Source organism: Epinephelus lanceolatus, chromosome 16, assembly GCF_041903045.1.
Source record: "Epinephelus lanceolatus isolate andai-2023 chromosome 16, ASM4190304v1, whole genome shotgun sequence".
Lineage (NCBI taxonomy): Eukaryota > Metazoa > Chordata > Actinopteri > Perciformes > Serranidae > Epinephelus > Epinephelus lanceolatus.
Genome location: NC_135749.1, coordinates 38,363,750 through 38,435,838, shown reverse-complemented (window position 1 = coordinate 38,435,838; position 72,089 = coordinate 38,363,750). Strand labels below are relative to the sequence as shown.

The 72,089-nt window shown below is 40.3% G+C and overlaps 2 protein-coding genes across 3 annotated transcripts; both read left to right on the top strand.

Moving 5' to 3' along the window:
- The first annotated feature begins 19,963 nt into the window (after positions 1-19,963).
- On the top strand, positions 19,964-52,278 carry LOC117250604 (uncharacterized). Its single transcript, XM_033616609.2, has 6 exons — positions 19,964-20,174; positions 31,086-31,231; positions 39,302-39,366; positions 51,709-51,873; positions 51,955-52,059; positions 52,155-52,278. The coding sequence occupies exons 1-6, from the start codon at positions 20,055-20,057 to the stop codon at positions 52,196-52,198; spliced, it is 645 nt and encodes a 214-aa protein (XP_033472500.1). The 5' UTR covers positions 19,964-20,054; the 3' UTR covers positions 52,199-52,278.
- Positions 52,279-59,091: 6,813 nt separating this feature from the next.
- On the top strand, positions 59,092-66,605 carry LOC117250603 (saxitoxin and tetrodotoxin-binding protein 1-like). Of its 2 annotated transcripts, XM_078176082.1 has the most exons (7): positions 59,092-59,282; positions 60,053-60,198; positions 63,760-63,839; positions 65,837-65,962; positions 66,081-66,200; positions 66,322-66,353; positions 66,426-66,605. In XM_078176082.1, exons 1-7 carry the CDS (start codon positions 59,163-59,165, stop codon positions 66,528-66,530), a joined length of 729 nt encoding a protein of 242 aa, XP_078032208.1. In that variant the 5' UTR covers positions 59,092-59,162; the 3' UTR covers positions 66,531-66,605. The 2 variants fall into 2 exon arrangements, with proteins under 2 accessions (XP_078032208.1, XP_033472499.1); XM_033616608.2 differs by having other exon boundaries at positions 66,322-66,605.
- Positions 66,606-72,089: the final 5,484 nt, after the last annotated feature.

Sequence of the window (72,089 nt, the reverse complement as noted above, 5' to 3'; positions counted from 1 at the left end):
TTCATAAACTAAGACTCTTTATCATCTATAATGTATAATTTTCTTATTCTAAACTATACTTGTCACTTATTTTTGTTTTTCTCACAATAACAAATATCTTTTTAATCTCCCCTTAACAGCCAACCAGTTTGTATGGAGTTCACCCGAGCAACTGGTCCAATCAGTGAAACATGTGGACTTTTGTTGGCACCGTTAGGTTTCCAGTCCCCAGACAATTTGTTGACACCGTTAGGTTACCCTTGTCTGGTTTTGTTTCACTGAGACACTGTTAATAACTACCTCATGTAACAAAAATTTGATGAAACAAGTCACATAAAACAAACACACATATATCCAAAATGTCTACTTTCCTTTGTGATGACTTTTAGCCCAATAGAGGTCAGAATCAAAATATCAATTTTAACAAAGCTCTGTTTGCGTAAGCCCTCTTTTGTTGGCTACGTTCCTTACTCTATGCTGGCTGTATTTCTCACCCCCTCCTTTTGTGCTCTCTGTTTAGTCAGTCTCTCAATGATTTGCCAGTCTTTTTACCGCTACATTTTATTTAACACTCTACTGTATTTACAACACTTTATACAACGCTTCATACATTACTTTGAATAGATTCTATTGTGTTTACTCTAACTTACTGCTAAATATATGTACAACAACTTTATAGCTTACAGTTAGATTTTTACAATTTTTACACTTTTGATCGATCTGTTACTATTTTGACTTCTTTTTTGTCTTTTTCTCTTTTCCTTTATCTCTTTAGTTGCAACGTTTTAAGCGTTCTGCCCGTGTCAGGCCTGTTCTGTCTACGGTGACTCCCCTCCTTCTTGGCCGGGAGGTCACTTTCCTCAAAACAGCGGTATCCACAGAAGCGTTTTACTTTAGGCCTTTTCTTAATCTCTATTCCCTAAGCTCTCCGTCTAAGCTGTCCCAACGGTTGACTCACACACACCTGCCCCTACAGGCTTAAAGGTGTGTGTGGCAAGTCGCTAGCGGTATCCACGGATTCGCTTTTGAGTACTTCTGACTCTTTTATCTTCGCATTCCGCCCAAGCAGCCTATTGGTTGGCTCAACGCCCCTGCCTTTACAGATTTAAAGGGTACGTTGGTCAAGTCAATAGCGGTAACCACGGATATGCTTTTACATCTCTTACTCTTTTACCGGTTTTACTTCTTATTTTCTTAATACTTTAAATACTTTAACTATCTTACCTACTTTTGTTACTCCTTACATTCACACACACATACACTCTTCCCGCACCAAGATCACATATATTGCATCAAACTTAGCCGTCTCCCAGTGATGTTAGTTGTGACTCAGTAATGTTCTTGATAATTCAACCAATTCAGTGACACTTTTAGCAATTCAATTGATTAAATCATTATAACTAGGTTCTTTAGAGGAGGAACAATGCCAAATACCTTCGACCTGGGCGGCTCCAGCACTGCACCCCAGACACACCCGGTTTAGGCAGAAAAAGACTCTGCTTACCTTAGTTTGGTGACCACCTGTGTGTCTGGCGTACAGCCCAGTGCTCCTGGTCTCCGGCCCCGACACGTCCTTCTCTCTTGGCTGGCTCGCCACTTGAAGTGTCAAAAATCGGTGCCTGGAAGTGGGCCCGACCTTGAACCTCTTGACTCCTGTCAGTCGTTCTCAGATGTCGAGTTGGTACCTTAGGCTCAGCTGGCAAGTACTTAAAGAAACACTGGAAACAGGCAAAGTCCGATGCAATCAAGTTTAATGTGTCAACAGGCTTTAACACATACAACTTAGCGAGTCAGACTCCGGAGTGTGACTGAAAACCTGCTCTCAGAACCCTGGCTTATATGCTGGTGGAGATTCAAATGAGTCTCCACCTCTTTTTGCTAATCTTTCCCTCTTAAGACCAATTCTATTGGTGGAAAACCTTTCTTTGTGTCCAATTCTGATTGGGCCCATTTTTAATGGTGTAATGCAGCCTGGAATTTCCCAAGTTTTCTTCCCTTAGGTCTGGTCTCGCTTTCACTCTATTTTTAAAAAACATGTGTATTTTGGGGACTTTTCTATACAGTCCTCAGTGCTCTCAGTCTTATGCAAGGTGAACCTTTTAGAGTGCAATCTGTGAATGTGTGTACATATTACAGCATTTGAGTATGTGTTTCATCGTTAAACAAGACATAGTGTGTTCTTTCAGTAGGTGCATACAACATGATTACTTAGTCTGGTGCTATGGTGCTATGAGTACTTTGACACATACATCAATGTTTTATCATATTTAAATGTAGATTAAAGAACTTTATAATGCCTTGTACATAAAAAACATGATTATATAAGTTTCTTAATCAATTTATACATCTTAACCTTACTGTTTGATTTGTTGGCACAAACTTTTACACTACACCGCTCACTGACATGATCAGCAGTTGGAGCCGCAGCAGTTACTTTAAATCTAGCAGAGACTGAAAGCTTCAATTTGCATCAAAAATCATTTCATGGGGTCATAACATGATCTATACTTACTAACGATATCATTATCTCCAATGTCCATCCAGAATTAACATCCATCTACTTAGTTATCAGATAAAAAAAGATGCTGCAGAACTTGCATAAAAAACATCATGTGTTAAAGTTTTCTTCAGTATCCCAGTAATCCAGTGAAAGTTGTCTGTATATCCATGAGAACACTGCAGACAGGAACTGCTAATAGATCATTCAGCAGACTTTTAATGGAGACAATTAGACCAAATGAAAACTTTAACAAATGACCGGTGACCAGCTGGTAAGTCTCAGATACAGTAGATGTTGTAAGTTGAAAAGTACTCCAATGTAAATGAGAGGAGAACAGAATGATGAATTATCCTATGAAAGACCTATAATAAATATATAATATATTTCCAAATTTGACACAAACGTTAACTTGGATTCAATGATAAACTGATTAGATTTTGATGGTCAAAGGTCAAGGTCACTGTGACTTTGCAATTAGTCTCCTTCTTGTGAATGCATTATCTCAAGGGTGCCTTGATGGAATTTGTTCAAATTTGGTAAAAATGTTGGACTCAACAATGAACTGATTTGAATTGGGTGGTTGTAGGTCAAAGGTCAACATCGCTGTGACTTTTTGTAAAATGTGTTTGTGGACATAACTCAAGAATTCATGCATTAATTTTGGCAAGATTTCTCAAAAATGTCTGTCAGAATAAAATGATAAAGTGATGACATTTTATAACCAAAAGGTCAAAGGTCAGCTTCACTGTGACATCATCAACATCATATGTCAGGAAAAGAAGGGGAGACATTTGGTCAAATACTGAATTGGTGACACTAATCTTCAAACTGTGCTGATTGTATAGATCTTCTGTGTGTGAAGCATCCATGTTTTCACAGATATGGATGGAAACTGTAAAGTCCAGTTGAGACCAAAGATTTGTGAGGAGAGGAAACTGTTTTAGAAAGCTACAGAGAAAAGTTGCAGCGGTGTGAACTGGCTGGTCTGGGCTCGACTCATGCCACCTGCAACTTAGCTGGTCAAATCACCAGCGGCTGCTTTCAAAGCACATCACCTGTTTCAACAGCCAGTTAGCTTATAGTGAAGTCCGCTGGTCAATTCAAAATGACTGCAGACGGCATCTTCGTTTGCTCGACACGGTGTGCCAGTATCGGACGGTGGGTCGCTGCTGCTGCTTGTTGTGTGTGCTTATGCCCCGCCCAAACACACATTCTCATTGACTGATTAATTGGCACTGGATATTTATTTTATTGTGGTGTAGTGATTATGAATACAGTCCATCTGATGCTGGTTTTATTTCATCACTACTACAAATGCAACTGTGGCCAGTTTCTCACTATCCTCAGCCTCATTCATATTTTAAGAAGCTACAAATATTATTCAGCCACAAAATAGGCCTGAAAAGTTGCAAATCAGAATAGCAGTACAGAGAGCTACTGCATAGAGATGATACACCATCTCATCTAATTGTATTGGTGTGAATCGGCATGTTTTTGGAACATTGCAGAATGGCACATTGCAACTAGTTGCCTGTTTTGGCTTTTCTCATCTCAAAATTTTGGTCTGAACTGGGCTTATAGCCACAGTGTGTAGGGATTTGGTACCACACAGCCATCTAGCAACTTGCTAACGAACACAAACAATGCTCTCAAGGTGCTAATATTGCTCTAGGACAATGTATGATCCTCAGAGTGTAACAAGCATGAATTATGTACTAATTAATCAGGTTACATTATTCGTTTATATTTTGATGTGCGCATATTGTTAGAGATCCTCATCTGGTGATTCAACGCTTGCAACGGTAGGGAGAGGGAGAGGGAGAGAGGAGGAGGTGGAGGTCGACATCAACGATCGGCACCTATGATGTGCAAGCGAAGATGTCTCTAGAATTGAGGGTCTCCAAAGGCAGAGAAGTGACAGAGGTTTGTATACAATTTATATGGCCAGCAGCACATGAATACAGGGTATGAATTTCTATTCTCTGCCTAACCTGTATATGCAAGTAGTGAAACCATAGTCAAAATGTGAGCTAATTGAGTATTTTGGAAAACAAAGGGCAAAATATTATACAGCAATGTTTGCTTTCGCACACCAATATAGGTCTTTTGTCACTTTTGTTAACGCGTTGCTGATGTACGAAAGGCGCTATATAAATAAAGTTTGATTGATTGATTGATTGACTATTGGTAGGCCGAGCCTAAATATGTGATCCCTTTCACTGCATTGCCTCCAGTGTCATCACCATACTGCATAACATGTTGGACAGCCTGTAGGCTATCACACCTACCTGCATACTTGCAGGTCTAACCCTATCTGTTTTCCTTCCATTCAGAGACTTTTGCAGGAAATGAGCCTCGAGGACCACACACACCTCACAGCTAGACTGTTGGAGAGCAGTGTTGGGTAAGGGTTACTTTAAAAGTTACCAAAGTACGTTACTGCGTTACTTTTTAAAAAAGTAACCAGTTACTTTACTGCGTTACTCCCTGAGTAAAGTAACTCAATTACTTTAAAAGTACTTCCAATGTTACTCCCTGAGAAAAGTAACTCAAGCACTTTTAAAGTACTTTTGAGTATTCTACATTTCCTATTGGGCAATGGACCACAGGGCGCTAAGCCTACATTTTTTTGTCTCCAAAATTAAAGTTATGGACCACTTGTCCTTAACTGAGATCCAGTTCTCCCATCACAGTCGTCACTTTGACCAGTAGAAACACAGAACGATCTGCTGCTGTAGACAACTGTATGACAACAACACCCCAGCATTTTTAATATTTCCTCTAGGGATGTTACCACACAGAGTAAAAGGGGGAAATGATGGTGTGAAACAGCAGAGGCACTTTGTCAACCCGCTGAGTTAACGTTACTGTCATTAGCATCAAGCTAGCAAACAATGGTACATCCTCACAGTCGGACATAAAGTAATAACATTAACAGATAGCGGCGGGGCTTTCACTCACCACAACTGCAGAGGCTCCCAGCTTCATCTGAAACAAACTATATTATAGACGGTCCGTTATTTATCAATCCCTCTGTGTGTTTATATATTTACTTTTTATCCGCTCCGTTGTCTTTGTAAAGTTAACATATCGCACCGTCATTTCAAACTCAACATTTGTTTCAAATTAAAAGCCCCTTATAACCTCGGCTAGAGAACCCCTCCATTTTCTAAATAGGCTTTTATTCTGAAATATTTGTCAGAACTTCCTGTGGAAGATACACTAGCTTGATAGTTTACGTATGGCGCTTCAAATGTAGCTCCTGCCATCTGCTGACGCTTTTAGGTGACTACAACAACATGTCGGCTGGCACATGAACAGACAGTGACTCAAATAGTGAAAGTAATAAAAATAGGACAAGAATATCCCGATGACATCACACACGCCGTGAAAGACCACCGGGGATAATTGGTGAGTACCAGCGTGTAGCGTGTACCAGGCATAATGCAAGTCCTGAGTCTGAAATATGTCTGTCAGCGAGTCCTGCTCCACCTATTTAAACTCCACCATAGACAACAGCAGCATTTCTCCGACCACGTAGCGAGCCACAAGCTCCGTGGCTTCTTTCAGACTGACAGGTTTAACGTTATCTCCGTTATTAGAACCAAACGACAGCCGTTGCTGTTTCGTAGCTGAAGGACCAGCGTTCTAAAAGTAATAGAAGTAACTGATGTCTTGTTTGAAAATGTACTTAAGTATTTGATTACTCAAACAGCAAACTAACGCGTTAGGTTACTCGTTACTGCAAAAAGTAATCAGTACTTTATTACTTTGTAACGCGTTATACCCAACTCTGGTCAGATCTTATTCAAGATGACAGTTTTATTCTTTTCTTAGACTTTTATAAAGCTTTTGATTCCTTAGAGCATGATTTTATGATGGTGGCTCTTAGCAAATTCGGTTTTGGCAATTTCTTTTGTAAAGCAGTTAAAACATTATATACAAATGGAAATAGCTCTATTAAACTAAGTTACGGCACTTCTTCAAGATTTCCTTTAAAACGTGGCGTTCGTCAAGGGTGTCCTCTGTCTGTATACCTCTTCCTTCTAGCTGCACAACTTCTTAATTTACAGATTAAAGCCAGCCCTTTAAAAGGCATTACTATCACCAATAGGGAAATAATTATCAGCCAGCTGGCAGATGATACAGCTTTACTTCTTAAGGATGCTTCTCAAGTGTCAGTCGCAGTCAAAATTATCCAGTCCTTCTCCAAAGCGTCTGGGCTCTATCTTAATCTTAACAAATGTGAACTATTACCAGTAAATAACTGTACAGTGTCCTCAATTTTTCACATTCTGGTGAGAGATTCTGTCACATATCTTGGTGTTCAAATTGTTAAAGATAAGAAGCTCAGAGGCACTTCAAATTTTACTCCAATTATTGAAAAGACCCAAAAAGTCCTCAATCACTGGCTACAAAGAGACTTGTCTCTGAAGGGCAGAGTTCTGCTCACTAAGGCAGAAGGCATTTCGCGTCTAACCTATGCCGCTCAGTCATTGTTTGTTAATAATTCCATATGTAAATCTGTTGACAGATGCTCAACTCCACAGGCTGGAGTCGAGCCCGGGCCCCTACGGCAGCAGCCTTGTACATGGGGCGCCTGCCCTACCACTAAGCCACCGACGCCCCAGATGCTCAGTAACTTCTTATGGAAAAACAAAACACACTACATGCGAAAATCTGTTGTTTTAAATGCATATGACAAAGGTGGACTAAATTTTATAGACTTCAGCTCTCTCAATAATACGTTTAAAATAAACTGGATTAAACAATATTTAAAAAACCCAACCTCTATCTGGAACTTTATCTCTCACCATGTCTTTTCTCATCTAGATGGCCTTCTGCTTTGTAATTTTAGTATTCAGAAAATCCCACTTAAACTCTCCAACTTTCATCAGCAGGTATACTATTAGCATGGGCTCATTCGCTCACCCCTCCCATCGGGTAAGTGACGGTGGCCTCGTAGGACAGAAAGCCTTGCGCAGACAGAGATGTCAAGTTTTTCAGGAGTAGACCTATCTAGCGATGAGGTGAATATTTATTTAGGAATCTAAACCATGTTACGATATTGTAGCGACCCTGCAGTAAATGTTCTGTTATAATGTCAATGTTCTGTGTGTTAATGGCTTGTTTGGGATTGAATGAGTATAGGTAGGGGGCGGGGTGCGAGTGTGACGGGAATGAGGGCTGTGTGAGTGCGCTTGCTGGTGTGTGTATGAGCGAGCTCGAGAGCAGGAGTGCACAGTTGGAGTTACAGCTAAGTTCTTGTTTGTTGGTTGTTTTGGTGTAGTTACGGCCAACAGTAACCTGTACTGTTCAGTAATAAACGGTGGTTTGCCAAATAACTGCGTCATCCTTTCCACACGTCCTGGCGGACGCTACAATATGTTATAGCTTACTAGTGAGATATAGGTTATCTGTGAGATATAACATTATGTCAGGAGTGTTTTATCTCTAATTGTTTTGGTAACACGAGCAAACATTAGCACAGTAATGCTAAAATAACACGTTTTATGTGATAGTCATGGCACAGCGCGGCAAATATAGGTTGGTACGATTATAATATATGCGTTTCCAGAGTGTTCTTCCACAGGAGTTTTTTCCACCTGGAATAAGCAACGCTGATATTCACTCGCGTTTTGTCCCGTCCTCGCTTATCTGATCTTTTTCTTTTATTTGGTGGCGTGGTTTGCCTCTTACGGGGCAAAACATATGTGTGGTCCTCCATTTAAAGTGCAACAGAATCATAAAAGTACAAAGAAAGTTCACGCAGAAGTGCCCCAGATTGAGCTTCACCTTCTCTGTCTCCAGTGACGGCAAGTTCTAGATAAGCGCGAAAGGCGAAGCGCGTGTATCTCTTTCGGCCACTGTATTCAAATATGGTGACGGAAGAAGGCAGCCTCCAGCAGACCGCGCCCTGCCTGTGTGTATATATAGAGAAATCATTCTAAGCCTATGAGAAAGCTTCCATTTGTATGTGAATTGCATTACACTTTAGTAAATATATATTTATGAAAGCAATAGTTGATATTTGCTAATAAACAACCAAGTAAATTACACATTGTAACTTTAATAGTAGAGGACTTCTGTACAACTACTCTAAATTTCTTGCCCGGTACAATATACCTGTAACGCCAAAAGAATTTTCAATAGTTTTTGATGCAATCCCATCTGGTTTTTGTATGTTGTTTAAGAATGCTGACCACTCTCCACCCCTGTCATTGTCACCCCCCAGTACATTAGAAACTTCACTGGGTAAAGTTTGCTTTTCTCTTAATAGAAGTATTAATTCTAAAATAAGAGCCTTGTTTTAGGAGGAATTGGTTTCTGTTCCTACAGCAACATTTTACTTTAGCAATTTTGTTGGTAATATCAACTGGAAAAAAGTCTGGTCTTTACCACAAAAGTTTCTTCTAACTAATAAGGTAAAGGAAGTTTCATTTAAGCTGATCCATAGATTCTATCCAGTTAAACACTTTTTACAAAAACTGAAGAATGACATTGATGTAAAATGCTACTTCTGCGAATCTCTTCCCGAAACATGCTGTCATTTATTTTGGTATTGTGAATTTACTCGTGAACTGTGGAATGAGATTAATAAATTCATAATTACTAGTATTTTCCCAGATTTTGTCTTATACTATAAAAACGTTTTATTTGGCTGTTGTGATTACAGAAGTAAAGATGAGAACGCTTTCTTTCTTATTAATCTAATTCTACTGTTGGCTAAGTTTCACATACACAAGTGTAAATTCACAAAAAAAAACAACTAATTTCTCTGTGTTTATAAAAGAAATGGAACAGTATCAACGATCTCCCCCTCACAGAACAAAAAAGCTATCAAAACCTTTATGCTCTACTTATAAAGTGTTTGTGTGAACTGACTGCCATACTCTTGCACCCCCCCCCCCCCCCCCCCCCTTTTCTTCACCTCTGATGTCTTTCTTGTTTACTTTAGATTGTAAGTGATTTGTTTTATATCACCATATCGTTTTTTTTATCTGTATGTGCCAGCAATTTTCAATAAAGTTTGGGGAAAAAAAAAATTATGACTTCAAAATTGTCAAAGTGTTTACACCAAAACACAAGTGAGTCACATCTAGGGTGGGTGAATTCTGTCTGCTGACAGCAAGCGGAGTCATGTCCACGAGCGTCCAGTAATATAATGCTGGTGAGGTGAGCGACAGCTGAGACGGTCTTCAGACGTCAACAGTATCCATGACAACATTCTGTCACCTGGACCTTTGTTTCGAAGTAAACACACAGATGTACCCTGTAGTTGTATAGATTACCCGCTGAAAATATAAAGGAACAATGTAGATTGCCTGTTTGTTTGTAATTAGGTCATTTTGAAATAAAATCACATCTGATTTATTACCTGCTGCAGAAGTCATCACTCCATCTTCCCTCCGATTTTTCAGTTTTATTGTCATACTGTATTCTGTAATAATAGAATAAGTATCCTGTAATTAAAAATACCTATTGTATAAGTTCTCTCTAAATTCCCCCCAAACTTCCATATTATTGATCAGTAGGTCGCACATACCCTGTTATAATAGAATAGGTACCCAGTAGTTAAAAATACCTACTGTATAAGTTCTCTCTAAATTCCCCCAAACGTGCATATTATTGATCAGTAGATCGCACATACCCTCTTATAATAGAATAGGTACCCAGTAGTTATAAAAAAAACCTATGATATAAATTCTCTGTAAATTCACGAATTGTTAGCCCCTTACTCCTTAACTTAACATCTTGTTCCCCTGTACCTACATATATGTATTGGTACGTACTACACTAGTACACCGTTAGTACAACAGATTACACCGTAACTACTTGATAGTTACGGTGTAAATTGCGGGCTGTAATCTAAAGCGTTACCGTCAATTATTTTGAAAATATGATTGAATAACACATTGTTGACACAGCATCTCCAGGACATGTACGGTTCTCCCCCTCCACCTCTTCTAATAGCAGCATGCTTATTTCCTCAATGCTGGGCTCCGGGGACGAGGGACCTATTGTTACCCGGCCCCCCCTTTCACCCAGTCTTCACTGCACTGCCGTCAAGAAGGCTAGAGTCCATCCCACACATGCTCCAGTATACACCATTAAACGACCACTTCCTACGGTGATCAGTTCTTGGGTTCCCCAGAAGACTCAGATGAGACTCAGATGAGATAGAGGTAGAATCACTATTGCTAGACTCTGGTGGAGCGTAGACTGTTACGTTCCTGACCGGGTTCTGGATCACGGTTATGTTGGCGACAGAATGGACAGATTTCAAAATTAGTGCATGGAAAATAGGAAAACAAGAACCCATTATAATGGCTAAGTAGAATCATTCCAATAAGAGGGGCACATATGCTCAAAATCCATGCTATAGTGGGGTTTCCTCTAAAGAATCCGAAAATCGTATCCCATGGCCTTTGATTTAAATAGCCTCCAGTGGTTTGTGCGTCTCTATTGGTATTTACAATGCCTTCTTGGATCTCTTTAAGGTTCTTAATTGCAACAGTTAAATTACCCAGCCCTTCGGATTCGGATGGAAGCTATGTGCAACACCCCTCTCCCACGATGGCGCACACTCCTCCTTGGGAAGCTGTCAGTACATCTAATGCAACATGATTATCAATGGGAAATTGACGCAACAAAGCAAGCTCATTATTAATAGATCGAAAGCCTAAAATTGTTGCATTAGCCACTAACGCCAGGTCATGTCGTGTAAGTGCTATGAGATAGTGGTTAACATACTGTAACTCTGTATTCCAAAATATAGATTTAAAGACTAGTTGGGAGTGTGTAAAAATCTGATGATCATTTGGTAAGACATAGTATTGGCTTGACAAATCTACTGAATTCATGTTTTTTCCAATGTTTGTATCCCATGACTTCAGATATGTCTCTTTTAGATCTCTGTGAGTTTGTGTGATTTGGAAGGAATTAAACTGGTTCCACCACATATATTACATCATTTAAGACACACAGTGCACATCTTCCTTTAAATGAAGGTGATGCTTCTCTTATTCCGATATTGATGTTGATACTACGTTCTGAGGTGGTGCAGCCTTGACTCTGGTGGCATGAATCCATTGTGGCTGGCCCTTGACCTTGATCGCTGTTCTGGTCACCAGTAGGACTTGCGTCGGTGGGCCGTAACGCGGTTCTCCTTCTATGGCTTTTAGGCTGCGAACCAAAATGTAGTCTCCTGGTTGAAAAGCGTGTGTGGGCGTATTAGCTGGGGAGGGAAGAGAATCCACCACCTGCTGAGAATACTTAGACACAAAGGAAAATAAATGTTTAACATAAGTATGTTGCATCTCTTGTAATTGGGTTAAGTCCATGGCTGGTTTCTCGTTGAACTGTGCCCCTAAAGGAAAGGGACGGGCCATTAGTACTTCATGCGGTAACAAACCGGTTGTGGTGTTAGGCATTGCTCTAACTGACAGGAGGGTTAGAGGTAATGCTTCAAACCAATTCATTTGTCTAGACTGATTAATTTTTATCAGTTTGTCTTTTATCGTCCTATTTGCACGCTCTACTTGTCCTGAGCTCTGCGGTTGATACAGGATGTGAAAAGTCCAGTTAATTCTCAAAGCTAAGGCCAATTGCTAAGTTACTCAAGATATAAAGGGTGTACCATTATCTGAATCAATGTCTGAAGGTATCCCATATCTTGGAATAATATGTTCCATTAAGCATTTGACTACTGTTTGTGCATTTTCTTTCCTAGTAGGAAATGCTTCGGGCCATTTGGAAAATCTGTCCACTATTACCAAAAGATATGAATAACCTCTACATTTTGGCATATGCGTAAAATCTAGTTGCAATGACTGAAAAGGTCCTTCAGGTTTGGGCAAATGGTCATGTTTAGGCGGATTTACATGTGGATTACAACGGACACAGATCAAACATCTCTGAATAAATCTCCTGACTTGTTTTTCCAACCCTATTGCAAAAAACAATCTCAAAATGTAGTCTGTCACTGCCTTGTAATTAACGTGTGTTGCACCATGTACATAAGAGATAAGAGCATCATATACCAATTTGGGTAAGACTATGCGTTTATCTCTAAATTTCCATAGACCATCAATATTTTTGTAGCATTCTTTTTTCTGCCACAGTCTTATTTCAGCTTCAGGAGCTTGCTTCTGAAAATTACTCAAATCATTTATACTAAAGGTGGGTTGCTAGTTTAGATATGCTCGAAATTATGGCCTGCGTGTGTTTTGTATCTATTGGCACATTAAAGTCCAATTTCACGTTATTATCCGTTTGATAACATTTGGTCGCTGATTGAAAACTATCAATCATAACTTTGGACATTGCAGTCAATTCAACATCATGTCCCTTTTTTATTAAAGCCAGTATTCTTAAATTCTCTTGCCATGCATTCCATAACATATTTAATCTGTTCAGCAAAAAAATTATCTTTATCTGTCTTGTATTTTCTTTCTAAAGAGTCAAACGCTTTCTGACAATTTTGCAGCCAGGCTTGAGTACACTGCTTTTGTCAAACCTTAATTTGTACAGATATATTATCAACATCAGGAAAAATAAGCATGGGAATAATTTTGACAATATCTCTACTAGATTTCATCTTTCCGTGCCCCGTACCAGAACAAGCCAATAACCAATCATATTTGTCATCTGATTCATATGCAGGAGGCTCAGTGAGTGTAGGGAGAGATGGATACAGAGTGGCATGCTGGACAGCAGTGTGTGTTGGTTCAGGTTTCACTGTCTCTTATGTCATGAAAGACAACTTTTTACTCTTTTTCTTTTCTATCTTCTGTACATTCCCCGGCCACTGTTTACTCATCAGTTCCCAAGCTTTAAATACATCACACATATAGCTTTTGTCCCAATTTGGATTTGGAACTGCAGTATTGTCAGTCAAATATTGCCAAATTATGTTTAATTTGGATTTAGCGAAACTTCCATCTCTAGGATATCTATTGTCTGTCCACTCAGATATATCTAGAAAGGGTTCAACATAATAAAATCCTAGTTTAGTTTGCATCCATTCTCTTGGTGTCATCTGCTCAAGTGTTTTGGTTGGGAAATTTTTCAAATAGGGGTTCATCTTCAGTAATTTTTTCATAGCATTACGCTCCTTTTTTGGTAAGTCCTGCTCCGATCTATTCTTAATCTGTATTGCTTTACATTGTGATGGTTTACTCCCTTTATGTCCCATGGTTAAACTTCATATGTTAATAACACAAATATACATGCATCCGCTTATTAAGGAAGAACTCGTTCATAAGTTTTTTGTAAACAGGAATTAATAATTTAAACATAAATTAATTATTTGTGTCGTTTTGATTTCATGGACTAGGCTTAAGTCTGCTGCGTGTCAATGCTGCTCGATCGATCAAGACTTACACTTGCCAATGTCTATCTAATCAATAATTGTTATCCTATCGAGACTTACACTTGTCAATGTCTATCTAATCAATAATAGATATCCTATCAATGACCACAAGACAACCACCCTATCATCCTTAACACACATAAATCTATCACCCAAAGAACTTCTCCTGTGACAGAAGGTTGTGGAGAAGACAATTTAATTGCTGAAAATCAAAGGAATGATTGAAAAACATCCTTGAAAGTCTTTGAATTTGACTTGCCCCTGTCTGTATGAACCCTGAGGATGCTGCTTGCTGCAGGAGTGGGAGTTACTACACATTGTACACACACCTTTATGTTTTTGTAAATACATCCTCATTCATAAATAGTTTTGTACAAATAGATAGCTTTAGCTTGATAATAAATAGTCATTATTATAGTCCTACATACTGTAGAAGCAAAAATCGGTGCCTGGAAGTGGGCCAGATGGCACCCGACCTCGTCTCCTACTTCTCCTGCAGATCGTCCTCTGATGTTGATTTAGTATCTTAGGTTCAGTTGGCAAACACTTAGAGAAACACTGGAGTCAAGTGGAATCAGGTGCAATCGAGTTTAATGTGTTCACAAGCAGCAACACATACAACTCATTGAGTCAGGCTCTGGAGCACGACTGAAGTTTCGCTCTCTGCATTCTCTCTTTTATGCTGGTGAAGATTCGAGAGAATCTCCACCCAATTCCTTTAATCCTGCCCACCTAAACCCAAACCTATTGGTGGCAGATCCTTTTCTTTTTAGCCTTTTCCCATCTGGTCCAAATCTATTGGTAGTAGGCCCCTTGGGCCCTTGCCCAAACATGACCTAGGCCTGGAAATCCCCAAATTCTCCCACCATTAGGTTTGAGCCTGGTTTCACTTTATTTTTTAAAAATATATAAAACTTGGGGACTTTCTCTATACAGTCCCCTGTGCGTTCATGCAATGTGAGCTTAGAATGTGTGTCATGCAATACAAACATTAAAGAGTATGTGTGTGTTATTATTAAACAATACATGGTTATTTAAACAATACATGGTGTGGTGTATGTGTGATGGTTATTCAAACAATACATGGTGTGGTGTATGTGTGTTCTTCAACGTGAATGCATAACCCTGTGTTATGAATACATAAACTTGTATAACCTTATTTTATCACACATAGATGCATAACAAACAGTTTTATAGGAACTGGTAACATAAAACATGGTTATATGAACTTCACTCTTAATCAACTTATGCAGTTTAACACTTTTATCTGATTAAGGATTAAATCTTACACTACAATACACAGTGCAGAATAATATTTTCTCTTGCTTTTACTTTCTGATGTTTAAATAATTTGTTTAAGCATATGTTGATCTGTTGCACCTGTTCTGTGTTGGATTTTGGTAAGTAAAACATGTTAGATGCAGGCTGAACGACTACCGTCCAGTGGCACTGACACCAATAGCTATGAAGCGTTGCAATGTATGCAGACGACTCTACATTATATGCATCAGCACATTAAATTAAAGCTAGAAGAATGGATTACAGTAAATAAGTTAGTTCTTAATATTGAAAAGACAAAATGTATGGTATTTAGTTTAGAACGGTCATTAAAAGATGCACCAATTTTGCACTTAACTATAGGAGACACAGATATTGAACAAGTAACAGAAGCAAAATTATTAGGGTTCACTGTTGATAGTCAAATGTCTTAGAACAGCCAAATTGATCAAATGGTGGTAAAAATGGGAAGAGGAATGGCTGTGATAAAACACTGTTATTGTTCAGTGATCTGGTCCAATACAAAAGAAAATAATTTAAAAAGGTTACAGGTAGCTCAAAATAAAGCTGCTCGCATTGTTCTTCAATGCCCATATCGAACAAGAGTAAGTACAATGAACAGTCAGCTGGCTTGGCTAAGTGTAAAATGCAGGTTACATTATTCTCTAGTGTGTTTCATTAAAACTATCATCATAACTAAAACCCCGGAAGTACTTTATAATAAATTAAAAAAAATTTCAGACAGACATCATTATGCTACTCGTCAGTCATCAGAGGGTCATTTTCTGTTGCCTCAGTGTAGAACTAGTTTGAAACAGAGAACAGTCAATTACAGAGCATTGGTGTCATGGAATTCATTACCCAGTTTTCTGATTTCAGAAAGTAATACAACATTTTTATTAATAAAAAGTTAAGATTGTATTTGTTCACACAAGGAATAGTGTAGAATCTACTGTATTGTTTGTATTGTATTTATTTATCTATTTTCTCTGTTCTTACAGATGAAATCGGAAGAAGAGAGCTATGCATCTCATTTTAGTTGTGATTTAGTGGAGGAGTTGCTTAGTGATTTGTTTTTCTTAATTCTTTTCAGAGATGAAACTATTATATAGAGCTATCATATGTATTAGACAGACTTAAGTTGCTCTAGTTGTGTCTTAGTGTTGTGTTATGTATTGTCTTATTGTGAGTATGAATGTGATGGATATGTATCTGTGTATTTCTCAGTTCTGAAGTATTGTCAAAAGATTAATGGGGACCCCAGGAAGAGTAGCTGCTGTTGTAATAACAGTAGCTAATGGGGATTTGAATAAATAAAAATAAACATAAGTGCTTTGAGAAACTGGTTTGGAGTCACATTATTTCAAGCCTTGCCCCAGAACCTCCTACCAGTGGGATGTGCCTGAAACACCTCCAGCAGGAGGCGCCCTGATCAGATGCCCAAACCACCTCAACTAACCCCTTTCAACGCGAAAGAACAGCAGGTCTACTCCAAGCTCCCTCCAGATCTCTGAGCTCCTTACCCTATCCTATCTCTAAGGCTGAGTCCAGCCACCCCACAAAGGAAGCTCAATTCAGCCGCTTGTATCCACTATCTCATTCTTTCAGTCACTACTCAGAGGTCATGGCCATAGGTGAGGGTTGTGACATAGATGGACCAGTAAATTGAAAGCTTCGCCTTACGGCTCAGCTCCCTCTTCACCACGACAGTCCGGCGCAGCGCCTGCATCATTGCAGAATGTGAATATCACAAACAGGAACAGTGACAAGGGACAACCCTGGCAGAGGCCAACACCCACCGAGAACGTGTTTGACTTTACGCTGAGTATTTGGACACAGCTCTCACTTTGGTCATACAGGGACTGGATGGCTTGTAGCAGAGAGCCCGGTACCCTGTACTTCCGCAGTACCCCCCACAAGACCCACGAAGGGACACAGTCAAAAGCCTTCTACAAATCCACAAAGCACATGTGGACTGGATGGGCAAACTCCCATAACCCCTCATGCAGCCTCACAAGGGTAAAGAGCTGGTCCACTGTTCCACGGCCAGGATGGAATCCGCAATGCTCCTCCTGAATCCGCGGGTTTGACAATCAGTCGGAGCCTCCTCTCCAGCACCCTGGAGTAAACTTTACCCAGGAGGCTGAGCAATGTGATACCCCAGTAGTTGGAGCACACCCTCCGGTCCCCGCTTTTGAATATGGGAACCACCCCCACTCCGCAGGCACCGTACCCAACCTCCACACAACACTGAAAAGGCATGTCAACCAAGACAGCCTAATAATGTCCAGAGCGTTCAGCATCTCAGGGTGATTCACATCCACACCTGGCGCCTTGCCACTGGGGAGCTTTTTGACTACCTCAGCAACCTCTGCCAGGGAAATTGGCGAGTGTTCCCCCGAGTCCTCAGGCTCTGCCTCCTCCATGGTAGACGTGACGGCCTGGCTCAGGAGTTCCTCAAAGTGCTCCTTACACCACTTGATGATGTCCCAAGTTCGGGTCAGCAGTCTGCTGAGCACAGCCTGAGACAAGCCCTGATTTCCCTTTCTGAGGCTCTAACAGTCTGCCAGAGTTTCCTTTCAGGCTAACCGAAAGTCCTTCTCCATAGTCTTCCCGAACTCCGCTCACACCTGGGTTTTTGCTTCAGCGGCTGCAACAGCTGCAGCCCTTCTTGCCAACCGGTACCTGTCTGCTGCTTCAGGAGACCCCTGGGCCAGCCAGACCTGAAAGACCTCCTTCTTGTACCTCCTCCCCCACCATCTGATCCAACTCACCATCAGGTGGTGATCAGTTGACAGCTCTGCTACTCTCTTCACCCGAGTGTCACATGGCCACAGATTTGATGATACCACCACAAAGCCGATCATTGATCTTTCGCCTAGGGTGTTCCCTAGATGTATATCCATTGTTAAAAAGACTACCCCAAGGGTGGCTGTAAATAATTTATTTAAAACCAATAAAATCACAGCATTGACAAATGCAGAGATTGCACAGTAACTATAAAGGTTAAAGTATAACAATTAAAATGGGCAACTAAAAAAGGCTGAGAGAAATACCAATATGTCCAAATAAAATCCAAAAAATCAGCCAGAACGCCTGATTAAAGGCCGTCTTTTAAAGAGTCCCAGAATGTCTGTCGGGCATGTAAAATTGTTCAGGGAGGGTAAACTTTTACTTATTCTTATTAGGGGGGGTAGTACAGGGTAGGCCTTGCCTAGTTGTCCTCTAGCCATTCTTTTCAGTCTCCTGGTATCTCTTTTCAACGTGGTTCTGCTGCCCTTCCTCCCTTGGGACTGCTGCGGTCGCTGTGGAGGAGAAGAACACATTCTCAGTCACATGTACACACACACAGAGGATGCCACACACACTGGCTAGCTTAGCTTGGTCACTTTCCTTTACTTAGCTTAGAGTAGGCGTTGACCAAGTCTATATTGCTCCCACGCTCCTTGTCTCAGACATTTGCAGCTCCGTCTTAACCTGTGCAGATCCTCTGTGGAGTCACTCCGCGGTCCAACTCTGTCTTGTGTGTGTGCACAGTCCTGCCTTCTCGTCACGCTCATGTGTCTGTCCTGCTTACTGCCTTCTCTTATACCTGTGTTCAATCCCGCTTAAGAAAGCACACTGACATGTCTTGAACAATTATGAGTCTCAGGGGTGTGGTAAGTTAATTGTTCATTTCATTTTCAGTCCACAAGAAAGCATGCGAGTCACAACAGGTCCATAAGCAAGCATTTTAAGAATAAACCCATAAAACCATGCAATAAAACTAGTAAAAACATTTCACAAACTCCAAATGTGACTAAATATAAATACTGATAAAACACAGGCATAAATTCCAAAATACAAATAATTAAAACATGCAACCAGGATAAAATCAAATCAAACTTATCAACTCACAAGCACAACATGCAAAGAAACATAAGAGGATGTGTCACTCTGACATAATATTTATTACTGTTTTACTTTAACTTTTTAGTATATAGTTTGTTTTTGTTTTAATGAGCTCTTCTTTTTTACTTTGCACTGAAGATATTGCATTCAATTTCTTACATGTACAATGACAATAAAGACAACTATATTCTATTCTATGCTAGATAAAGTTGGATATACAGCAGTTCATTTTCAGTTGGATTTTATTTGTTCAAAAACAGCTCTTTCCAGTAACCTGAAGCACTTTTTTAGTCAGAGATTTGTTTGAGTGAAAGAGATAAGGTCCTGTAACCTGCTGCAGTTTTAGAGAAAATCTACAAGTTATTTATTAGTAATTGTTTTATGATGAACATACAATTGAATTTTAATTAAAGAAAAGTAAAAAGTCTGCTCACTGAAGGCTTCCTTGTATGTAGCAAAACATCCTGGTGCAGACATCTAGTGCTGTTTACCAACCCACTGGTGCTCCAAGCTCATACCCTCATAGTACTGTACTGTATACCCAGTGTATGTGTATACATTGGCAACCAATTCAGGGTCATTCCGTGTTGAATCAGAGAGGTTTTTGTGTACATTTTAGACTTTGTTCAAACTTTATCTATATGCTATTTGAGACCAAAAGATAAGTTCTGTGAAATATCGGATTTTTGACAGTTCATGACCTTAAACATATCAGTAAGTGAGTAATACACAAACCAGGCAGTGTTGTTACGAAATCCTACGCTCACAGCAAAACCTGAAATCACCTTTGAACCTGCCTAGAGGAACTGGCAGTGAAATATTGCTTTCCTAACTCTGGGCGAAAATAATGAAACTTGTGTAAAAATGTTTTTATGTAAATAATGGAAAACCCAGAAACTTGTAATCCTGTCACCAGCAGCTTTTATAAAGGCCAAGAGGCTCGATGAAGCTCAGTCATTGCCGCGTTCGTGCAGCTGTCACCTGAGATCTGTTTTTTCCATTTACATTTTGAAGCTGATCAGCTGTAGCATCATGAATCTGTGGATCAGCAGTCATCTCCTGGTGGCGGGGCTGTTGCTGAGCACCTCGGCTCTGACGCCTGAAGAATGCCAATCCTTGGTCACACCTCTGTCTCTGGCTGACCGCTCAACAGTAAGCCCTCGTCTGACTCCTTTTAGTTTCTTTATTAGGTATTAACATTCAGGTGTTGAAGCAGTATTCAACCTTTTGAGAGCTTCTTGCTCAGTTTGGGCCTCTTATGGATTAGCATTACCATTACATTCAAGTCAGAGCTCAGCATTTAGTTATCTTAAAAGTAAATACACTACAACAAAGTACAATGAAAAAAAAAATATATATATATATATATATATATTTATAATATATATAGAATACTACCTGTGTCTTCCCTCATATCGTGACACTAAACATTGTAGTTGGTCTGAGTTATACAGCTGAGGAGGTATTACTGTGATGAAAGGACGTGTGTGTGTGTGTGTGTGTGTGTGTGTGTGTGTGTGTGTGTGTGTGTGTCTGTCTGTGTGTCTGTCTGTGTGTCTGTCTGTCTGTCTGTCTCTGCATGTGTTTGAATATGTATGTTTGGTCTGCTAATTTTCCAGGGAGGAGACAACACTGTTTAGCGTTTGAGATGTTAACTATGGATGGGGACCGAAATCCAGTACTAAATTAGTCCTGGGGGTAAATTATGAAAAAGCGTAGTGTTAATAAGCTCTGACAGTATGTTCTTTTATCGGTACTTTTACACATTTTGGTTCAATTCATTATCATCCTGCAACCTCTCATGTGCACTCTGTGCCAGGGCTGAACTGCTCCACATACACACACATCCACACATACCCGCACACACATACACAACACGGTACTCTGTGAACAGCTGGGCAAAAACAAAGTGAAGATAACTCAAAAATTATTCGTTACTGTAAGTGCAATTAAAGCATGTAAGAAGCCAATAATTTATCAATACATGTGTTCAGCAAGCTTGAACATGTAAACATGCAGACAGCGATATTCAATATGGTCCGTCCACAGTCTCTGATCTACTGTCACTAACGTTATACCTTACATGCTGATTTAGACAGCATGCTAGTTTTGCTGATAGCGAGTTGGTACTAATAAGCTAAAATGCTGTCTGTTTGTAGACTAATTTAGTTTGACACCTATCATAAAATTGGGCAGATACTTTTAAACTTAGCTGCTGGCTGAGACAAACAGCCCAAAGAGGGGGTTGGTATTAGTGTTCTTCAGTTCTGTGCCGTAAGGGTCCATAGTCATACCTGTAAATGTTGTGGATGTTCTGTGGGGTGTACGGATTCAAACAGTCAGGCTCCAGGCCTGGATGTTGTATCAAACATGTAGGATGAACTGGAACCTGGTCTGTTACCCCAAAACCTAATGGGTAAATTAGACACAAGGCATACTGTTTTATAAGTAATCAAATAAAGACTCATCAATTATAAGGCTAACCTACCCTTTAACTGAGGAGACGCCCTGCTTTTTCTCCATGCTCATATGCAATGCCACGTGTTTTGAGTAATAATTTCTCTGCCTCCTTTGTTGATAAGAGATTGAATTCTGTCTGTGTTTCAACCTTTTCTTTGTACAGTTCTGCAGTTGGAGTCAATGCATAACGTTTATCTAGATCAGCTATCGATTTTAACAGTTCTTCTTTTTGTTGATTTCTTGTCCTGTTAATATGTGCAGAATATGAAATGATCTTGCCTCTAAGGACCGCCTTAAGAGTCTCCCAGAGTAATCTGGGGCTAATATCAGCAGTTTGGTTGGTTTCTAGGAACAACTCTATAGCTTGGGTGATACAGGTACAAAAATGAGAGTCTGAAAGAAGTGTTGAGTCAAATTTCCAGTGACGGAACTCTTTGGGTTGGGATTCGAAGTTCAAATCTAGAGCTAAAGGAGAGTGATCTGAATTCACCCTTGCCAAAGTAGTCAGTATAGACTACTGTAGAAAGAAACGATTTATCTATGATAAAATAGTCTATGCAGGAGTGAGTCTTATGAACATGTGAGAAAAAGGAGAACTGCTTGTCTGTTGAGTGTAGAGATCGCCAGGGGTCATATTGTTCACAGTACAGTTGTTTGAGGTGCACAAAATTTAAAGTAGTTACAATGAAACCAATTTGGAACTAATGAGGAACTAACTATTAGTTAATGGTCAGTTCTTCAGTAACTCCTGATCAAATTTCAGTAGTTACTGAGGAACTAATGAGGAACTAACTATTACTTAATCATTACCTACCCTTTTTGTGTACCCTAAAGTAAAGTGAGACGGTAATGATAATGGTAATGATTACTGAATCATTACCTACTCATTAGTTACTCTTTTTGTGTACCTAAAGTAAAGTGAGACATCACAATGATTAGGTAATGATTACTGAATCATTACCTAATCATTAGTTACTCTTTTTGTGTACCCTAAAGTAAAGTGAGACATCAAAATGAGTAGGTAATGATTTAGTACTCATTACCTACTCATTTTGATGTCTCACTTTACTTTAGGGTACACAAAAAAGGTAGGTAATGATTAAGTAACAGTTAGTTCCTCATTAGTTCCTCAGTAACTACTCCTCTGAAATTTGATCAGGACTTACTGAAGAACTGACCATTAACTAATAGTTAGTTCATCATTCATTCCAAATTTTTGGCTGATTGAGCATGTTGAGTCGGCAGCGGAGCTTGTCGATGAGAGAGATCCCTCTGACTGGCTGTTCAGGTGTTATATCCTCTTCCCTGTAGCAAGCGAATCTGCCTGTAGTGAAACCGGGGCTAACCGGTGTTTCCTCCTCAGGCTCCACTTCACTCAGCTGCCCGACAGATCCGCTGCTTCTTCCCACTTTAACCTCAATAACAAACCAGAGCTAGCTGGGAGCGGCTAGCGGAGCGTTAGCCGCAGCATGACCGGAGGGAAGCAGCCAGTTAGCCTCCGCTAGCTTCCCAGCTAACGTTAGCCCCGGCTCTCCGTTTGGATCCAACCGGAGCACCGAGCCCTGGTTTGTTATTCAGGTTAAAGTGGGAAGAAGCAGCGGGTTTGTCGGGCAGCTGAGTGAAGTTGAGTGAAGTGGAGCCTGTGGAGGAAACACGGGGCGCATCTGGATGTAATAGTCCGTGGAAGTGCTGCGGTGCTCGGCTGCACAGATAGGAAACCCCTCGGCTGACAGGATGTATCACTCTGTCACTCCACGCTACTTTGTTGATCTCATGCATTCAACGGACTTCCGGTTTCCCTTTTTGCGTTATTTCCTTTCACGCAGGCGCAGAACGTATGTGCTACTTGGCCGTCGGATGTAGTCTTCTTTTTTTCCCCCACAACTTTATTTAAGACAGGAAGTTTACAGAATGCAGATCTTCAACATTACACATATATGTCATATAACAGGGGCCAGGGGGGATAAGAGTTTACAAGAAAATATTAAAAATATAAAATGTTTTCTATGTGTAAACTTACATTTGTGAATGTGAAATCTTGCCAAAAGTAAGATGAGATTAATAATAAATCTTTCAATGGGTTTTGCCGTATTTCTGTTAAAGTCAAAAAGTCCAAACAGCACATCCCTCCAAAACTGCTTAAATTATTTTTTAATATTATCCGCAATAAAATTACAAATATCACTCCAGAGTCTTTTGACAATGGGGCAGTGCCAAAATAAATGAGTAACAGTTTCAAGCGTTGGGTGTAGTCTTTGTGGTGTGTTCAAATGTAACTGACACAGGGTGACGTGAGGCGACGTAGACGATGCAACAGTTGGCTTTCGTTGCCGCTAGTTCTTTGATGTCGGTTTGGTGTGTCAGCACCTTGTACAGAATAACATGGATGGTCATATTAATGTGTATGTGGTCTGAAAATAATTAATTAAACTCTTCGCAAGAATCCTGCCGTCTGTGATTTTATTTGTTAATGAACTAATTGTAAAGATGATGATGAAGTAATGAAAGACTACTTATTATGTGTCACTTTACTTTAGGACATAAAAAGGTTAACTAATGGACGGGTTATTGAGTAATGATTCTGTACTGATGAAGTAACTAGTTCACTAATTATTAAGTCGTGATTAACCCCTCTGTGAAATTTGATCATGAGTTAATGAAGAACTGACCATTAACTAATAGTTAGTTCCTCATTAGTTCCTCAGTAGCTACTCCTCTGAAATTTGATCAGGGGTTACTGAAGAACTGACCATTAACTAATAGTTAGTTCCTCATTAACTACTTCTCTGAAATTTGATAATGAGTTAATGAAGAACTGACCATTAACTAATAGTTAGTTCCTCATTAACTACTCCTCTGAAATTTGATCATGAGTTAATGAAGAACTGACCATTAACTAATAGTTAGTTCATCATTAGTTCCTCATTAGTCCCTCAGTAACTACTCTAATTTTATGTACCTTAGTTCCTCAGTGACTACTCATTAGTTCATCATTCGTTCCTCATTCGTTCCTCAGTAACTACTCTTATTTTGTGTAGCTTAGTTCCTCAGTAACTACTCTTTCGTTCCTCATTAGTTCCTCATTCGTTCCTCATTAGTTTCCCAGTAACTACTCTAATTTTGTGTAGCTTAGTTCCTCAGTAACTACTCATTTGTTCTTCATTAGTTCCTCATTAGTTACTCATTCGTTCCTCATTAGTTCCTCAATAGTTCATCAGTAACTACTCTAATTTTGTGTACCGTAGTTCCTCAGTAACTACTCATTAGTTCCTCATTAGTTCATCAGTAACTACTCTAATTTTGTGTACCGTAGTTCCTCAGTAACTACTCATTAGTTCCTCATTAGTTCCCCAGTAACTACTCTAATTTTGTGTAGCTTAGTTCCTCAGTAACTACTCTTATTTTGTGTAGCTTAGTTCCTCAGTAACTACTCTTTCGTTCCTCATTAGTTCCTCATTCGTTCCTCATTAGTTTCCCAGTAACTACTCTAATTTTGTGTAGCTTAGTTCCTCAGTAACTACTCATTTGTTCTTCATTAGTTCCTCATTAGTTACTCATTCGTTCCTCATTAGTTCCTCAATAGTTCATCAGTAACTACTCTAATTTTGTGTACCGTAGTTCCTCAGTAACTACTCATTAGTTCCTCATTAGTTCATCAGTAACTACTCTAATTTTGTGTACCGTAGTTCCTCAGTAACTACTCATTAGTTCCTCATTAGTTCCCCAGTAACTACTCTAATTTTGTGTAGCTTAGTTCCTCAGTAACTACTCATTTGTTCCTCATTAGTTCCTCATTAGTTACTCATTAGTTCCTCATTAGTTCATCAGTAACTACTCTAATTTTGTGTACCGTAGTTCCTCAGTAACTACTCATTAGTTCCTCATTAGTTCCTCATTAGCTCCCCAGTAACTACTCTAATTTTGTGTAGCTTAGTTCCTCAGTAACTACTCATTTGTTCCTCATTAGTTCCTCATTAGTTACTCATTCGTTCCTCATTAGTTCCTCAGTAACTACTTTAATTTTGTGTACCTTATTGTAAAGTGTTACCTTAATTTGTTATCTCCAGATAACAAAGATTGTTATCTCGAGATAGCGACTTATTAATTCGTTATCTCGAGATTATCTCGTGATAACGAATTAATTAATTCGTTACCTCGAGATAACAAAGATTGTTTTCTTGTGATAATTGTCAAGTCTGATGATTACGCGCTGGTTAATGTGATCGTCCTGATTTCAGCCTACAAGAGCTGCCACTGGTGTCCCAGGGAGGTGAAAATGGCAGATCACATTATTATCACGAGAAAACAATCTTTGTTATCTCGAGATAACGAATTAATTAATTCGTTATCTCGAGATAACAGTGCACAAAAAAAAAAGAATAATACATGGCCGTTCTCTTCTTCCGTAGAGATGCCTCTTGCCTCTTACATTGCTCTTCTTAATGGGTTCTGTTGACTATTTAATCTGCAATTTCCTATGACCTGTATCCAAAACACACACCATGTGAAACTGTACGTGGGCAACTGTGCACTCAATGGGTCTCATTCATGAAACGTGAGCAGAAGGAATTTGTGTGTAAACTGTTCGCAGATGGAAATTTATGTGCATGTCCACATTCATCAATATTTTAGTAGCTCCGATCTTTTCGTAGCTACTAACAAAATCTACTCCTGCTCCTGACCACTCGTAGTGCTTGTGTAAATTTAGTAAAGCACATAAATATTGCTTGTCACTATTGGAAATTCCAATTTTAATTCGTATTGCGCTCTGTTATGTACAGAATACACAGATGCCTTTGAAACACGTAATCTAAGCATGACAGAATATTACAAATATAACACATTTAGTTAAATTAGTTGGCAATTAGCAGGTTTAAGATCCAGATTAGGTTCATGACTGTGAATTATCTATGTAAATCGACTCAATAGATTACACGTTCTTTCTACATGTTGAATGATGATAATAAAAATATCCGTAAGGACAGCCGGATCACAGCCTCTTCAGCCTCAGTGCCTGGGTTCAGCAGGGGCAGCAGGAGCAGCAGGTGGTGGAGCCACGAAGGAGCATGTGCCAGCTGAAAGAATTATTTGAGACAACACGTTTTTTCATTTGAATGAATACGTCTGATTTGAAAAATGTTTAATTTACGTTGTATAAAACAGAGCTTTAGGCTATTAAGATCCAAATAATTCGAAGACAATGCATACAAACTGCTGTAGGCTATATGTTATCCGTATCATTTGTTAAAATAAATGTTAAATAGCTCTACATTCCGACAGCCATCACTGATTTAGAGTTTATCCATTACGCACAAAACAACTCTGGTTTCCCATTCCCACTTCATTCAAAACCCCACAAATGGATCTTCTTTTTGTTTGGTGACCACTACGCTATCAGTGATGATTTTCATAATGTATTATGATACAACACCTTACCGTCTGGGTTTGATGTTGACTCCAGTGGAGGCATGTCGCTGTCTCCATCAGGAATAATTCCTGACAGAGAGGTCTCCCCAGTTATGCCAGCGATGCGCTCGTCTGCAGCAGATACTGTAGTTGTGACTGTGAGCCTCCTCCTCCTGTGGCTGCTGTATTTTTTTTTGTGTGTGCTTATGCATTTCTTTGCCTCCAGTTTCTTATCAAACCATTTACGCTACACCTTTGACACCTCTGGTTCTTTGTACTACTGAGACAACATTAACAGCATCTGTTACCTCCATCCAGGCCTTCGCTTTGCCTGTCCCTGTCACACCACTACTAACTGAAGAAAATAAAATGTTTTCTTAAGTCCACTTCACCCAAAATTATTTCGATCTCCGCTTCGGAAAAATTCTTTTTTCTTTCTCTCTCTCTTTTTTTGCCATGACTGACAGGTCAACTGGATGCACCTACACCTTCTTATGTGGTGGTCATTTGCTATTCATGGGCAGGGATTTATGCTAATTGATGATTACCGGGAGCGCGCTGTCACTTTACGATGGATTGGCATTCATGATCATACACACGTGTTGACGAGCGTGGCGTTCCTGAATCTGGAGTAGGTTTTTAGTAGCATAGGCTTTTATGTGCACATCTACACACAGATTTACTCACTTTTCATGAATGAGACCCAATGGGTATGGACTAGTAATATTTATATTAACACTTATTCTTCAGTGTGGCTTAAAATCACCACCTCACCCTCTGTGTTGCCAATTTTCCCTGCCTCCAGATGTCCGTATACAACACATTCTCACTCCAACCTCATCACATATTGATGTTTGGTCATGGACCTTCCACATTCAGATATGAGATGAAAGGTACTCTGGATCGATGGTTGTTGACGTTCTTGGACGCAGTGTCAAGTTCTGCCTGTTACATGCATTGTCTTCTTTCAAAATACATTTCTGTTTTCACAGGAAATATACAGTTTGCAAACAGTCTCTTTCAAAATAAACATACTACGTAAGTACAACACCGCCAATTGACGTTTTTTTGCCTTCAACAACTAATGCATGTGGTTGGGTTTGGGAAAAAAGAACAGCGTTTGGCTTTACAATCTTATAGGATGCGAAATGACCACGACCTATTAACACCGCATTCCGTGGTGGCAGCACGTAATGGGTTGAAATTACGTGCTGCCACCACGAAAACAATGCCAATGTAAAGTCAATTAGGGTCCTCTCCCGTGGTGGACACACGGATTCCCTGATTCAATCACGTCACGTCAACCTCGTTTTCCTCAATGATATCTTTAACATTCCTGTATACACACAAAAACGCGGAAGTGTTCTTGATATTAAAACGGCGAATACATTCCCCTGTTATAATTTCCCACCAATAATAATAATAATGATAATAACGTGATAGTTCGGCTGTTCTAGATATTTGTTATAGCCTATTCAAATATTCAATCACAAAAACGCCGTTTCTAGAGAACTTGCTAAAATATCTGAAATGAACCATCATGCCTACTTTTTCTTAACATATTTCATCTAGGTGTCATTACTAGTTCAGCTTTACTAGACATTTGATATACTCAGTAGATGTATCTTTTTACGACCCTGTTTTACAACAAGCCGCAAAAAACCTACCGTTCCAAAAACGCCGTTTTTAGAGTACTATCTAAAATAACTACGATTAGCCAATATCCTTGCTTTTTTCCTTAACATAGTCCATCTAGGTGCAGTATAATAACTACTTCAGCTTTACTAGATATTAGATTTATTCAGTAGATCTAGCTTTTTACAACCCTATTTTACATGCCGCAAACGAACCTACTGTCCCAAAAACGCCATTTCTAGTGTATTAGCTAAAATATCGAAAATTAGCCGACATCTTTACTTTTTCTTACCATAGTTCATCTAGGTGGAGTGTAATAACTAGTTCGGCTTTACTTGATATTAGATATATTCAGTAGATATATCTTTTTACAACCCTATTTAGAGCTCTACTTTGCAAATCAGAAGAACTACAACTATGTTGCTGATATGTACCAAACTGCATGGCGCGGTCCCAGGGAATTGTAGTTTTTTAAAAATCTAAGTGTTTTTCCCAGATTTGGAAGTTGTAAATACTGAATTGAGAGTACACTGTGGACTTTAAGGGGATGGTAAACACATTTGTGAAATCAGATTTTAAATATCTAATTTCTAAATGGGTGAAAATTAATTGTATCCATATTTTATCCATATCTGACAGCACCCACAGTTGTTGACTACATCCACATGATAGCTGAGGTCAAGAGCTCTCTATAACAGTTGGTCCCATGTCTGTACCCCCTTTCGTTGCTGAGTTATAAGCCCTCAAACATGCTCTGAGGTCAAGGTTCAAAGGTCAATGGCTGAAAGCAGGAGCCACGTAGAATCTTCATACTGACATATGTTACTCTCCAGGTTGAGACCTTTCCAATGATGTATTTGGTTTAGCTCTACGACAAAGTTTAGATTTTTTCATTTTTTGGACACAAGCCATGCCAGGTGTAGTTTCAGAGAGCACTTTGAAGGCCCCGTGTATAAAATGAGTTTTGTTTGTTTCTTTGCTTGTTTTTATCTTTTTTACTGTAGATAGTTACTAAAATGAGTCATCCTCACACAATACAATACTACTAAAAAGTAAAACCAATAATAACAATAATGAAATAAGCAAAAATAATATTAAAATCATATTGAAATGTTAAAATCTATTTACAGAGTGGAATGGTAGCCTAATAGATAACTTAGATAATATTTATTATTGTTTAGACACTTTATTATTGCTTAGATACTATTTAGCCTATTATTGTATTTACTTTTAGCATGTTCTACTTTTGAGTAATTTCCGAGAAGTTATGATAAAAAAAAATAAAAAATTACAGATTATAGGAGACAACCTCTTCAGTGTCTCACGTCAATTAATTAACACGATTTGTCGGCTTTTTATAATGCCTTTTTTTTTTTTTTTTTTGCTGCTGTCTCCAGTTGAGAGTGGTGATTTGCTAAATACATTCTACAATAATAATTAGATTAACATTTGGTCTATAACATTGTTGGCTATATTACGCATTTTAATTAAAAAAAACGGAAGAATAAAAGAAATAAACACCCAATAATTGCAAAACACTGCCCAAGCGCTGGATTCTGAAGACTTCGGTGTGAGACCAGGTTGTCATATGCATGGGTCAGATTTTACTCACAGGTGCGCACTTTCTCCCATCAAGTTTGTTTTTATAGATCCCAACTTCTCAGTGGGAAGTGGTGTATGCCTTTTTCTGGAATATATACTCATTAGTGAGAAAGACCTAGTTTCCCTCTCCTTACAGCCTTTGCCTTTTGCTAGGCTAAACTCATCCAAATAGTTTCCAAGTTCCAAGTTTCAATACCTATACAATACCTGACCTTGGGTAATATATAAATTTGTTATTCTACGTTAAACTTTTTTCCCTTGAATAAGTTCCCATATTTCATGTCTAGACACAAGCAGCCATCCAAAAGGTTTTCCTGAGTGAAACTGTAAAACCAGCACAAATATGATAAACCAACACATTCTCACCCCAACCTTGTCACATATTGACGTTTGGTCATGGACTTTCCACGTCTTGATACGACCTGAAAGGTACTCTGGTTTATCCCTGTTGCATGCACTGTCCTCTTTCGAAACACACTTCTGTTTTCACTGGAAATTTAACATTTGCACACAGCCACTTTCAAAGTAAATGCACTAAATCTTAAGAAAAAAGAACAGGGTTTGGCTTTAGAATCTTCCAGGACACAAACACTGCTCTCCTTGGTTAAAGTCAGTGTTTGTTGGACTGTCGTTCTTCTTCCGCCGCGTTTCCCCCTGATGCTGCCGCATATCATGCTGACATTCAAGGACGGCTTTTTTCATCAGTGTCTGACACTGCAAGTCACTACCCAGGCGCTAGATTTCACCAACTTCGGAGTGAGGGGGGGTTGAATAAACAATCTCATCAGATAACAAGTAAACAAGGTTATGATTCTGACCGAACTTGACAGTTTTTGATGCAACACATATGTTTATGTTGGTGCCACTAAAAAGTTGTGAGGTTTGATATATAGCCTTCCATTATTAAAAGATTTTTGTGTCTGCTGTCACTAACTGACTCCATATTTTATTTGTCTGCAGATGTACGGCCGGTGGAACTTTATCACAGGTTACACTGATAATGAAGTATATAACACAATTGGCAGGCTAACTGAGAGCACCTGGATGAACATCACCCCATCACTATCCAACCCCAATGAAGTTGTTGTATCTCAGGAGGACAAGATGTGAGTTAAAAACATCAACTGTACAAATACACAACATGATAATGTCTGTAGGCTAAATCATAGTTTCATCGTAATTGCGAAAACATTTGAGGACAGAAAAACTGGTGTAACCTGCTGAAAATGATTACCTTACCTCCTTAGGTCAATTTTCCTTCATGATTCTGTATATTTGCTTCTCCTGGTTCACTTATTGTCTAATAATGACATCCAGTTCCACCGCTATGCAAATGATACTCCACTTTATCGGCCAAACTTTTTGAATCCATTTAAGTGTAACATCTAACAACTGAGCTGGTGTACATCAATTCATTTTTTGCTAAGCTAAGCCTGTTACTACACCTGTCGAGCTTTCTATGCAAGTAAGGCACATATGCTATAAAGGTCACTCAATCAATCAATTTTATTTATAAAGCCCAATATCACAAATCACAATTTACCTCAGAGGGCTTTACAGCATACAATATCCATCTGTCCTTTGGATCCTCGCAGCGGATAAGGAAAAATTCCCCCCAAAAAAACCTTTAACGGGGGAAAAGGTGGCAGATTTACCATTGAAATATTTTAAATAATTCATCCTTGACCTCAGAAAGAAGTGGACAAAATCAGCCTCTTATTTTTAACTAGCAACCATCGACGCCATCAGGGGGCCTCCCCAGTGTAGTGGCTAGAGCACTCGTCCTCCATGTGAAAGGTCTAGGGTTCTTATCCCGCTGGAATTGATACAGCATAGTATCTCAATATTCTGCATGGCAATATTGTATCAACACACTGACATGTGTGTCAATCTTTGTTGATTATTAATTTTTGCAGATATATATTTTAATACAACTTTTGTTACTAGAATAATAAAATAAATTGCATTTTCAGTCCACTAGATGGTGCTGATGTTTTTTTCCTGGTGAGGACAGTTGAGGTCTCAGTCAGCGGCATTTGGCAGGAAGTTCGTCAAAACAAAGATGGAGGCACTGGAGAAAGAAATCAGACACGAGCTGTCAGCGTCTTGACTTATTATGGATTTTTTAACACAGAAAGAAATGACGACTTGGATATAACAATAATAATAATAATAATAATAATAATACATTTTATTTATAGAGGTCTTTAAGGTAGGAGCGGGCCTGGATGTGCTTTGTGGGTGAGTAGGAGGATTTTGAATTAGATACGGTAAGGAACAAGGAGCCAGTGTAGGTTCCGGAGGACAGGGGTGATGTGGTCACGGGAGCAGGTGTGGGTGAGGAGGCGGGCAGCAGATTTCTGGATATATTGAAGTTTATTGAGGAGATTGGAGGTTGTGCCGTAGAGGATACTATTGCAGTAGTCGATACGAGATGTAATAAAAGCATGAATGAGAGTTTCAGCTGCAGGGAAGAAGAGAGAGGGGCGAAGGCAGGCGATGTTTTTGAGATGGTGGAATGCTGATTTGGTGACTTGCTTGATGTGGTGGTTGAAGGAGAGATTGCTGTCAAAGATGACTCCAAGGTTGCGGCAATGGGGGGAGGGGGAGAGGGTGGAGTTGTTGATAGAGAGATGGAAGTCTTTGGCTGTCAGGGTGAGGGAATTTGGACCAATTATAAGTAAGTCTGATTTGTCGTAGTTGAATTTGAGGAGATTTGTTTGCATCCAGTGTCTGATATCAGAGAGACAGTTTGAGAGGGTGGAGTGGGTCTGAGAGGTGATGGATTTGGTGGAGATGTAGAGCTGGATGTCATCAGCGTAACCGTGGAAACGGAGGCCGTGACAACGGATGATCTGACCGAGGGGGAGGAGGTATAGGATGAAGAGGAGAGGACCAAGCACCGAACCCTGGGGACACCTTGGGACAAGGGGGCAGTTGAGGAGGAGTAGTTGTTAATGAAGGTGAATTGATTCCTTTCAGATATGAGTGGAGCCAGGTGAGGGCATCGTCTTGTTGAGAAGAGATTGTAGGCGGTAGAGTAAGATGGAGTGGTTAATGGTATCAAAGGCAGCAGTGAGGTCTGGGAGGATGAGGATGGAGAGTTGGCCGGAGTCTGAGGAGAGGAGAAGGTCATTTGTTACTTTGAGGAGGGCAGTGCTGTGGTGGGTACTGAATCCGGATTGAAATTGTTCGTAGAGATCATTATTGGTGAGATGGGCTTTGATTTGTGAGGCAACAATATGTTCCAGAATTTTAGACAGGAATGGGAGGTTGGAAATGGGCCGGAAGTTATTGATGCTGTCAGGGTTGAGTCCAGGTTTCTTGATGATTACAGCAGCCAGTTTCAGTTATGGGGGAACAGTGGGAAAATTGAGGGAGGAGTTGATAATCCCTGAGATAATTGGGGAGATGGTGGGGAAGCAGTGTTTAACAAAGGAGGATGGGATGGGATCTAGGATGCAGGTGGAGGATTTCATGGTTGAGATGATTTTGGACAAATCAGCTGGGGAGATGGGTGAAAATCTAGAGAGTGGAGAGGTGATAAGAGGAGCAAGGGGGAGGGAGGAGGAATGGGTGATGGGGGAGGAGGATAGGGAACTGTAGATGGTATCAGTTTTGGATTGGAAGAAAGAGAGGAAAGTCCATGATGATGATAGCCAGGTGGTTGGAGATTTTGGATGGTGAGACCAGTGGAGCAGACTAAATCCAGGGTGTGGCTGCAGGAGTGGGTGGGGAAATTGACATGCTGAGTGAGGTTGAGGCAGTCGAGGAGATCCAGAAAGTCAGAGGCTCGTCTACAGGTAGTGTTGTCAATATGGAATTTGAAGTCACCAAGTAGTTAACCTGAAGGTGAGATGGCTGAGAGATGTGTGACAAAATCTGTAAAGTCGGAAAGAAAAGATGGCTGTGGTTTGGGGGGGCGGTAGATTACAGCAATGACAAGGGGGTGGGGCCAGGGAGTTTAAGAGCAATGTTTTCAAATGACTGTACAGAAGGAGTGGATATAGTGTTGATTTTGGGGTTTTTTTCTGGATTGAGGCAACACCGCCGCCTCGTCCAGTGAGACGGGGTTGGTCAATGTATGTGTATCCAGTTGGGGTGGCTTGGTTGAATGTGAAATAGCCCAGATGGCTGTGCCAGGTTTCGGTGAGACAGAGGAAGTCCAGATTAGTGTCACTTATGAAATCGTTTAAGACGAGTGCTTTATTGTTGAGTGAACGAGTGTTTTGGAGAGCCAGCTTGAGAGGATGTTGTTGTGTGAGAGACTGTGAGGAGAGGGTGAGCAGGCAGAGGTTGCGATGTTTTTTTTTTTCACTTGTTTTGCATTTCTATTTTGGGGACGGGGTTTCTGATAGTTATAATGGGCTGAATGGGAAAATTTGTAGTAAGGTCATTGCATTTTATGTTAATGAGGTTGCTTTTGTTAGTAGAATTGAGGCAGTTATGGGGACGGTGAGATCTAACAGAGGTAACAGGCAGAATGGTGTAGGGAGCAGCAGGAGAAGGCAGCGACAGCTGGGGCCTGTGGGGGGAGCTGTGGAAAGTGGTGGTGGTAGTGTTCTGAGTTGGGACCGTAGAGGAAGAAGGGGGGAGCTGCATGGGGAGTGTAAACAGTCAGTCACGTGGTTGATTGTGAACAGCATGCTGCAAGATAGCTGTTAAAATCCGGCTTCCCAGTTTGTTCGGGTGGAAACCGTCAGGTTTAAAAAAGATTTTCGGCCCCAAAACAGATTGAAATTGTCTATGAAGCTCACAGAGTGTGTTTTGCAGGCAGATTGAAGCCACATGTGGATGGATATGATACAGCTGAATATTCCATATCCACAGCCGTGAGGAGAGAGTGGGCCACTTATGAAGACTGATTTTCTGATGGTGTGGAGGAATCGAAATAATTTGTTGAACTTTGCTTTGCTTTGGTGATCTCAGTCTGTCAGCAGGAAGCATCCGCGTAGCCAACGTGAATGATTATTCTGTGGACAGATGATGGGAGTGTTTGGAGTATCCCGGGGAGTTTAGCAAGAATGATGGGAACGATTGCTCCAGGGAAACAAGTGCGTAACTGCATTGAAGAAGGAGCATTGGAGTCTCCAATTATTAGAGTGGTCAGGGGGAAAAGGGGGCGAGGAGGTAGTGGTGATGAAGGGAGAGAGGGTTCTGATGGAGATCTGAGCTCAGTGGAGGGATAGCAGGGGTAACAGCTGCCTGATGGGGAGCGGTGACATCACCGGGGGACAGGTGCTTTCGGCAGGGGCAGCAACAGAGGCAGGACTGGTGGCTGATTCAGACTCTGGTGGTGTGGAACGGAAGATGATGGTGTCCATTTGCAGTTTGGCTTCACGGATCTTGCAAAGTGTGGAAATACATTGTTCCAGCCATGGTGAATGTAGTGGCCAGTAATAGGACCCACTGCGGAGAATAGGCATCGGGGTTAGTAGAAGCCAGAGGGCGTTGGAAAGGCGTTGAGTCCCGGTAACTTCCCAGTAGCGTTAGGTTCTTCAACAGATAAGTAGCATTAGCGGCAATGCTAAAAACAAGCTAGATAGTGCTAAAAACAGGCTAATGTTAGCCGGTGTTTCGGATTTACTCGCGACCCTGTTAACTGGCGACCTTCAGCCGAATGCATCTGTGGTTGTCGTAGTGACAACAGCTGTTTTCAACCAGGAAGAGAACACGTAGCTGTCCTCGCGAAGGCCTCTTTATTCAGTTTTTCATAACAATATCAAAACATAGCTGACCTGATCCGTCTTTGGATTCTTGTTGGAGGAACCCAGTCACGGACCGACACTCAGTCGCGGTTTGAATCACACTTGTTATGACGGAATGTTGAAAACGGGAAGAGGCCAAGTTGCTTTTCCTGTAAATCTAACTCCTATCTCGAATAAATTTTCTAAATAGGCCTACACAGTTTCGTCTCTTGAGGGTGGTTCAGAAAAAACACACATGGTAGGCTATATGGTATACCAAACATGTACAGTGAAGAAACAAGTAAGATCCTGCAACATAACCACAACTCCTTTGGCCAGAAGGTCATATTTCCTTGAGATAACGCACAAGTAGATTTGATGTACTCATCTGGCTTTCATTCATGTAACTAAACTTGCATTCAATGTTCACCTTTTATTAATGTGGCTGTGCTAAAGTCAGATGAACAGCCTTAAAACTTTATCTTATGAGGTAAAACACATAAGAAAAAGTTTTCCTTTGGGAAAATAATTTGCAATTTGAAAAAAGGTAATAAAATCACAATATATTGTATCACAATACTCAGCATTTCGCCATACATCTAATATTGCAATAATATCATATCATGACCTAAGCACTCCTTCTTACTAGCGTAAACTTGATGGCTACAAACAACATCATGCTACCAGATTGAGACTAAAGCTAACAGGTCTCAGGTCAAATGATGCTCCTCAAAGTCAAGGAAGGATCCTTAAACAGCTGAATTTAAAGGAGGTCACATCATCAAATCCTGTCAAAGGACTGTTCCAGTGTCAAGGATCGCTCGAATTCTACTGAAGACTAAGTCCATCCTTCAGTGAATATTCAAGGATGCATGTGTGTATCCTCAGCAGGCATGAAGTATCTGCAATTCTTTGTGCATAATTTTTTGGAATAGAAGATAGGGCCTCTTCAGTGACGCACACCTGGGGCCTGTATCACGAAGTGAGATCAACCTTTCCTGGGTTACCCAGACCTATCCTGGGTTGACTAACCCTAACAATGGCAATCAGAATAATCGGTATCATGACGCTGGATATCAACTCGGTAACTCAACCCAGGGTTGCTTTATCAAGAGCCGTGAACGCGCACGCAGCGGACCAACCACAATTATGAGAGAAGCGCAGTGTCACTGAGTGTCACTGAGCGTCCTCACAGAGTGCCGTATGTGAGGGGGAAAAAAGTATTTCTCATGAGGATCAGAGATTAATTCTACTAAAATATGAGGAGGAGAAAAGCAACATTACAGAAAAGGCCAACACCGTGGCAGCTGCAGGAGGAGGAAACATGCGTGGCAACGCATAACGGGATGAATAATGTTTAGTTTTAGTTTAGATCAGTTTATTTGCACATAATGTTAAAAACAGACAGTATAAAATTTACAAGATTAAAATAAGAAAAGTGCCAGAGAGGTTAGAAGCCACTAAAAGCTTATCAAAGAAATTCCCCTGTCAAAACATCAATGAAATCACATAATAGAGAAGAGAAAAAAATGGGTAAGGAAAGAAGAAATAGAGGAGGAGAGAGGGAAAAATCAAGACAAAACAAGGTAGCAAATAAAATTATATGTAGGTTAAATCACTCATCACTGGTTCAAGTAGCTACAGTACCTGTACCTGTACATCTGACACTGATCACACCCTTGAATCCCATGAAATCAATGCTGCGCAGATGAATTGCGTGTATTACAATTATCGTCTAACATCATTGCGTATGATAAATTGGTCTTCTTTGTCATAACGTTATATATGCTACAATAAAGCTTAAAGCTGACGCCACAGTTAAATCATATCAACACCAAATTGATAGTCTGAATAAAATCATCCTGATATTGAGCTGTGTTAGAAATTAACAGCTGCGCAAAAATATACCTAGTCTCCCTCTTTAAAAAACAAAAAGGAAAATCCCTCAAACACTATGAGGTGTAGACATGATGGGCTACTTTCCACATTTCCAGCAGCAAAGCTGTCAATTAGGCCCATTATCTTTAACAGGGATCATTTCCTCCAACAAAACAAAATGGTTGCACTAATTAATGGTGCTATTAAGTGTCAGCAAATTATCAGTTTCCCATCATGACTGGGCTGCATTTCTGTCAGCGGAATCATTTTTTTCTGAACAGCTGATTGGCCAGTGGGTGGTGCTTTTTATAGGATCAGATTCAACCCTGAACTTACCCTGCTCTGGAGCAGGATAGCCGTTCAGAGTAAGTTACCATGGTGATCTACCCCGATAAGAACTGAACCGGCTTCGTGAGACCGAAAACCCAGGGTTAACCCTGAAGTTACCTCGCTAAGACATTAATCCTGCTTCATGATACAGGCCCCTGGGCAGTCTTTAGCCAGTTCCAATGCGTGTTCATCAAATGCTTGGATAGAGTCTTGCCTAACCTCTGTAGGACCCAACTTGGAAGGATCTGTCCTACCAAGGAAGCATCTTTGACTTTGAGAAGAATCAAAAGTCAGCATCCTCTCCAGCTGCTCATCCACGTGAATGACACTGAAAGACAGAAACAGCTTGATTTGTTTATTAATTGGTTATTTACTTTTTTAATATATTTTTATTTATTTATTTTATTATTTATTTATTTATTTTTTGCCTCACGCATACTACACACAAACAGGAAAAAATCTAAGTCCGAAATTATTTTTGTGTTGGTTTGTTTGTTTCTTTCTTTTTCTTCTTCTTTTTTTTTCTTTGTTTTTCTGGTTAGAGTTATATAGTTAAAGATACTGCTTCTGTCTGCTGACAAATTGGAATCTAGCTTCCCCTCTTGTCTCATGCTGTATTACGTGTTTTGTTTTTTTTGTGTTGTTCACCTGTGTTGTATTGTTTGATGGTCTGTATTGCGCTATATAAATTTTAAAAAAAAAAGAAAAAAAAGAAAGAAAGACAGAAACAGCATCAGTATTGAGCTCTGAAAACAACCACCTCGTCCTGGAACGATGACGTAGTCCTTGACGTAGCCAGGGACACATCAGGATGAATTAGTGTTTACACCACAAGAGATATGTTGTAAAATATGTCCCAGACCACCTCTGCAAGTGGTTTGAGTGATCACATTGCGTCTTGGTGGTCATTTAGACTTGTATTTTGTCATATCCTAGGCTTTAGATCTTGTGTTTTTTATAATAAAGTAATGCTAACAGAACAAGTCGTTAAAACAAATCAATCCTAACTTAATGTAAAAGCTAAGGAGCTCAAAAGTTATATTTTGATTAATAGTAAATGAATGACTTCTCGGCTTAAAGGTCAAACATCTTTACCTCAGGAGTAGTTTGACAAAACAATCCCAACTCACAGTCCATTTGGTCTTTTTCAGAGCTTCCAAATGTATCACTCAGTCTTCATCAGTGGAAGGAATCTTAACTTTTCAAGCCAGCACGGATAAGAAGTAGTAAAAGAGCTCTGTCAGAAAATGAAGTAATCTCTTCCTCTGTTGTTTTTCTCAGAAATGGAACCTGCATAACTTCAGTTGTCAACATAACCATTGATGGCAACACTTTGTCATCATCATGTAAGTTACCTGATCCAACACAGTACTTTTCTTTGTCAGTTTTGTGAGTCAGAGAATCTATCATATGGAGATCATGTTTCTGACAGATTAAGAGCTGCAGATCCATCACACATATAGACCCTTTAGGGGCCAACATCACAATGGTGTCATTTTATTAGCTGGAGGCAAAACCTGCCTCTCCACCACAGGGCTGTAGGCTACATAGGAGTCTTAAAATGTGGTCTTGTGTTATTGGAAGCCAGAAAAGAAGGAGTCATGGCTCAACACTTAAATTTTATCACATACCAGCCTTCACTGACCAACAAAAGCAAACATTGTGGATAAATGTGATAAGACAAAAGGACTGGACAGAGGCCATCATCAAAAATGCTCACATGTGCAGCAGACACATCATATCAGATTAGGGAAAAAGTATTTCTTGTAGAGGAATATTGGATTTCTCTGTAATGCTATCATTTTAGCTTATTAGCTAACGTTAGCTTCGATAGCAAAACAAACTGGAGGAAACTGTTCAAGTGTCATCCTCCTTTGTAAGATTGGCATAGTAATCACCCACAAAGCTTCCTCTGACATCATCCATCCACTCAATCCACCTTATTTTTCACGGAAACACGCCCTGCGTTCCAATACCCATACTACCATACTATTTAGTATGCCAGAAAAAGAATTAGTGTGTCCCAATACATAGTATGTCAGATGCAGTATGCCAAAAGTACCAGGATGTTCTACTACATCCGGCCATATTTTGCAGTATGCATGTCAGCATGCTTCTTTGGCCATTCTGACCCACAATCCTTTGCACAGCGGAAGTTACGTCACAGTTACTGAGCTGCGTGTACGGCTATAGATAGATATAGATATACACACACATATATATACACTGTATAAACACAATATACACAATACAAAACATAGTATAGCATATTAATAAATTTATTAATATATTATTAATATATTTTAATAAAGAAAAAGCTCTATTGTTGATTGAGTTTATTTCTCACACACACCCACTCTCTTTTATACCCACAGCCATCAGACTTAATAATTCTTTGTTAAATAGATGATCTTACAGACTTCTTTGAAATTTTCTTTTCGGGGATTAGTAAAGTTATTCTTATTACACTGACTGCTGTGATCCCTCAAAAGTAGTAAAAAACATTTTCAGTATTTACATAAACACTGAAATTAATTTTGGTATTGGTATTATAACTATGAAAATGGGACTGTGGTCAAGATAATTTGAAAAAAGATACAGAAGGATGAGCAGCAGGGGATATTTGCAGCACAGCTGGTGGAAAAGTGAATATGTGCACAAAGTTGTGCTAGGCAAGGCAAGGCAAGGCAAGTTTATTTGTATAGCACAATTCAACACAAGGTAATTCAAAGTGCTTTACAGAGACATTAAAAGCAACAAGACACAATTTAAAACAATAAAAACAGTCGATTGAAAAGGGAAATAGAAATTGAGAATGATAGTGATAATAATAAAATACAGTAACATAAAATAAAAACAGGCTCAATACATTGAACCATCAGGATAAGAAAAGAAGTAAAATAATAAAAGGCATAAATCAGCAGTGTGTAGTCAAAAAGTACGGGCAGCAGAATACAGCAGGTAAGTATTTAATCTAAGAGTACGCTTCAGTAAACAATAGTGTTTTTAGCTCTGATTTAAAGGAGCTGACAGTTTGAGCAAACCTCAGATCTACATATTATGCTATACATAATATGCTATACTGTGTTTTGTATTGTGTATATGGTGTTTATACAGTATGTTTATACAGTATATAAATACTGTATATATATATATATATATATATATATATATATAGCCTATATATATACACATATATATATATACATATATATATATATATATATATATATAGAGAGAGAGAGAGAGAGAGAGATATATATATATATAGATATATATATATATATCTATATATATATCCCACTCTGGGGTTGAGGTGAATAAAATAACTGTGTTGTGATCTAAATAACATGCTGTTGCTATCTGCAGAAAGTATTAAAGCATGAAATCCCGCATTTTTAATGTACAAAAGCATCCTGTATCATAACTACATGTGTGCCGTTTGTAACAAACCAAACCACGTGAAAATCAGTTGAAAATTCAGTGAGTTATTCTATTTTACTTGTGCATACAGCTCCTTCCTCAATAGAAGTGAATGCACTGTGGAGGCGAAGCGAGACTCATCCAAGATGGCAGCCGGCGAGGACGTCGGCTCCAATAGGCAGCGGCAGTCAATGCGGCGTCTATGTATATATGTCTATGGATGTGATGGCGAATGTAGTGTGTCCCAATAGTATGCATACTGCATGCATACTGCATACTACACTACATACTTTTTAAGGGCAGCTGCAGTACATACTAAAAGTATATATTAGAAGTATGCGATTTGGAACGCAGGGACGGAGGCAAAACAGAACGCAGCCAGCTTCCGTTTTTTTGTGCGACACTTCCGGTCCAGCACTCTTACCACTGTGTAAATGGGAATCGCCTTGTTGTATACCTTGCTAAGTTTAGCTATATATATGTATATATCACATTTTTCACATCACTATATCACCGTTTAGACTAATCTGATGTTTGTAAAGTCTATAAACACAATGACTGAACAAACATTAGTATTTTCTCTGTGTGTAATTAATAACATGGTTATCGTAGATTAGCTGGGCTAGCTGTTAGCTGTTAGCCGTTAGCCGTGTCTGTAATAACTCACTAAACTCACAAAGTGGCCCGTGAAAAAAATATTTTCTCCAGCGGATGTCTTAGTTACAACATGATTGAGCTAACTGGAGTAGTTTCATGTCGTATCCGACAACAGGAGGCTTTTAACGGATGACGATCCTGATGTTAGCTTTGCTGCTAGTGTTAGCTGTCCCTGTCAGCTGCAGCCACTGATGCTTTCTAGACATCGTGATTTCCCAAAACTGAATAAATACCACACATAGCAACACAAAACTGCTTTGCTAGCTCAGTCATGTTGTAACGGCTGGATGGTTGATGCGTACATGCTGATTCAGGTGCTATCAGAGCCGATCCGTGCATCACTATGGCTTAATGATCAACTCAGTCAATTAAAACAACCTGTCCTGTGTTAGGAGTGTATGTCACTGACAGAAAGAAAGAAAGAAAGAAAGAAAGAAAAGGGAAAAAATGATAGAAAAGCAGCGTACACCTCACATCTGTGTGTCTGTGTGTCGAGGGTGCAAGCCGCAGCTTCAGCTGCTCAGGTAGAGAGGCTTAGCCCGTTGTGTTTTTTCGCTGATTCGGTTCTGCAGATTCTCTGCTAGTACACTGGAGACGGGGATCAAACAGTTTGTCTCACTCGGGATAGATTGTGCTTTTTTGGTTCATAGTTTATGATTGACGTGCGATTTATTCGCGTTTAGAGGGAATAAATTTCTGTTATAACGGAAACGTGGGCACAGTTATCTATACAAAATACACAGACTAACTAACTAACTAACTAACTGATTGACTAACATAAACAACTGAAAATTGAAAAAAAAATTAGCTTGCACCGTTAGCTCCGGTAAGGGAAAGCATGAGGGAAAGCGGCTGACCGGAAGTCACGCACAAAAAAACGGAAGCTGATCACTATTTACTTCCGTGTTTGAAAATAAGGTGGATAGTATGTACGGGTCAGCCAGTCTGATCCCATTGGTCAGTGTTTACTTATTCAAGTAACATTCATGGTCCCAGAGAGTGTGTGACCTGACATGGTAAATGCAGTCTGACGCTCTACACTAAAATGAGAGCGCTGTTGGTCAAAGAAATGGAGTGTTATATTTCTACATGAATTAACAAACGGTTAAGTTAATCACATGTTCACTCCACTCGGTGCTCTGCTGCTTCATCTCCCCAGACAGAGTGCCCAGAGTGCAGTGCTCTGGTACTCAGAATGAGTATTTCTGAATGCACCGCTTGAATCATCTTCCTCCATTGTCTAAAACAAGCCAACAGAACTTGCTAGCTAGCATTATCTAATGTCTGTGGAGAATTGTTTTGCCTCCAGTTCAGCCCCGCCCACCAAAAAACGTCATATTGTTTACTAACGGTAAAAGGGTCTACTGCTCTGCTGCCTTCAGACGTTTGTACAGACAAAAAGCAGCTGTGGATGACAGACACTGCTGAGAATCAAACAGTAAACTTCGGTTCAGATCAAAAACTTTATTTATCCTAAATGATCAATTCAGTTTGACAGCCTTCCCAGTTTGCATAATAGGTTAAAAAAAAAAGTGACATAATAACAAAAACAATAAACATACTCCGAATAGCAGCAGCACTCGAACATCAACAACAACATGTCAGTGACAATCCACACATGGGTCTCAGGAAAAGAGCAGCGAACACCCTTTGGCACCCACAGGTCGCCACATACGGGCTCACACAAGGCGCAAACAACAAGAATAAAGAGAGAAACCTAGCTACTGCCATAGTCATTTAGCCACCTGATAGCAGAAGGAATAAAATAATTGTAGTAGCAGTTTGTTTTTGTAATAGGTTGAAAATGCTATATGTTGAGTTTCTGTTTAGAAAAAAAAACACCCCCCTTATTTTTTAAGATAACTCTGTAAAGAACTACACTAACAGAGTTGACTTGAACGCATCGAGGATTTACACCACTAGATCAGTAGATGGCGCTCACGCACTCCTTTGGATCAGGCTGAGGAGTTTCTTTTCAGGCCATACTTAATGTGAATCAGAAATAAAATGGCACTGGCTTGATTGAGACTTTAATCCATCATGGGTCTCTTCATTGATCCACAAATATGGTAAAAACTCCTTCTAAACTCTCTAGTTAATACTCACACAAAGGTGAATAAATAAGAAACTGTTTGTCTGTGTTTTAGGATGACTGTGACCATTATATAATGTTTTGGTGTGTAGTTAATTGTGTGTATCTGCTGAGATAAATGCAACACAACAAGCTGATGGCAGCCATGTTGTTGCTCCCTGTAGAGGTTGGGTGTAGAGCACCTACAGATAATCTATGGCGGGGATTACCTGTTGCTGTACCTGATAAATGGAGAAGACAAAGGAAACTAGGGTCTTGGGGCCGGGGTCCTGGTCAGGCAGAGGAAACATTAGAACTAGTGTCCTCTGCCAAGTTTTCTTCTAGCTGATGTGTAGTGACTGGACAGCAAACTGGATGAAGTCAAGAGCAGGGTGGCTTTTCTACGGGAGACTGAGAACTCCAACTTTATGGCCTTCAAGGAAACTTGGCTCGACCCCTTGATCCTGCAGACCTCAGCCATTTTTTTAGAGAGGGTCTCCATTCATGGACAGAATTTGTGTTTTACTGTACTGGTTTTCTTTTTTCACATATTTAATGAGTGTTGTTGGACAGAGCCTCAGACCTAAACTTTTCGCTGCCAATTCACTGTAATTCTTGTACACACACTTGTAGGAAAAGTAGATATGAAAGTTAACAAGGTTAACAGTAACAGCTCAGAGAAGTAAAGATTTTAGTTTGATACGTTATTGTTTATTTGTATTATTATTTAGACACTTCCTGAAGTATTTTCGCGCTGTAGCCATTTGGTATTGGCCAGATATGTTTGTTTTTTTATTGCTGTTTGTTTGTTGTTGTTTTTTTTCTGCTTTAAGGGGTTTAAGATTGGAAAGGGGGGGTGGGAGCCAGCTGTCTTACAATTTTAATGTTACCACTTAAGGGTCAACTAGTCAAAATATGTCCTTATTCTGTAACTTTTTTGGATGTCAAATCAAAATGATTTGAATACAGGGGACAGGAGGAGAGGTTTGACCCTAGCCAGCTGGAATGTATGTGGCTTGAACAGTCGAACAAAGAGAGGGAAGGTGTTTGCCTATCTTAAGTCACTATCACCAGATATAATATTTCTATTGGAAACTCATTTGAAAAATTATACTCATACCAGACTTAAGTGTAAAGGGATTGGAAATGTGTATCACTCATCTTTTCCCGCAAAAGCTAGAGGTACAGCAGTCATGATAATGAAAGGCATTCTTTTTATTCACAAAACCACAGTATCTGATGAAGTGGGGAAATTTATTCTACACCTCTTACCCTACTGAACATATACACACCCAATGTGGACAACTCATCATTCTTCAAGAAAGTGACATCTCTTATACCAGATATGTCCCGGGTGCGTGGCGTCAGTCCGACCACCCAATGGTTCGACTACCCATTAGTCTGACTACCCAAAGGTCCGACCTAGTATTTGAATCCCATTAGTCCAACCTCCCAAAAATCCGACCGCAGTAAAGTTACATTTCAGGGGGGACCAGGCAACTTTCCCCTTTTAGTAAACACAGAGCAGCGGTACCACTAAACAGCTGCAATGTCTCGCGGACTGTGAGGACAGTTGCATTTATCTCATGACGGGAAATCACATCATCTGCTATATGTGACGTACATGCCCTTATTTGGATAACACATCCTTGTATTCCCACACATGGGAAGATGTTTTAAGTAGGGGGGGCTGCCAACTGAATGAGTGTATACATATATATATATATATATATATATATATGTATATATATATATATACAGTACAGGCCAAAAGTTTGGACACACCTTCTCATTCAATGTGTTTTCTTTATTTTCATGACTATTTACATTGTAGATTCTCACTGAAGGCATCAAAACTATGAATGAACACATGTGGAGTTATGTACTTAACAAAAAAAGGTGAAATAACTGAAAACTGTTTTATATTCTAGTTTCTTCAAAATAGCCACCCTTTGCTCTGATTACTGCTTTGCACACTCTTGGCATTCTCTCCATGAGCTTCAAGAGGTAGTCACCTGAAATGGTTTCCACTTCACAGGTGTGCCTTATCAGGGTTAATTAGTGGAATTTCTTGCTTTATCAATGGGGTTGGGACCATCAGTTGTAAGATTTTTAAGTTTACAGTTACTGCTGAGTGTAAGATGCTACAGCCTGCAGCCACCACCAGGTGGGGCTGCAGACCCGGCAGCACCCCACTTTGGGTACTCCACTTTCCCACGCTACTGGTTAGATGTAGTTTATTTGTACATAATGGCAGGAAGGGGGAGGAAGGAAAGAGGGAGGAAAGAGAAAATGAGGGGGTGAGATAAGAAGGAACAGTCAAAACAGATGGGGTCAGTTTGACCCAGCCAGCCTCCACTGTTAACCAGGGTTACGGTCTTCACTCCTCGATGAGGGCGGCTCTTGGCACATGGACCTCAGACTTCAGCCTCCAGAGAGGCATGGAGGGTCCACAGCTGAGAGAGCTGTAAACTGTTCAATTTGACATTTGAATTTAAAAATTGACATTCGAATTCATTTGTTTTAAATTTGTTAATAAAAATCAATAATCACATTTATATGCATTACTAAATAATTAATTTTGCTATTGAGTGATTTTTCTTTGATGTCAGATTTTCTGTTGCAATTTGTGTAAGGTTCACCCCCTTTATCCCGTCACAAATGCCTATAATATTGAGTAATAATAATTATAAAAACAAATAATAATAATAATAAAGTAATATACACTATGTATGTACACTGTGCTGCATCCAATACAGTTTCTGGATGATTGTGGACAGTACTGAACCTTTTATGTGGAAATCAGACAAGAAAAAATGCATAAATCAAATTTTTAACATAGGCGAACATGAGAGATTGTGGCATCACCTGTCTTAGCATTTTTCAATACTTTCCACCACTGGGATTTCGTAGGACTTTTGATATGTTATAACTAACATAATTATGAGTCTAAAACAACTATAAGCAGAGAGACAGAGAAACAATTATGCAGCCATACAGAAGTTTAAAAGTCCAAACAAAATATTTATTGACAAGAAACAATTATAATCAATTCCATAATTCAAAGTAGATTTTTACTCAACGAAAAATATATAAAGCTTTTCAGGGAGGCTCTCGTTCACTGTCCGATGATGACCCATCGGCAGAATCCACCCAGTACACGTCGCTGAGTCCGGACACCTCCCCTTCATCAGACTCTCCCTCATTCATGCTGTTCAGCAAGTATAGTGCCTGATACACAGTAAATCTCTTTCTCTTATTCTCCAATTGTCTTCTTGGGGATTGGATTGGGTTTGACTGGCAAAGGACATTGGGTTTGTGTTTTATTAAGGGCAATTGTTTGTGGGGTTAGGCCTATTTGTTTTCTGTATTAGCGTGACCCGATGTGTTAATTGAGTGAATTGTCCGAGCACTTAAGTTGTTGAGTTAAACTAACCATACGAGTCCTTTTCATTTTTTATACAATTTATTGCTGCATTTTGGAAGCAAAAAGAGTTAAGTTTTTTGGGGGTTTCATGTTATATCAAGGTTTTCAGCTTGGCACCGTGAACCTGTGCCTCCCATGACCTGTAAAAGTAACGTTGTGACATAAGCCTCAGTTTCTGTTGTTGGCGAACTGTTACAAGCTGATGAATTCGCTGGTCAAGGCTAGGCAAAACGTTAGTAGGCTACAGGTGAGATGAGAGACAGATGGATGGTTTGTCTCTAACAAAATACGTTCTGTAGACGTGCTGCAAGAAGGATTAATGCTTAATATATATCTGCAGCCAGAGCGCATTACGCTGTCAGTAGGCTTTATGGATGTGTTATCCAAATAAGGGCATGTACGTCACATATAGCAGATGGATGTGATTTCCCGTTGATGAGATAAATGCAACTGTCTTCACAGTCCATGCCGGCGCAGTGAGGGAGAAATGCACAGACTGCTTCATGTTGGAAGTGCTGTGGTCGGACTACTGGGTATGAAATCTTAATGAAACCCAAAGATATTAATGGCCGATTTCTCCAATTTTATGAAAAGCTGTACACATCCAAAATTAATACAGACTACACTGCTATGAGAGATTTTCTAGATAAATGCAACCTCTCACAAATAGATGAGGCAGAGTCGGCTCAGCTGAACTCTGAAATTTCAATTAAAGAAATCCAAAAAGCCATCACCTCACTTAAGAGCAATAAAGCCCCTGGCCCTGATGCCTACCTGGTGAGCTTTATAAAAAAAAATTATGAAATTCTTTAACCATACTTACATAGAATGTTTACTCAAGCTCACACTGATGGTGCCCTTCCTCCTACCCTAACGGAGGCAGTTATCACAATGATATATAAAAAGGGTAAGGACCCAGAAGAAATGGGCTCCTTTCTTCCTATTTCTCTGTTAAACCAAGATGGCAAATTGTTTTCTAAAGTTAGACTGAGTCCCCTTTTAGGAAAATGAGTGCATTCAGACCAGACAGGTTTTATACCAAATAGAAACTCCTTTTTTAACCTTAGGCAACTATACAACATCGTATACTCTACTGACAGACCGAGAGAAGAACTAGCTGTTCTGTCGCTTGATGCAGAAAAAGCATTTGACCAAGACGAATGGCCTTATCTGTTTGAAATTTTAAAAAGGTTCAAATTTGGAGAAAAATTCATTTCAGTAGTCAAGCTTCTCTACAACAACCGTACAGAGGAACGAGACAGGGATGCCCTCTATCACCCTTGATCTTTGCCCTAGAATATTGAGCCTCTTGCTGAGAGTATCCATTCAGATCCTTAGATCATGGTTACAATACTGAAAATTCTACAAATAAAATATAATTTTATGCTGATGATACTGCTTTTATACATCACTCAGCCACAAGCTACAATTCCGAACCTGCTTGAAAAAATGAACTCATTTGGAACCTTTCCTGGATATAGGATAAAGTGTAGTAAACATGAGTTGATGCCTATACATGTACAACATGTCTCCTGGTTACAAAATCTTCCTTTTAAAATATTTACAGAGAAATTTACATATCCATGAATTCAGACTACAAAATACCACAAAAATGTATTCAAAGCAAATTTTCCTCCTCCAGAATTAATGTCATTAAAATGTTATTTCTGCCTCAATTACTGTGCTTATTTCAGAATATACCTGTGCTTCTTGCTAAGTCCTTCTTCAAACATTTAGGGCTCTAGTTTCCCGGCGCGGCACAGGGTGGCGCAGGGTGGCGAACCCCGCGCAGAGCTAGTTTCGAGCAGCGCAACCCAAGGCACTTGGTTTGGTAGTTTGGCAGACCGAGGTGCGCTGAGATGGGTGTGGCGGCGCAGCAGGGGGAGGTGTCGACAGATCCAGCTTGGTGCAGTGACAGTTTCGTGCCAAAAGGCTTCGCTGAAGGTGCGTTAAAAGCTCGCCAGCTGAAACCACGTCTACTGTCAGTGCAGGCAGAGCGCAGCCGGTGTAGGGGAAGTTTGGCTGACCGGCGGACAGTGCGCACACGTCACCAAAACCTCACAGGCAGGTTTCCAGAATGTCAGGCACATTAACAATGCAATAAATACCCACAAAAACCACTATTCAATGCAACTATCTGCAATCAGCACATAAATGTATCTCTATATCGACTGTCCCGTCACATCTGATGTCAGATCAAAGGGGATTGGCACCGTTTGGCATGTTTGGCACGCGTAATGGAAACCCAACCTGATTTGATTAACACAGCTGCAAACTAATAAGTTCACATCCCTCTCAGCCAACCACAGACAGCCACAGCATCAGATAGGGAGTATATATTCAGCATCTGTCATCTTAGAAAAGTCAAAAGAAAAGAAACAGTGAGACTGCGAGAGAGAAAGAGAGAGCGCGCGCGCACGAGAGAAACGCAACATTGATTTACAATTGTGGTGACCTCCTCCCAGGCTACCTTTGCATCATCAGCCCGTGGAGGTCTGCTCGCAGTTCCATATATTCGGACACTGCGAGCAGACCTCCCGGACCAAAACATCAGTTTCCTCCTGGGAGAAGTTTGGCTGTCTGACGCTGCTGCTCTCTTCTGCCATGGCGAATTGAGTAAACTCTCATTACGCCTTCGCGCGGCACATTTAAGGGCGAGGAGAGGGGCTCATTTGATTGGTGTGATGTGTGTAAAACCCACTCCACGCCTTCTCTCCTCCCTCTTTTCGACTTGCGCAGGTAGGAGGGACGGAGGTGGGAAAGAAAGAGTAGCTGCGCCAGCGCGCACAGTGTGCCAAACTTACAAAATCCGCCTGGCCACACCCAGTTGGCGGAGCGCAGGTGCGCTGCGCCTCCACCTCGTCCGGTCTGCAAAACTAGAGACCATAGACTCAATTGTGGTCCCTTTTTTATGGAACTACAATACACATAGAATTGGCAAGAAACACCTCTGCAAATCTAAAAAGGAGGGGGCTCTGGCACTTCCAAATTTTCTATCATATTATTGGGCCTCAAATATGAGGATTGTGACATTTTCTCTAGATGACAGAGCAATTCCACCAAGCAGGCTTAAAATTGAACAAGAAGCTTGTAAACCTCACTACATAGGTGCCATTTTTCTGTCACGAATCCGGAAACAAATCAAATCACATTTTAATCTGGAACCCATATCCCATGCTTTACCCATTTTTGGAAACCCGACCTTTGCACCAGCTAATCTAGATAATGCTTTTACAATCTGGAAAAAGGCAGGTATCCACACTATAGGAGACTTGTACATTGATGGCACCTTTGCTTCTTTTGCTCAAATACAGAGTAAATATAAACTGTTCAGATACTTGCAAATAAGAGACTACATTAGGAAATACCTGCAAAATTCTGAGACTTTTAGAGGCTCTAGTCTTGACAAATGCCTTCAATCCACATCAGACTCAGGAAAATTAATATCTTACAGTACCAGTCAAAAGTTTGGACACACTCTTATAGACAAACTTTCATATTTTGATAAGGTTTGGGCACCTGTCACTCAGTATTTTATTTTAAAAAATTGCATCAGCAGTACTGAGAGTACGGTAGGGAGTGTGCCGTTTGAGGAGCTCAGACAGGTAGGGGGGAGCCAGGTTGTGGAGAGCTTTGAAAGTGATGACGAAGAGTTTGAAGTGAGTACACTGGGGAATGGGAGAGCCAGTGGAGGTTTTGAAGGACGGGGATAATGTGATCACGGGTGCGCGAGTGTGTGAGAAGACGGGCAGCTGAGTTCTGGATATATTGTAGTTTCTTGAGTGTTTTGGCCGACAAACCGTAGAGGAGCGGTGTAGTCTGGAAGTAATGAATGTGTGGATGTCCGTCTCTACAACTGAAAAGAAGAGGGATGGATGGAGGCGGACGATGTTCCTGAGATGGAAGAAGGCAGTTTTGGTGATATGTTTGATATGTTGGTCAAAGGAGAGGGTTTGATCAAAGATGACACCAAGGTTACAGATATGGGAGGAGAGCACAGTGCAACCATGGATGGAGAGGGAGAAATTCACAACAAATACATTCTTAGGTTTCACAGTATCTGTTTATTGTTGTTTTATTTAAGTTTTCTGACTTGGTTCCTGTCCTCAGACTTCAACATTACCTCTGAGTTTTACCTGCTGCCGAGCTGTGACAGCTGTCTGCTCATGAGTGTCAACAGCACCGCCAGAAACCTCGACAAGTTACTGCAGATGATGAATTTCAGCAGCAACGTTACAGGGGACAAGATCAACGCCCGTGCTCTTTACCTAAATGGTAGGAAGGAATGAGTCTGAGAGAGAAAATAAAACATATTATGTCCAAAACATTACACCATTTTTGTTGTTTTGTTTCCAGCCAGAGAGTCGACCCTGAAGGACTCAGACCTGGAGCATTTCAAACAGCAGGCGAGCTGCCTTGGCTTCTCCAGAGAGCCAGACATCCTTTATGACCCCAAGAACGGTGCTTTACCTTTTAAACCCATCTGATTAAAGAATGAAATCAAGATTTGTGATTTCATACAGAACTGATTCTTTTATCTCTTTTTCTCTCTACAGAGTTCTGTGCTGAAGGCGAGGGCATTAAGATGTCAATCATGTGAGGTTAAGGTTAACTTAATGAATATTTCAAACTGTAACTGAGGAAGTAAAGAGATAAAAAAAAAGTGACTCAAACATCAAACATGTGGTCCTTGTTTTTTATTCCGAATCTAATAAAATGTTCTAACACCAAGGTTTTCAAACTTTGAAGCACCTCGCTGTAACATGAGCACTGGCTATGAAAATGAGAACTAGCAATGAGAGTTGGGCTTTGCTGTAAAATAGGGCCCCGAGACTGATTGCATTTGCATCAAAAATCAAACTCCCACTTGGAGACGTAACTCAGTCTAATCTGAACAAACATGAAACACATTTTTATGCCTCTGCTCTGGCGATAGCCATGGCTTTAGGCATTATGTTTTCAGGTTGTCCGTCCTTCTGTCTCATTCTCATGAACACAATATCTAAAGAGCACCTCAAGGGAATTTCTTCAAATTTGGCACAAGGAATGACGTGGACTTGAGGATGAACTTGTTATATTTTGGTAGTCAATGGTCAAATGTCAAGGTCGCTGTGACCTTGCATCCATCTCATTCTCTTGAATATGATATCTCAAGAACAGCTTGAGGGAATTTCTTCAAATTTGGCACAAATGTCCACTTAGGGTGCTTTCACACCTTCCCTGATTGATTCAGTTCAATCGAATTCAAGTTTGTTTGCCACCTAAGTGCAGTTTGTTTGGGCAGATGTGAACACAGCAATTGCACTCAAGTGTGCACCAAAACACCTCTCTCTTTAAGAAGGTCTCAGTCCGGTTACAAACGAACTCTGCCGAAAGAACTCTTGTGGTGAAAACTTGTTCCCACCTTGATCCAAACCAACTGCTGTCACATTACGCATTGTTTGGGTTTAACAAGACCATGTCCGGAGGATTATTAATGTGTCCTCCTGCATTGCCTTAATATGCAAATTCGGCACATCCAATGCATCAAAATATTGTTTTCTAGTTGGAGTCGTGCCTCGTTTTCAAACTGTATGGTTTGCCTAAAATGAACAATGCAAGCAATATAGCAAACGATGACCAGCACTAAAATCAACCTGCATAGTTGTCCCTCCATTTTGACATCAGAAAGTGTTGCATTTATCTTGCAAGTGTACTCTTCTTCAGTGTTTTGTTTGCTCCCTGGATTTTTTCCGCATGGAAATTCTGACCAATCAAGAGCAGCTTTCACAAGGCATTTTATCTTGTCCACTTGTAAATGCTGCCATGAAGACACGAACCAACTCTAGGCAATTATGCAATGTTGTAACAAAATTAGTCCCTGATTCAGACCAAAGCAAGACAATTCTAGGTCTGAAAGCATCCTTAGACTGATTAGTTTTTGGTGGTTAAAGGTCAAAGCTCACTGTGATCTTCTCTGCCTTATTCTCATGAATGTGATATCTCAAGAACACTTTGAGGGAATTTTTTGGACTCAGCAATGAGCTGATTGGATTTTAGTGGTCAAAGTGTGACACCACCACAAAGGTGAGGGAAGAGACATGTACAGTATTGTTAGAGTGTCTTAAAGTAGAATAGCCTTCAAATATACTGTCAGTGTGTCTTACAGTGTAGCTCTCTTCCCACTGCTCTATCTTGTTACCACCTGTTCCGGTTCGGGTGTGTTGCTGCACACAGGTGAAGGGGCAATTAATCACGTTTGAGCCTATTTAAGTTTTCCTTAAGTACGTTTTTCTGCTGGTGTCAGTTGGAAGCCAGAGTCAGGTCTCTTACTTTGTGGTCGAAGGTCAGTGTGACCTCACAAAATATGTTTTTGGCCTTGATTCAAGAATTCATATGCTATGTAAGACAAAACTTTACACAAATGTCTAACAGGATAAAATAATGAAGTGATGACGTTTTATATCCAAAGGGTCAAAGGTCAATTTCACTGTGACATCATAATGTTCTGCATAAAACACTTTGCTGTCCATTATTCACCATCATATCTCAAGAACAGAAGTGGAGACGTTTGGTCAGATAAATTTTCACAGACATGGCTATAAACTGTGAGAGAGATTTGACTGATGCTCTGAGGCATACAATCATGGGACGGTAATTCTAGTTAGAATATAATGTAGCTTACACTTTCTGTGGATGTCATTATCTCTGTGTCCGTCCAGAATACACATCCTTAAAATTCACGCAGACGCTGCAAAACCTCCCTAACAATCATCATGTATTTGTTTTCTTCAGTATCGCAGTGATCCAGTGAAAGTTTTCTGTACATGAGTGCACTGTAAACAGGAGCTGCTGATAGCCAGCATCCGTTTGACTTCATGTCAACTTGTAGCCCACAGCAGAACTGAATGACTCTATGGCAACATCATACACCCTGTTTACATCCCCCAAAGCATAATGGGAACTGTATTTTTAAAGCTTAGCAAATGATCATCCCTAAAATAGAGGTAAGACAAAAAAAAAATAAGAGAGACAAAGTCCGTTATTGTTTACTCTTTTCTACCACAATCAGTGTTTTATTTGGCACAACGAAGGCTCAGAATGTCCTATCGACTTTTTGGCGGGGGTGCGTATCACATACACATTTAACAGGTGACTAATCACACATATTCAAGCTCTAGTTTATGTGTCATTTCAGTTCTTAGAAATAATTTATCAGAAAAGTAACGTTACAAACAACAGCAAACATTATTCACCAGCAACAATAAAGAGCAAACAATATTTTAAGGCTCAGCCTTCATCATTGTTTATCAGGAAATCACGCCAAACTCTGTGAGTCTGTGTGGGCGGACGTTAGAATATCTGTCCTTTTGGAGTTTAACCGCGTACCTCAACATGAAACCAGCAGTATTCACAGAAAAGTTCTAGATTCACATTCAGATTTATTTACTCAAGAATATTACAAAGAAATTACTCATTTAATTGAATAGTTTTTATAGTTTATTTATAGATTTCACAGCTTACATAGAAAAAGCATAATTTTGTTTGAGATAGCTAGTGACTAGAAAATAAAAATAAAAAAGTAAACCATGACATAGATGGGTTTGCCCTTTTGAGGACATACTGTATAAAGCAAATGGCACCATTTGTAAATCAGTAACATTATTTTTATCATTCCTCTTTGAACACAGGCATATATTTAAGGTGGCAATCTGAATCACTTTCAAGGACCCACTCTTGCTACAACCTACCCACCCCACAAGCCCATAACTGCAGCACCTACACTGTCTTTATTTAAGCCCATGCCTTTCAAAACGATCCACTCTAATATCTACAAATAAATCAAAATTCCTCTCTATTCAACTATGGATTCATCACCCTCCTTAAATCATACCATCAATAGACGGTCTAATCGCCAAAGACTTTATCACATTTTGCATTCCAGTGTGCACGTTAATAAATATTATTTTTACTATAAAAACGTGTCTTTCCTGATTGAAATATAATGCCACTATAACAACAAAGTAATGAATGCTTTTGAAAATGTGTATTTCTTTGGTAAAACACTTTTGTTAAAACAAGTGCAACTGAGCTTAATCATAAAAAAGTAATGCTAATATTATAATTTCATAGCATATGGTACTATTTACCACAACAGAGTGAATTTCATGTGTTTCTGTTCTGTCTTGTTGTAAATTCATCCTATACTGGAAAAAACAACACATGCCTATCCTAAGGCGTCACATATTTGTCAGTGGACTTTTACGTCTACATATAACGCACTAGGAAGCCCTCTGCATCTGCTGTTGACATTCCAAGATGAACAGCGGTGGGACACCAATAAAAGCACGTGGTTAGGTTTGGCAAAACACATCATGGTGTGGTTCTACATTCATACAGGAAGCAAACACCGGGCACCCATCCACGTCCCCTCCCGCCCGGCCTATCAGAACTTTCTAACTGCTTATATTACATCATTATCAGTGGAGTTTCAAACTGATGCCGTCCAGTGGTGTATCATACTGCTTCGAAAGGTGCCGTCCTGCTGACCGGCGGCATATGACAACAATGCAAAAAGTTCCATCCGGCTGCTTAAGTTAGTGTTAGTGTAAAGTTAGTTAATAACACACTGAGCACACACACTTTAAACCAGCTTGGCGCTTACGTGGGCAGGGGGGAGTGCATACCACACACCACAGAAAATGTGTCATTAACGACCCAGTCATTTTTGAATGTTAGCTAGGAGGAAGTTAGCCAGCTAGCAAATGCTAATATCTATACCAAGGTAACATTAGCACTTGCAGTATTGTTCACAGTACCAAATCATTACAGACCCAACAAACATCGTGCTTTGGCTTCTAGTTGTATTGGTGCCTGTGCAAAAACATGTCTAACTTATATCTGTGTAACGCAGAAGTGTTCACTGTAGCCAGCTCAGCTTCCATGTTGTCCCTAGTCACCATGTCAGCAATTCAGAAGTTCACAAACTTTGACTGTTGGTGACCGTTGAGGGTGAGAAGTGTCTGTCATTCCATACTGTGCAGTGTGAACGCACTTAGTGCACTCAAAATATTAAGTATTTAGTCCAGAAGTATGAGACACACTACCTGTTCTTTGATACCTGCATGTGTGAGGTCATCAGCCAATCTGCTTACTGAGTGTTGTTAAAAGAAAAGATGATTTAATACAGCAGTAAACATGACATCATCTCATCGTTTTTGTAATGTGTTGCAGGCCATCAAACTCAGAATGAGTGTAGTGTGAACATTAAATATCCTGTCTTTGTTCTGTATTCAGTTGAATATAGGTGACAAATCATTTGCAAAGGATTGCATTCTGTTTTTATTACACAGCATTACAACTTTTTGGGAATGGGGGTGTATGATTGTTGGGTTTGGGCAGGTTTTTGATTCAGAAATTGGACCCATGGAGACCTCTGCCTGGAGCTGGTAGGATACAGGGAGAGACGGCGACTAAGTGTGGAGGTGCTAAACCAGTGGTTCCCAACTAGTCCATCCACAGGATCCAGATTTCTCCTTAGTCATTAGTTCAAGGTCCACACAGGTTAATATATTCAGCGTCATACTTGTATTGAACACAGTGAACTGCTTTAACGACTACCGCCCAGTGGCTCTCACGCCTATCATTGCAAAGTGTTTTGAGAGACTCATCCTCCCCTCCATCAAGTCTGCCATCCCTGTTGACCTTGACCAACATCAGTTTGCATACCAAACTAATAGGTCGACCGAGGATGCTGTCATGATGGTGCTCCACACAGCCCTCACTCACTTGGACCAGAGCAACACCTATGTAAGGATGCTGTTTGTGGATTTCAGCTCCGCATTCATCATAATCATCCTCCAAAAACTGGTCCTGAAACTGAGCAACCTGGGCTTAGGCAGTTCACTGTGCACATGGATACTGGACTTCCTCAGGAACAGACCTCATCACGTCAGGATGGGAGACCGCACTTCCTCCACACTCATCCTGAACACCAGAACACCACAGGGGTGTGTCCTCAGCCCCCTCCTCTTCTCCCTCTTCACCCATGACTGCTCCCCCATCCACCCCACAAACACCATCGTCAAGTTCGCTGACGACACCACCATTGTAGGACTGATTAGGAACAATGATGAGTCAGCCTACAGGGAGGAGGTCGAACGCCTGACAGACTGGTGCCTCCATAACAACCTGGACCTCAACACAGCCAAAACCAAGGAAATTATTGTGGATTTCAGAAAATCCCAAAAGACTGAGCCCCCCACCCTCTCCATCAAAGGAGAGGAAGTTGAGAGGGTGGAGAGCTTTAAATTCCTTGGTCTCCACATTTTGGCCAACCTCACCTGGTCCGTCCAAACCTCCTATCAGGTAAGGAAGGCCCACCAGCGACTTTATTTCCTCAGGAAGTTAAAGCAGGCCCACCTCCCCCGCCCACTGCTGGTTAACTTTTACAGGGCCTCCATCGAGTCCATCCTGACCTACTGCTGCACAGTGTGGTTCACCAGCTGCACCGCAGAGGACAGGAAGGACCTACAACGGATGGTGAGGACCGCAGAGAAGATCATCGGGACCACACTGCCGCCCCTCAAAGACACTTACACAGGAAGGCCAGAAACATCAGCACAGACCCCACTCACCCCGGACATTCCCTATTCTCCGCCCTCCCCTCTGGAAAGAGATACCGCTCTCTTAAAGCCAGAACAGCCAGGCTCATTAACAGCTTCTTCCCCCAGGCCGTCAAAGCCATCACCCCACCCATCCCACCCAAAGACTGACACTGGAACCACACTAAAATACTGAGTGCAATCACCAAAGTCCCAAAAACGGATGATGTTCCCTCCACCCTCTGCTGGACTTTGAGTTTAAAGTTAATTAGGAAATGTTATCATGCTGACACAATGTAAGGACACCACCTGTGTTGTGTGCCAACATATTGGACTGAACATAAAAAAAAAAACAAATAATAATAATAAGAAGAAATACAGTTACCATTTGGCCATGTCATCAAACTAGTTCCTGTGTCTGTCAGGTTGCTGGAAATTCGCTGAACTTAGAAAGAAAGTCTGTGTGTTTTTTCTTTTTACAAATTTGAAACATTTGCAAGTCACTTGCAGTCCATTCAGAATGGACCCGAGACCCACTTTGGACCATAACCCACCAGTTGGGAACGATTGTGCTAGAGCTGAAAGCTAGTGATAAATAAATACATTTTAAAAATCAGTTTTAAAAGAAACAAGAAGCCAATGCAAAATTGCTATAACAGGTGTAGTGTCCTCTCTTTTGCTTTTTTTTGGTTCAGAGCTGAAAGGTGGAATTATGTAAAACTACAACATATTAGCTGTCATCTTGTCCTTTTTTAACCTTTTTATACAGAAATGCAGCTAACTGAACTTAAACTGGGCAAATTAGAGGGTCAATAACACACTGAGCACACACACACTTTGGACCGGCTGAGGGTCCCTCGGGGCTCGAGGTCAGGTGGGGACTTGAGGACCGTTATAAACCAACCTGGTTCGCTCCTCTCACTGTGCTGTCCTGACACATCACAGAGCAGAGGGTGCCTTTGATTTGCGTCTCAGAACAGGATGAGTGTTGTGAAGCAAGCGACGCTGCTGCTGCTGCTGGCGGTGATCAGCACCTACGCAGACCACCACCACGACTGTCACGGTCTGACCAAAAAGCTGCCAGAAACAGACCTGCACGAGGTGAGTCTGAGACCTGACGTCCATCACTCCTGTGAGGACTGAGCTTTTCACGGTCACATAATTCATTTTTTTAAACTTACAGTAATTGAACTTTGTAGAGTCTTTCCAATAAAAACGAATACATTTATAAGTCACTGAGGGGTGAACGGGGAGAACTTCTTCGGACGCGTGTTCTGGGCAAAAACAATGAACCAATGCCCAATACTGAGTTGTCTTGGAGTGCGGCGACCCATTTATTTGCTCTTTTTTATGCTCACCTTAGCACAGGTAAAACACAGGTAATCCACAGGTAAGTTTTCCGTCATTAAGTTAACTTTCAACACAGATAAGTTTCATTCATCAATTTGTTTGTTGAGATGCCGCCACGCTGATACCGACACGGTCAAAAACTGTATGCTTCCCCCTTCCACACCTGCTGCTCATCACCTGCGGCTTACCTATATGCCTTTTTCTGAGCTAATGCTCCACCCAGTGTTCAAACAGAAAACTACATACAACAATGCATATGGTCACCTGTGATTCAAATTCAAATTAATACGCAGAGGTGGAGGAGAAGTACTCAGATCCTTTACTTATGTAAAAGTAGAAACACCACAGTCTAAAAATACTCCAGTAAATGTCCGGAATTCAAAATGTGACTGAAACAAAAGCACAAAAATATTATTAGAAAAATGTACTTAAAGTGAAGTGAGCGGTGATGCTGCTGGCAATCAGCACCTACGCATCAAAGGACCACATCTGACTCTGACTCTGTCTCCCTCCTCCCGCAGATTTCTGGGGACTGGGTTCTGGTCTGGTCCGTCTCTAAGAATGAGCAAGTTCCAGGCCAGTGGTCTGACCTCACCAGCTCCCACGTCGAGTTCCGACTTCTCCCTGACAACCACACCATCACCTTCACTGAGAGGAACATGTTCCAGTGAGTGCTCACATTATGGACTGTTTAATAGTGGTTTAGGTATGTTACATCAGTCCACCGTTGGGGATGGATTCATATCTAGCATATAGACATGAGAGTGGTATCAACCTGAACATCAAACTCTGCCAAAAAGCAATTGAGCATATCTCACACTCCAGAGTAAACATCCATAAAGCCACTTAGAAATCAAAGGGGACAAAAAAGACACTCAATCATTATGTCTTTAAGTTTTCGCCAGTATCAAAGTAGTCCAGTGATAGTTGTCTGTGCATCCACTACAGACAGGAACTGCTGATAGCTAATTACTTTTAGTGGAGACTACTTGCAAACACAAACACAAAGTCGCAAGTTGTAGCCCACAGCGTCACTCATTTAAACCATGGCAACAATATATTTCTGTTTACATTCCCCAAAACATTATGGGAAATCACAAATGGTAGCGCATGATTATCTTCTAAATAGACCCTTTTAGGGCAGATGTCACAATGACGTCAGTTTGTTAGCTGGAGGCAAAACCTGCATCTCTACCACAGTGCTGTAGGCTACATAGGAGTTTAAAAATGTTGTGTTTTTGTGTTATTGGGAGCCAGAATAGAAGGAGTCACTTCTATTCGCCGCCACTGTCCGTCAACAAAAACAAAGACAACTATGGTTAAATGTGATATGACGAAAGGACCTGACAGAGGCCATCATCAAAAATGCTCGCATGTACACTTCATATCAGGTAAAAAAAAAAGTATTTCCAGGAATGAAAAATGTCATGTGTATTAAGGTTTGTCATGTCCACCTCATCAGAATTTGGAGAAGTATTGAGAGAAACCAGTTCTAAGAGAGAAAAACGTAGTTAAAGTATTGCAGTAAAAGTAGTGTTCAGTTCCTCTGACTGATAGTATTATATATGACATCATTAGATTATTAATACTGAAGCATCAATGTTAGAGCAGCATGTTACTGTTGTACTTGCTGGAGGTGGAGCTAGTTTCAAAAACTTGACTATTGTTATTATGATTAGGCCTGTCACAATAACAAATTTTGCTGTGCAATTAATTGCGTCAGAAATCATTGCAATAAGCGATAATATTGGGTAATATTGTGCTTTTAAGACCATTTTTATTATTGTGTAATTTTGCTTTTTTCAGACCATTTTTTTACTTATATAATGATAAAAGGCATAATGATGTAAGTACACCCTTTTAAAGAGAAATAAACATTTATTTAACAAGAATATTTAGGAATGCAAAAAAGAACATTTAAATAACACGTAAAAATACCAAAATAAATAAACAAAGACCTTATAAATACAAAAAAATAGACTCTCAGCCTCTCACTCTCAGGTGTGCAGTTAAGTTGGTCGTATTCGCTCTTTTTGTTGAGATGGTTTTAGAACAAACCCGGCACACTGGCTCATCCAAATTACTGGGCTCCCCTCTGTCATTTGGTTTAAATCCAAAACACTCCCACACAGGGGCCGTGGCATTTGGTTTAGGAACAAGTTCCCTGTCTTTCTCTTATGCTCAACTGTTTGTTTGTTCCCTTGTTCACTGTTCGTCTCCCCCACATGAAGATTGCACTGTGTGTGTGTGTGTGTGTGTGTGTGTGTGTGTGTGTGTGTGTGTAGCCCATAGCCCCGCCTCCCCCACAGAGTCAAGTCAAGTCAAACTTTATTTATAAAGCACATTTAAAAACAACCTCAGTTGACCAAAGTGCTGTACAGGTATTGAAATATAAAATAATCATACACAAATATCATAATAAATAAAACAAAGGAAATAGTAAGGGCTCAATTTAAAAACTAAAAATTAGATTAAAAAGAGACAAAGACACTCAATGACAAGAGCTTTCCCTCCGTTCATTACGCTAATAAACCAACTCACCTGGCTGCCAGACGATGCACGGCAGTGAACACTCTTGTCGTCCAGTCTCTTTAGTGGAGAGAGATAAGGAAAACAAACATGCATGAATATGGTAATTAATCCCTTTTGATTTACTGTGCAATTAACTTATTGCATATCGCGACAGGCCTAATGATTCCCAGTCCCGCCCGCTCCCGTTGAATTTTTTTCCCATCCCGTCCCAATCACGTGACGAACAGTGAAACTGATTCCCATCTCGTGGGAATCCCACGGGAATCACGTGACCCATGGGACTCCCGAAAAAATGTCAGCCTCTAGTCCATATGGACTTGGGTTGGGAACTGGAGGGTCGCCAGTTCAAGTCCCTGTCCGGACCAAATATGGAGCGTGGACTGGTAGCTGGAGATGTCAGTTCACCTCCTGGGCACTGCCGAAGTGCCCTTGAGCAAGGCACCGACGCCGACCCCCCCCCCCCCCAACCGCTCGGGGCGCCTGACCAAGGCAGCCCCCTCACTCTCCACTTAGTGCATGTATAGGTCCTGTTTGTGCATGTGTATGTTCGGACCTGTGTGTAATTGACAGCAAGAGTGAAAAAATTGAATTTTTAAAGTAAAGTATTTATAAAGTATATCAGAAACATTCTGACAGTGCTCTGAGTTTACAAACTGTCCACTTTGTGCCAGAGTGTGCTCCGGGACTGGGAATGAATATTTCCAAAAACACTACTAATATCATCTTCCTCCGTTGTCTAAAACAATCCAACAGAACTTGCTAGCTAGTGCTAGCTAATGTCTGTCGAGAATTGTTTTCCCTCCAGCTAAGCCCCACCCACCAAAAAACATCATACTGTTTACTAAGAGTAAAAGGGTCTAGAAGAATAATATTAGGTGTGACATACAAAAAAAATCCACATTAACATGTTTTTTATCCCTCTAAAACTGCTACTCTCCTTTATCCATTCATATGCAGGTTTTACCTGTGATAAAACCCTATTTTCATTAAGATGAAACAAACACAAACAAAAATTTCAGCAATGGATGCAGGGTTTGGGGATGCAGTCGTCTCAAATTTGTGTGAGGGGGGGGCCCATAATGTCAGACTTTGACAATCCCTGAGCAAGAGAGAGCAAATACACCTCAAATGATAGTGGCCCAAGAACTGAACCCTAGGGGACCCCACAAGTCACGGTGATTTGTTCAGGTTTATTATCACCAATGGCAACAACATAGCCCCTGCCTCTGAAATATGATCCCATACAATCCTTAGCATTATTAGGATCAATAATCATCTAGACTTATCAATTTTCAAGGTTTCTTGAAGGGTAAAGGGACAGGGACAAAATATGTAATTTGAGTTCCCAAAATCATAAAAATATATTTCTCTTCTTAACAGTATTGCTGTTTATCAGTCTAGATTGTTTTGGTGTGAGTTGCAGAGTGATGGAAATATTGGCTCACTTTCGATGTCTGCTTTCTCTCAAATTAATGGAAATTAATCTAAATTTGGCTCAGGGTGCTCATTGCACCAAAAACATGCATTTGAAAAACTCAACAACGTTTCTCTACTGTTAGCTTACTTAGCATCACTGAGCTAGTTAATGTTACAGTTTACCTAAGACAGATGGCACACAGGAGTCCTTACACAGAACAAGATGTAAGAGTCACAGTCTTCATGTTGGGTTGTCTGTTTTTGTCGTTGTCTTCTTCAGTAATGCGTCCTGTATTAACTACTTCATCAACATGACAACGGACGAGTCTCACAACCACACACTGCAAACCATCGGAGGCAGTGAGTTGCATTAATACACACACACACACACACACACACACACACACGTTTTTCTATACTTCCAAGGACCGTCACTGATATAATGCACTACCTAGCCCCTAACGTTGACCATCACATGAGTCCCTAACCCTGACCTGAACCTTATTCTAATCTGAGCCTTCAAACACTACTCTGAAGTCACAATGCAGAACTGTCCTTACCACAATGATTTAGAAAATGAAATTTCAAGAGCAAACAATTTAAACAATAGTTAAATGTATATAGTGAAGGTACAGTATACTATAGTATAGTATAGTTTAAGTCAAGGTCATGGCATGTCAACTTTATCTACATAGCACTTAACACATAACACACAAATACAGTGGATCCAAATTGCTCCACCATCTAAAATCCCAAACCAAAGGACGGAAATAAACACAAAAATTTGAGTTATGATAGCAAAAACATAATAACTGTAATAATAGTTTAGTATAGTATAGCATAGCACAACACAGTACAGTATAGTATAGTATAGTATAGTATAGTATAGCACTGTACGGTACAGTATAGTATAGTATTATATAGTACAGTATAACACAGTATGGCATAGTATAATATAGTAGAGTATAGTCTGGCACAACACGGCACAGCACAGCCTAGTATAGTATAATATAGTATAGTATAGTATAGTATAGTATAGCAAAGCACTGTATAGCACAGTACAGTACAGTACAGTACAGTATAGTATAGTATAGTATAGTATAGTATAGTATAGCATTGTATAGCATAGTATCCACCTTATTTTCAAACACGGAAGTAAATAGTGATCAACTTCCGTTTTTTTTGTGCGTGACTTCCGGTCAGCCGCTTTCCCTCATGCTTTCCCTTACCAGAGCTAACAGTGCAAGCTAATTTTTTTTTTCAATTTTCAGTTGTTTATGTTAGTCAATCAGTTAGTTAGTTAGTTAGTTAGTTAGTTAGTTAGTCTGTGTATTTTGTATAGATAACTGTGCCCACGTTTCCGTTATAACAGAAATTTATTCCCTCTAAACGCGAATAAATCGCACGTCAATCATAAACTATGAACCAAAAAAGCACAATCTATCCCGAGTGAGACAAACTGCTTGATCCCCGTCTCCAGTGTACCAGCAGAGAACCTGCAGAACCGAATCAGCGAAAAAACACACCGGGCTACATAGCCTCTCAACCTGAGCAGCTGAAGCTGCGGCTCGCACCCTCGACACACAGACACACAGACGGTGCTTCTGCATGCCAGCCACACGTGTGCGCAACTGTGAGAAATAAATATGTGAGGTGTACGCTGCTTTTCTATCTTTTTTTCCCTTTTCTTTCTTTCTTTCTGTCAGTGACATACACTCCTAACACAGGACGGGTTGTTTTAATTGACTGAGTGAATCGTTAAGCCATAGTGATGCACGGATCGGCTCTGATAGCACCCGAATCAGCATATACGCATCAACCATACAGCCGTTACAACATGATTGAGGTAGCAAAGCAGTTTTGTGTTGCTATGTGTGGTATTTATTCAGTTTTGGGAAATCGCGGTGTCTAGAAAGCATCAGTGGCTGCAGCTGACAGGGACAGCTAACGTTAACACTAGCAGCAAAGCTAACATCAGGATCGTCATCCGTTAAAAGCCTCCCGTTGTTGGATACGACATGAAACTACTCCAATTAGCTCAATCATGTTGTAACTGCGCGTCGGGGTTCTATTCCCCTGTCGGGAGTTATTTTCCCAGTATTCACCAGCTCATTATACATTATCCCTTACGTATAGACCTGTTGATATAGTAGTGGTGGTGGTAGAAGCAGCAGATTCTCTTTATGTATTATCATGCATGTTTGTTATTATTATGATTAATGCTGAAATGTTTCTTCATTTTGATAATACTTCTTGATACTATGATCATACAACTGTGGTTGTTGCTCTTGATGTTGCTGTTCTTGTTTTAGTGATGACGTATGTTGTTTGTGTATTTGTGTGTGTGTTTGTGTTAGCGATGGAGACGCATGGAACTATTAGTCCAGACAATGAGTTAGGTCATGTGGATTTCTATGAGAGCTGCCCTGACTGTCTGGTGCTTGTCTACATGAGCTCTGAAGGCCACTTCCTGATGATCTACAGTAAACTCACCACACACACACACACACACACACACACACACATTCATATCCTTGTCTTTACACAAAAACTTTAAGGAATAGTTCAAGTGTATGTTTTGTGTGCGTGTGTGTGTTTCAGAGAAGGACGGGGAACATCGCGATGCTGAGTTGTTGAAAGCAGCTCACAGCAATCACACCAAATTGGCAGAGTGTCTGGGATTCCCTCATGACAAAGCGTTCCACTACGATGGCGCTACAGGTCCGTTTCTGTGTGCGGTCTGCATGTTTTTACTCCCACAGTCGATAGTTCAAGTAAAAACTGCAAATAAGTAAATGACATAACTGATACAATTAAATTATTTATCTTCTCGTCTCCACAGATTTTTGTCATAAGAAATCATCTCCAGATGAGGTTGAACACCATGACAAGGCTGACCACCATGACAAGGCTGACCACCATGACAAGGATGACCATCATATCAAGGCTGACCACCATGACAAGGATGACCATCATATCAAGGCTGACCAGCATGAGAAGACTGAACAGCACGAGAAGGTTGATCCAACTGAGAAGGCTGCAGAGTCCTGAATGACAAACATCAGAGTGTCAACATATATCAGAAATGTCCTCAACTGTTAAAATAAAATTAAATACTAAAACCTGGATGTTTGGTTTTGCTTTTTTCAGGTGGCTTCACATCACATTATTGTTTGTTGTTTTGGACTGAATCACTTTCAGATTCCGCCACTTCATATGCCCACCTAAAAGGTCCACTCTAAAACGTAAGGCATAATGCCAGACGAGGTGTCCATTATCAGGAATTACTGGACAACAGGTTATAATAATAATAATTGAAAAAAATAAAGATAGATAAATACTACTACTACTACTACTAATACTAATAATAATAATAATAATAATAATGGTAAGTGCTATATCATAGGCAACTAGACTTACTTGCATTTCTTGAAGACGTTTCGCCTCTCATCCAAGAAGCTTCTTCAGTTCTGAATGACTGGTACGGAGTTGCAGGCTTTAAACCCTGTGTGGGTGTGAACCCCTCCAGAGTAGTTAGGGATCCCAAGACTGCATTGTAGGTGGGTGATAAGTGGTACCATGACCTGGATGACTGAGAATCTTCACCGACAATAATGATAACTTCATTTATATAGTCAAGACATTTGACAATTTAAGACGCCTGCATTACCAGCAGGTTTTATGACAATCATATCAATCAGTCATACAGATACTCATTCATTGATGTCCAAATCTTTACCAGGCCACGCTCTTCTTTGGAAACACTTTCGCTTTCTATTGGTCAACTGCAGAAACATTTTGGGGACATGCTTTAATGGATTAGTTAAAAAAGTCCACAGAGTTTGGTGATGTTGGAACAAACCCTCATTTATCGATGGACAAATTTTGAGAAAGACCATTTGTTTGGAACTTGTGGCACCACTTATTCACTGATTTTAAAATAATTTAACAGATGTGGTTCACCATTATTATTAAACATATCCTACAAATTTTGTAATGATCAATTTCTGATTTATAGTCTGATTTGTGTTATCCCACACCCACTGTTTTGCATTTATGGTGCCCCTAGTGGTCAATTTAAATGAAAAATTTCAGGATATGTTCCTGGTCCCTTTTAAGACATTGCTTGCAGGGTTTGTGATAGTTGGCCAAAATGTTGTGGAGTTATGTGCTGAGCCACGCCCCATCCAAAGTTCATTAGTCAATATCTTCAAAACGAAATGAGATATCAATAACAAAGTGTTGGTGATAAAATTCTGAAAAAAATCTCACATCATTCTGCTGATTTCGGGAATAGTGTCAAATATTTTTGGTGACATTTGTTGAAAAATAAGATGAAATGGGACTTCCGGCGTATGGCCAATATGGTGGCAGTATAGAAAGCAAGCTCCCCGACTATGTGTTATAAAAGCTCTATGTTGTCAGTATTTAGAAAGTGCCTGAAATTTAAAAGCTCTATGGAAAGGGCGTTGAGTATGTCAAGAGAAAAACAGCAGGAAGCAGTTGGCACAGGATGTGAACTTAACATTGGACTCACTCGACTCTTGCCCCGCCTTCAAATCCTTCTGGTTTTAAATAACTTTTTTTCGGTCCAATGAGAACTTGTTCGGACCTGATAGTTGAAAAGGATGTGTCAAGTTGGTAAACAGAGATGGCTGGTTGTTTTATTGTTGCTTGTATCTGGTGACGTGAAACCTAAGCCTGGCCCCGAGTTGCAATGTACTCAGACCCCATCTGATCTTAAATCTGTCTGGTTCAAAAATTACTCATCTGAATGTGCGCAGTTTGGTACCCAAAATGGATATGCTTAGAATATGGGTTAAATCAACTGATGCAGACATTGTTGTACTATCCGAAAACAAAGTTTACGTGAGGGTAATACTGTCTGAATCAATCTGCAAGCAACTGGAATTTCTGGTAGTGAACATGGAAATAGCAAAAGGCCTCGGTATCACCGCAGTTGGGTGTTACAGACCTCCATCTGCTGTAAACGATGTGCTACAGTCTTTAACGCACCTTATATCCAAATTGAATAACAGCGAGATTATTTTGGCTGGAAATCTGAACTGGGACTGGCTTAAACCAGTATCTGATCATTTTAAATCTTTCTGTGATTCTCTCAATCTTACCCAGTTGATAAATTCACCAACTCGTCCAAATCGTAAATGCCCTGAGAAGGCCACTTTAAATGACTGGATCCTGACCAGTGTTCCTCATAAATTTTCAGCATTTGGGTTTTTTTGCAATGACCTAAGTGATCATAGTCTGGTTTCTGTTGTCAGGGACACCAGGATCCCTAAAACTAAGCCTGTGTCATTTGTTAGAGGAACCACAAGCATTTTAATGAACTGGGACTTTTTCACGATATATTTCATTTTAATTGGAGTAGAATAGAGCTGATCGCCGACGTGGAGACAGCCTGGGCATTCTTTAATGACAGTTTTATGCACATAATAGACAGACATGCCCCTTTTAGGAAATATAGAGTAAAGAGGAGGGACAACCCTTGGTTTTTCTCTGAGCTGGCTATTATTCATGAGCGTAATGTGGCTTGGGCTAAGGCAAGAACAACAGGTACTACCGCCGACTGGCTAGTTTTTAGACAATTAAGAAACAAATGTTCCTTACTGATTAAGGATGCCAAATCAGAATATTATGTTTCTACCACCACTGATAACCTGACCGATCCAGGAGGTTTTGGAAAACCATAAAATCCCCTTCTGTGTCTAACAACCCAACTCTCTACCCACCTCTATTGTGAAGGATTCTGTGGTTGTTCACGATAAAATCGAGATATTGAATTGTTTTAATGAGCATTTTATTTCTTCTGGTTCTCTGTTTAACTCTACTGGATCTGCACCTGTGAAGCCCAGTACTGATGCCCCAGGGTATACTGGTCAGACTTTATCTTTATACCTTTCTCTGTGGAGGAAGTTCATAAAGCTCTAAAAGCTTTAGATCACAGAAAATCCCCAGGACCTGATTCTATGGATCCATACTTTCTGAAATTAGCAGCTTATTTTATAGCAAAGCCTCTTACTTGTCTCTTTAACCTTTCAGTTGAAAGTAAGGAAATTCCTTTATGGAAAGCTGTGTTTGTTCGCCCCTTGTTAAAAGGAGGTGATCCAGCTACCTTAAACAATTACAGACCAATATTCAATTTGTCAGGTTTGGCAAAGATTCTTGAAGCTCTTGTGGCTAATCAACTTAAGGAGTTCTTATATGAAAATAATTTTATCAAGCTACCAATCTGATTTTAGAAAAAAACGTACAACTGTTACAGCTGCTCTGAAGGTAGTTAATGACATTTCTGTTGCACTTGATAAGAAGCAACATTGTGCATCACTTTTCTTGGACTTGTCTAAAGCTTTTGATACTGTTGATTACAACCTTTAAAACTCAGATTGCTCAGCTCGGGACTCTCTGGACAAGCACTTGCTTGGTTCTCCAAGTAGTGGCAGATCCCAGTGCATTAAGAGTGAAGATCTCTGCTCAGATAATGTAACTGTTTCCAAGGGTGTACCACAGGGCTCTGTATTAGGTCCACTTTTATTTACTATTTATATAAATAATCTGGGTCAAGAGAACTCTGGCACATTGACCAGACTTGGCCATTTAAGCCTGGATTTGCCTTTAGCCTGCTTATTGGAATAGCCCCCAGGTGCTGATGACACAGTACTTTATTGTTATGCATCAACTCTTGTACGGGCCATTGAATCTTTGAAAAATGTTTTTAATGTGGTTCAACATACCTTACTTGAGTTGAAACTTGTTCTCAACGCAGACAAGTTGAAACTCATGCTGTTCACCAATGCCAGAAATGGGCCACTAAACATTCCTTCAGTGGTCACTCTTGATGGTAACATCATAGAGGTTGTAAATTCATATAAATACCTGGGCATTTTGATCGATGACTCCCTCACTTTTAAGTCACATGTGATGTGCTTGGTGAAGAAGCTGAGGTTAAAGTTGGGGTTTTATTATCGCAGTAAGATGTGTTTTTCTTTTAATGTGAAAAAGTGTTTTGTTGCTGACACCTTTTTACCTGTACTGGACTGTGGTGATCTTTTATATATGTGTGGCCAAATGGAGAGGGAGGAAGTTGCACGACAACGCCACCAGGGGAATTGCACCCCAGGAAATACCTCTGACCAATACCCTTACTAATAAGGTCACACAGATTCGTTACACTGAGAGGATGAGAGACGGACTTCCAAATATAACAAAGATTTATTGATTAAAAGAGGTTTACTATGTTTAAAAGAACACAAAGATGCCAAAAATACACAGCCTGAGTGCCAAAATAATAAACTAATGTAATTTGCGGTATGAAATAAATAAACAAACTAGGAACAGGGCTAAGGCTTAATTTAGCAGACAGACTAAATCAAAACCAAAGGGAGGTACACAACTCAAACCAAAGAAAACCACTACAAACCAAACCACCACGTGCCACGCCAAATTAAGGGGAGTGAGAGGGGAACTACCACAGGGGGGAGTCTGCCGCACACTTCGCCAGCTCCTGTCCTGGAAAAGGAAAGAAACAAAATTATAATACCGCTTGTGGGGGGACACTCAGGCAGATACAGTAGGTTGTACAGTTAAAACAGGAGACCTATACTAAACACACACACACAGCACTCACACCCACACACAAACAGGAACAGAATAAACCCAATAACTAATTAAATGACTGACACCAACTACAAATACACAAAAGAAACACAAAGTAACAAGATTATAATGAAACAAAACAACCTTAACCCCAAAACTCAGCTGTGGGCAGAAACCAGGAGTAGTAACTAGTTGTAGCCTACAGTAACTTGAGAGCAAACCCAGAGCTGAATATTGAATTAAATAAAAAGAAAATAATCAGACGAAACAAATAAACCATATAAGCAAACAGAAAGGAATTAATCAAAAAAGGAGTTGTGTTGGGATGGAGAACCCGAAGCTGCATATGTACACGGTAGGGTTACCGGGCGCACTTTAATCAGTGTGCGTAAAATACTGTCACTGGCAGCAGCAGAAGACGGAGCCACCACACCGGGGCTGGAGGCCATGGACAGCCGCCCCCCGGGATGCCCCGCTGGCAGCCCACGTCACCGGGTGGCGCAATGCTGCCCCACACAAGGCGCAGGAGAAAGGAGGCACCAACTGTGGCCTCAACAACTACAGCAGGACAGAGAGCAGGACCACTTTAGTAAAGACTAATAAAACTAGCAGAAGGTATTAAAGAAAAGCAGGCTTACCCGAGCGACGAGAGTTTAACAGCAGCGCCGAGATCCTCCCAGTGGCATTGGCAGGTAGTGGCACCGCAGTGGCAATCTGTGGCAACCTGTGGCATCTCCTGGCACCCGCTGTTCAGAAATGCCTCCCTTGACTCCCTGCCAATAAGGGCGGGGCCACATTTCCTGGGAAAACCCACTGGTCCGTGTTGTTGTTACGACAGTCACTCTACTTTCCACTTCGCCATGGAGTCATGATGAATACAAAATAAAAATTAAGGACAATTTCTCTTTGTTTTGCACTTCTTAATATTATCTAAATATATATTAATATCTGTTCCATAGCGTAAATGTGAATGTAAAATACTGTACATATTGTACT

Bases quoted from the DNA above. Each gene is read 5' to 3' on its own strand.
- LOC117250604 (XM_033616609.2), top strand. From the start codon at position 20,055: ATGAATCTGTGGATCAGCAGTCATCTCCTGGTGGCGGGGCTGTTGCTG. The intron at 31,232-39,301 runs GTGAGTTAAAAA...TGTTTTTCTCAG, and splicing joins GTATCTCAGGAGGACAAGAT to AAATGGAACCTGCATAACTT. The intron at 39,367-51,708 runs GTAAGTTACCTG...TCCTGTCCTCAG, and splicing joins CAACACTTTGTCATCATCAT to ACTTCAACATTACCTCTGAG.
- LOC117250603 (XM_033616608.2), top strand. From the start codon at position 59,163: ATGAGTGTTGTGAAGCAAGCGACGCTGCTGCTGCTGCTGGCGGTGATC. The intron at 59,283-60,052 runs GTGAGTCTGAGA...CTCCTCCCGCAG, and splicing joins CAGAAACAGACCTGCACGAG to ATTTCTGGGGACTGGGTTCT. The intron at 63,840-65,836 runs GTGAGTTGCATT...TGTTTGTGTTAG, and splicing joins ACTGCAAACCATCGGAGGCA to CGATGGAGACGCATGGAACT.